We start from the raw sequence: 68,528 nt of genomic DNA, 5'->3' as shown, positions 1-68,528 counted from the left end.
CTGGTGTGGAGGGCCATCTCAACTCCCCTCTGTCTGGAGATCAGGGGGCGGGGCCACCAGCCATGTGACCATTTTCAAGAGGTTCCGGAACTCCGTTCCACCGCGTTCCAGCCGAAAAAAAGCCCTGCTATAGACTCTATAGAGTACCGACACTATGGAATAGCGGCTTTCAGATCTGCTGTCAACAGGGAATAATTTCATCATAGACTTGTTTACCAAGAAATTCTATGCAGGTCTGCCACCGATGAAAATGGAGTTGGTTTTAGGGGAGCTACTGCTCTTGGATGGTTTCTGTCCAATTGAACACACAAAGTTTCCATTGGAAGAACACAGTCAGTGGGGTGGGATTTGTCCTGTGGAGTGCCGCGAGGCTCTGTTCACCCACCTATGCTCTTCAACATTTATATGAGGGTGATGAATTAGATGGTGTGGAGATCTGGAGTTGGGTATCCCCAATATGCAGATGACACTCAACACCATATTTCATTATCCAAGCCTCCAGATGTGCCCTTCTTGGCTCTGAACAAAGACTTTGATGCTGTGATTTGGTGGCTAAAGCAGAACAAACTGGAATCCAGACAAGGCAGAGTAATGCCGATCAGGAAGGCGGATGCTTTAGAGGGGCTGGATCCACTTGTAGTGGATGGAGTGGCATCGGCCTTTGTAGAGCTTGGGGGTGCTCATGGACCCAGATTTGGTTGGTGTCGTGGCCAAGAGTGCCTTCTCAGAGGTGCTTCTGGTTCACCAACTCTCACCCTTATTAGATTCAGTTGATCTGGTCACACTGATCCATGCTTTTATAAACTCATAGAAACATAGAGCTGGAAGGGATCCCAAGGGTCATTTAGTCCAACCCCCTGCACAATGAAGGAAATTCACAGCTACCTTCCCCATTCACCCTCCTCCCCAGTGACCCTTCCTCTATGCCCAGAGGAAGAAGGGAAAATTCTCCAGGATTCCTGGCCAATCTGGCCTGGAGAAAAATCCCTTCCTGACACCACAGTTGGATTGGCATTACCCTGGGCTTATAAGAAAGGGCCATGAGAGCCTCATGTTGTCTCATCCCTTCACGCCCTCCCTCTCCTGAGCTACGTATGTTCATAATAAGTCACATAATAAGTCAGCATTGCTGTCAGGTGGCCACCAGCCTCTTCTTGAATACCTCCAAGGAAGGAGAGCCCACCACCTCCCGAGGAAGCCTGTTCCACTGAGGAACTTCTCTGACTGTCAGGAAGTTCTTCCTAATGTTTAGCCAAAAACTTTTTTGCTTAATTTTAATCCATTGATTCTGGTCTGACTCTCTGGGGCAATGGAAAACAACTCCATCTTCTATGTGACAGCCCTTCAAATACTTAAAGAGGGCAATCATATCATCTCTCAGTCATCTCCTCTCCAGACTGAACGTACCCAGCTCTTTCAACCTTTCCTCATAGGACTTGGACTCCAGACCCCTCTCCATCTTTGTCACCCTCCCTAGGACATGTTCCAACTTGTCAACATACGTACTTCTTAATCTGTGGTGCCCAAAACTGAACACAGTAGATCAAATGAGGTCTAACCAGAGCAAAGTAAAGTGAAACCATCACTTTGTGTGATCTGGATGCTATACTTTTGTTGATCAGCCTATGATCGCTTTTGCCTTTTAAACTACTGCATCATACCATTGACTTCTGTTCAGTGGATGATCTACTAAGACCCCTAGATCCTTTTCAAATGTACTACTGCCAATATCCTATAATTATGCCTTTGATTTTTCCTGCCTAAATGCATAACTTTACAGTTATCTCTGTTGAAATTCATTTTCTTAGTTTTAGTCCAGTTTTCCAGCCTGTCAAGATCACCCTGAATTTTTATTCTGTCTTCTACTGTGTTTGCAATCACTCCCAATTTAGCGTCATCTGCAAATTTAATGATCATCCCCTCTATTCCTTAATCCAAGTCATTTCTAAAGATGTTGAGTAACACAGGGCCCAGGACAGATCCCTGAGGCACTCCACTCGTCACTCTTCTCCAAGAAGATGAGGAACCATTCACAACCACTCTTGGGGTGCGATCTATCAACCAGTCATAAATCCACCTAGCAGCAGTAGGATCTAAACCACATTTTACCAACTTGTCAACAAGAACATCATGACTGGACTACTGCAATGCACTTTATGTTGGGCTACCCTTGAAGACAACCAGGAAATATTTCAGCTAGTTCAAAATATAGCAACCTGATTATTGTCAGAGCTAGCTGCTTAACTTAAAACAGCTACACTTTGTTTCTGAATCCAGTTCAAGATTATGAACTCTGAATCCCTTCATGGCTTAGGATCCATATTTCCATGTACCAATTATGTTCTACTACTATTTTTGCATTCACAGAATCCCAAAGAAGCTTTATAGTGAAATACATAGAGAATTTTTATTTGAATAAAAAATACTGTTCTTTGCTTGCACTATTGGCTTTTGCCTATTTTCATAGAATCATAGGGTTGGAATGGACCTCCAGGGTCATCTAGTCCAACCCTCTACATAATGCAAGAAATTCACAACTACCTCCCCACACCCACCCACGTTTCCAGTGACCCCCTGCTCCATGTCCAGAAGATGACAAAACATTCCATTCTTCTGTGATTGCTGCAGTCCTCCTCTTTTCTTCTCACCAATGGGCAGCTCCACCCTGTGCCCTGAGGCAGCGCCATCGCTCGAGCGTCAGCGTAAACGGGGCACTGCTCCACGGCTCCCTTGTGGACTTTTGCAGGAGAGTCCCACCGGCACCCGAACGCAACAAGGTGAGGTGTGACCGCTGCCAGGAGCGCCCGCCTGCCGTTCCCCTGACAACCCCGCTCACACCAGCCAATGGCCACACCCATCCCCAGACATGCAGGCGAGGAAAAAGCAGCAGCGCAGCCAATGGGGAGCCCGTGATCCCCACTGCCGTCAATAGGCCCCCATCAGAGAGCAGGCATCCCTGCCAGGGAGGGGGGCAGAGATGACAGTGAAGGTCCAGATCGAACACCCACCCTCTCACCCATCCAGCAACCATTTCCGATGAGGGCCAGGCCAGTGGCTGCAGCTTGGCGCGCCTGCAAATCCCCGCTGCCTGCAAATCCCCGCTGCCGCCACCACCACCACAAAAAACAGGTTCTCCCTCCCTGAAAAGTAGGGCCAGATAGTAGGGAACTCATCTCTGTTTAGGGTTGCCAGCCTTCAGGTAGTGGCTGGAGATCCCCCGGAATTACAACTGGTCTCCAGGCCACAGAGATCAGTTCACCTGGAGAAAATGGCTACTTTAGGGGGTGGACTCTATGGAATTATGCCATGCCAAGGTCCTTTCCCAAACCCCTCTTTCTCCAGGTTTCACACCCTAGATCTCCAGGAATTTCCCAAGATGGAGCTGGCAACCCTATCTCTGTTGCCTGGAGATCAGTTGTAATTCCGGGAGATCTCCAGCTACCACCTGGAGACTGGCAACCCTAATTAGTGCCCAAGTTCCGGAGAAGCAGGTGGGGGGAGGTGGGGCCTTCAATAAGTGACAGGAATGCCCACTGGGAACCACGTGGGAGGCCAGGAGTCCGTTTGGAAGCGGGGGGGGGGAATTAAAAGCACGCACAAACTTGAGGCGGTGCCACTCGAACACAACACTGCACCTCTACGATGCAAGAACGTGGGTTGGACCTCAGCAGCCATGCCCCAGTCCTGGGGTGGACTGACAGGCCCTCCCCACGCCGGATTGCCCAAGTCCATCCCTGCTTCTGCAAACACATCCCCCACCCCCCTGGCAGCAACTTCCCACATGCAGCGACCGTCTTCCTGGCTTACCAGATGCCAGCAGCTCAGACTATCAGAGAATGAGAGTCCTCGGTACCCCCCCCCCCGCAGACATTCATGGGCCACAGTTCAATTCCCACCCCACTGCCTGAAGTTACATTGAGCAGAGGAAGGGGGCAGGGAGGCTGGACGGGGCGCCACTTGAAACATCTGCAGGGATGAGTGAGAGGACATTCCGACAGGGAGTTGAGGGGGCGGCTACAGGCAATGTCAGGCAGGCATGCAAACACAGCAGTTTGTTGTTTTTCAACACGTTTGCTTAAACTGGAAAAAGTGCCAATGTCCCTCGGCTGGAAAGGGAGCCAAGGCAGTTTGCGCAGCCCTCGTTCTGCGCTCCCAGGGGTGAGGCTGAGATGCGGACTGCCTTGGGATGTTGCTCCCTGGCCTGGATCTCAATGGCATTCGCAGAGGATTACCGGGGGGGGGGGCTGAAGCAGACATGCTCTGTCGTCTCCCGGACAAGTCACGCGTGCCTGCAAGGGAAAGAGACCTAAGTCATGCCTGCAAGGGAAAGAGACACATGTGCTGCAAGTAACCCTGCTCGGTAGGGGTGTGCAAGCCAAAAATTTTCGGCTATAGCCGAAAGTAGAAAGCCGAAAGAAGATTCTCTATCGTTAAAGCCGAAAGCCGAAACAAGAATCTCTTTCGGCTTTCGGCTTTCGGGATTCTTTCGGCATTATTTCGGCATTCTTTCGGCTTTTTTCTATGAGAAAATGCCTCCGTCTTCCAGGACGCCTGGAGGAGGCATTTTCCCACCGAATAAGCCCAAAATTGGTGGGAACCTTCCTCTAACCCTTCTCTAACAACCACCCAAGTTTCAGACAGATTGAACTTTGGGGGGCCATGTTATGGCCCCCCAAAGCAGGTCCCCCATCCTCCCATAAAAAAGCGAAGGAGCAGCATATTGTTAGCATGCTGCTGCTCATCTTTCTTCATTATTTCCTATGGGGAAAAAATGAAGAGGCAGGCTTCCTTTGCCAGGGGTGGCATTTTGCATGCAAAATGCCCCCTCACCCTCAGGGGCCCTTCTCCCACCCCTCCTCCCACCCCCCACCAAGGCTCAGCCTGCTCCCACTTGGGGGGGCATTTCATGGCCTCCCCAAGTAGGTGCTCTAATCTCTACCACTGACAGCTGGGGGAGGCTTGTGTTGCCAGGGGTGGCATTTTGCATGCAAAATGCCCCCAAGCCCTCAGGGGCCCTTCTCCCACCCTTCCCCCCACCCCCCACCCAGGCTCAGACTGCTCCCACTTGGGGGGGGGCATTTCATGGCCTCCCCAAGTAGGGCCGTTTCCAGACGGCCCCCCGCCTCGCGAAACGTCGCGCGTCGTCGCGCGTCGTTGTGCAGAAAACGCGAAATATCGCGTTTTCTCGCGCGAGTTTTGCGCGACGCCCGCAAAACTCGCGCGAGAAAACGCGATATTTCGCGTTTTCTGCGCAATGACGCGCGACGTTTCGCGAGGTGGGGGGCTGTCTGGAAACGGCCTAGGTGCTCTTTTCTCTACCACTGACAGCTGGGGAAGGCTTGTCTTGCCAGGGGTGGCATTTTGCATGCAAAATGCCCCCCAGCCCTCTGGGGCCCTTCTCCCACCCTTCCTCTCACCCCCCACCAAGGCTCAGCCTGCTCCCACTTGGGGGGGGGCATTTCATGGCCTCCCCAAGTAGGTCCTCTCATCCCCTAAAGTCCACCCCTTACAGCCCCACACAAACCCAATTCCCCCCCAGCTGCCACACACAGACCCAAATCCCCACATTAGCCCCTCACAGACCCAAATCCACCCCCACCTGCCCCACACCCATAACCCCAGGAACAGGCTGGCAAAGGCCAGCCCTCTCCCTTTGTTCCCTATGCTGGGAACTTCTAAACTCTCTTTCCCTGGGCAATTCTGCACAGCCCAGGGGTGCCACAATGGTGGGCACACTTCTGAGTGCCAGCTGGTCCCTGTGAAAGAGCACCTGAACCACAGACACCCTCCCTCAAATTCCCCCACCACCTACAGAGATGGCTGGCCAGCCAGCCCCATTGTTCCCTATGATGGGAACCAACTGCACAACAAAGAATAAAACAAGAACAACACAAAATAAAGTTTTAAAAAAATTATTTTCTCCCTTCCAAAGTACAAGTAGGCAAAGCATTATGACACATTACACCAGCAGTCCCCCACACAGAAAAATTAAAACAAAACTCACTTAACATCAGAGAATCACAAAGCATGATTCCTGTCAAAAACACTTTATTTCTTGAACAGCTTTAGGTTACACAGCAGGGGGGAACACCAAAGGGCATGGCAGCACTATCTTACACAAAAATAACACAACTAACTTAACATCAGAGAATCACAAAAGCACAATTCCTGTCAAAAAGACTTTATTTCTTGAACAGCTTTAGGCTACACAGCAGGGGGGGAACACCAAAGGGCATGGAAGCAGTATCTTACACAAAAATAACACAACTCACTTCACATTAAAGAATCACCCCAAAAAATTGCTGTCAAAAGCACTTTATTTCTGTAACTGCTTTATGTTACACAGTAGGAAGGCACCACAGAGCAGGAAAGCAGTGTACTACACAAAAATAACACAACTCACTTCACATCAGAGAATCACACAAACACAATTGCTGTCAAAAACGGTGAAGTGGGTTATATTATTTTTTGTAGTACATTGCTATCATGCCCTGTTGTGCCCTCCTACTGTGTAACCTAAAGCTGTTCAAGAAATAAAGTGTTTTTGCCAGGAATTGTGTTTTTGTGATTCTCTGATGTTAAGTGAGTTGTGTTATTTTTGTGTAAGATAGTGCTGCCATGCCCTTTGGTGCTCCCCCCTGCTGTGTAACCTAAAGCTGTTCAAGAAATAAAGTGTTTTTGACAGGAATCATGCTTTGTGATTCTCTGATGTTAAGTTAGTTGTGTTATTTTTGTGTAAGATAGTGCTGCCATGCCCTTTGGTGTTCCCCCCTGCTGTGTAACCTAAAGCTGTTCAAGAAATAAAGTGTTTTTGACAGGAATCATGCTTTGTGATTCTCTGATGTTAAGTGAGTTGTGTTATTTTTCTGTGTGGGGGACTGCTGGTGTAATGTGTCATAATGCTTTGCCTACTTGTACTTTGGAAGGGAGAAAATAATTTTTTTAAAACTTTATTTTGTGTTGTTCTTGTTTTATTCTTTGTTGTGCAGTTGGTTCCCATCATAGGGAACAATGGGGCTGGCTGGCCAGCCATCTCTGTAGGTGGTGGGGGAATTTGAGGGAGGGTGTCTGTGGTTCAGGTGCTCTTTCACAGGGACCAGCTGGCACTCAGAAGTGTGCCCACCATTGTGGCACCCCTGGGCTGTGCAGAATTGCCCAGGGAAAGAGAGTTTAGACGTTCCCAGCATAGGGAACAAAGGGAGAGGGCTGGCCTTTGCCAGCCTGTTCCTGGGGTTATGGGTGTGGGGCAGGTGGGGGTGGATTTGGGTCTGTGAGGGGCTAATGTGGGGATTTGGGTCTGTGTGTGGCAGCTGGGGGGGAATTGGGTTTGTGTGGGGCTGTAAGGGGTGGACTTTAGGGGCTGAGTGGACCTACTTGGGGAGGCCATGAAATGCCCCCCCCAAGTGGGAGCAGGCTGAGCCTTGGTGGGGGGTGGGAGGAAGGGTGGGAGAAGGGCCCCAGAGGGCTGGGGGGCATTTTGCATGCAAAATGCCACCCCTGGCAAGACAAGCTTTCCCCAGCTGTCAGTGGTAGAGAAAAGAGCACCTACTTGGGGAGGCCATGAAATGGCCCCCCCAAGTGGGAGCAGTCTGAGCCTGGGTGGGGGGTGGGGGGAAGGGTGGGAGAAGGGCCCCTGAGGGCTTGGGGCATTTTGCATGCAAAATGCCACCCCTGGCAACACAAGCCTCCCCCAGCTGTCAGTGGTAGAGATTAGAGCATCTACTTGGGGAGGCCATGAAATGGCCCCCCCAAGTGGGAGCAGGCTGAGCCTTGGTGGGGGGTGGGAGGAGGGGTGGGAGAAGGGCCCCTGAGGGTGAGGGGGCATTTTGCATGCAAAATGCCACCCCTGGCAAAGGAAGCCTGCCTCTTCATTTTTTCCCCATAGGAAATAATGAAGAAGATGAGTAGCAGCATGCTAACAATATGCTGCTCCTTCGCTTTCTTATGGGAGGATGGGGGGACCTGCTTTGGGGGGCCATAACATGGCCCCCCAAAGTCCAATCTGTCTGAAACTTGGGTGGTTGTTAGAGAAGGGTTAGAGGAAGGTTCCCACCAATTTTGGGCTTATTCGGTGGGAAAATGCCTCCCCCAGACGTCCGGGAAGACGGAGGCATTTTCCCATTGAAAAGCCGAAAGAAAGCCGAAAGAATCCCGAAACGTTTCGGCTTTTTTCTTTCGGCTACCCGAAACGTTTCGGCATTCCCCGAAACGTTTCGGCATTCCCCGAAAGAAGCCGAAACACTTTTGTTTCGGCATTCTTTCGGCATTCTGAATGCCGAAACGCACATCCCTACTGCTCGGTCCATGGCCGAGGCCAAGCCCACACTCCAACATCTGGGAAGATGCACACAGTAGAGAGCAGCAGCGGCAGCCCCACAGGTGCAGCTAGCGACCAGCTGATGCAAGACCCTCTGGCGAGGAAGCGCTCTGCCTTGGGGTGATTTTACCTTTAAGGGAGAAAGTCAACAGGTAGTTACAAACACCCGGTCAAGAGTAGTTTTCTGGGCAACTGCCTCTGGGGCAGGCAGGGGCTGCCGCCACCGTCCCCTCCCCTGCCAGGCCTCACCTGAAGAGGACAGCAGTCAGGCGAGTTCAGGTGATGGGGGCAGCCAGCACAAATCAGCGAGCCAGGTTAGTACTGCCCCATCTCCTTCTTACCTGTAAGTGCTACCTTGCTCCTTACTGAGGTGGAACTTCAGAGTCAGATAACCTGCAAGGAAACTTGAGTGGTTATTTCTAGTTAGCCAGATATTCTGGACTTTGCCCGTCTTCCCTTGTGCGAATGCAAAGTTCTCCCAGTTTTCCTGCTAAGCCCCCCCAGTGCACTCAGGGTCCACCGCCGTGAGTACCCGCTCTCCCGCCTCATGCACAAAGTCTGCACAGCAGACGGCTGACAGGCAGAGCCTTCGGCCGTGTGCTCACCTACCTGAGGTCATGAGCAGCGGCAGCCAGACGTTTTGCAGGGTGCGTGGGCAGGTGATTGGGTGTGGGGAGGGGGGCCCGCCCACCCCAGAAGCGCACGCGGATTGGCTCTCATGGTAGTTCCCATCCCATGCTCCTTCACACCATGGGGGTGGGGCTGGGCACGGGGAGAGGGGGCTGCGTATTCCCCACTCAATGGGCCCCTATGGGCTACGCCGCCTTTTTCTGTGGCGTAGCTCTTTTGTGCTGCTGGGGGCGTCCCCATGCCTGGAAGGGCTTAGGGAGTGAACTAACTCTGCCCCCACCCTCCGCCCCGCCCCCTCCTGTGCCGGTGGGGCCCTGCGCCGCTTCTCCACCTCCACCCGCCCACCAAGCGTTCCCGGCAGCGGCCCAGTAGTGGTAGCACGCTGCCGCTGGGAACAGCAATACACCTTGGGGGGTGGTTGTTAGTCAGACATTCTGAACTTAGCTCTCCTCCCGTATGTGAGTGCAAGATATACCCCAATTTTCGCAAAGTTCCCCCCGTGCACGCTTGTCCCACCACCATGTGCATTCCCTCCCACCTTGCGCTCTTAAGTCCCCACAGCAGACGGCTCTCGGGCAGAGCCTCTGGTCGTGTTTCTACTTACCTGGGTTCATAGGCACCCCTGCTGAAGGTTATGTAGGGTGGGCAGGAAGGGGGTGTGAGTGGATTGGTCATTGCAGTAGTTGGCATCCTATGCACTGCCAGGCTGCCTGCAGGGACCGGGAATGGGGTGGAGGCAACTTTTCCCCTACAATGAGCGCCTGTGGGGTATGCTGTCATTTTTCATGGCGTAACTTTCTGCCACTGCAGGGGACATTCCCATGCCCGGAAAGGCTTCGGAAGCGGACTAACTTTTGCCCCCTCCCCCAGCCCACGGGCACAAGGATTTACACCCCAGTTACACCTGCGGCCAGCAGCAGTGGCTGGGCTCTGATGGGGGAGCCGGGCAGAGCGGTTCAGGCTGCTGCGCCATTGGGGGGGGCGTTATGACGGTGCAAGTATGCCATCGTAACTCCTAGTAGGCTTCCAAGGCACTTTCATGCTCCCCCCCGCCCAAGATTGTGCTGCTGCCCATATACTTGCTTGTATTAGGTTGCATGCACATGTCAGGACTCGCAAGGCCAAACCAGACAAGATGCTTGGAGTTCAGTGATCAGATCTCCAAGCTATTTTTAAAATGCAATTATTAGATGCGCAACACCCCAATTCTGATTGAGAGTCTCTCTCCACAAGACACCTCAGTGTGTGTTCATCAAGTGTAGGGAGACGCAATGTTAACCGAGAAGCGTAGTTTCAAAAGACAGAACCAGGGAGATCGCTCCTCAGAGGGTTTGTTAACAGGCCCTGAAGGCTCTTGTCAATGTCACCCCTCCAGCCTAAAACCATGTGGGATGACAACCAGAGGGCAGTGAGGAACGGAAATGGGCTGGAGCTGCCTTCCAAAGCCAGGCTTGGACCTGGAGAGATTATAATGGGCTGAAGTTTCCCTTCTGGACTTCACAGCCCCTTCACACAGCTCTAGTGTACAGCCAAGCCTTTGCCTTGCTGTTGGCTCTGTCCTTTTAAACTGCCCTTCCCGGCTAACATTGCATCTCCCAACGTGTGTTCTTCACTTGTCAGATGTCTCATGTAGAGAGACTCTCCGTCTAATGGCATCTGTGGTGTGTGTGTTAAGCCTTCTTCCTTGTGCTGTTTTCCCTACATGAAACAGTCCTGGGGAGCGGCTTCGGGTACCTGTAAGTTTGCCCCATAGGGCAAGTAGCAGCTCTTGGGATTGTTTCAGGTGGGGACAATAATGCGAAGGGGAAGGTTTAACCCGCCCACCTCAGTTCTGACCAGAACTGGGACTTTGTGCTCCTTATAATTGCATTTTTTTAAAAGTTGGGAGGACTGATTGTGGCGTTCCTGGTCTCTCATCTTATCTGATCCTTAAAAAAGGCATTCCCTCGGGGAGGAGGAAGGCTTATGGTTCTGCATCTGGGCAGGTGGATCTCAGAACCTAAAAGGTAAGAGTGTACCAGCACTGGTCTGTCTTGTTCTGTTGGCCTTGGCAAGGTGAAGAGAGTAAGACATCACAAGGTGCAAGCAGCCGTAGATGTGGTATTCCATGGGATTTCCTTAGATTGTTTACATTAACCGACTGTGTGGCTTCTTACAAACAGTGATGATTTTCATTGTAGATTGCTTCTGTGAATACAGAGGCATTTGCAGCAGAAACACATGGCAGCTTTTTGTATATGTTCTTTGACTCAGCTCCTCCCCTCCTTTGCCACTGCAGGGCTTCTGGGGAGGGGGGAGGGTCTTTTTAAAGATCAGTAATTACTATATTGCCATTGCAACTTGCTATTTTTTTTAAAGCCTGGAAAAGCTTTAAAAAGTAGGCATAGGGGGTGGCAACTGCAGGAGATGGCAAGGAAAATCTAGCCATTTTTAAAAGGTGCACAACTTCCCATCCACATGGTGTGCAAATGTATTTGGACTGCGACCTTTCCAAAAAGACTGTCTCAAACCAAGTTTGGGAAAGATTGGAGCAAATCAGGGGAAAACCTGGGAAGTGGAGACTTACAGGCTGATGTTGTGTGGATGTTCTCTCTCTCACACAAAGTTCCAGTTTGGATGACAAATTGGAGCAAAACCTCTGTGTGGAAGCACCCCATTCTACACAGAGACTGGGCAGCTATATTAGTGTATGTTTAAACGCAGAGTTAAGTTTCTTGGTTGCTTTTCTACCATAGGCCTTAAAACAGTTTACACATAATACAAAACAATAATTAAAATTACACTCCCAAATTTAAAACTAGACTTGCAACTACAAGTTTCAAGGATTCCAAAACATGAGAGGTCTCAGGGAGAATGGAGTTTTAGCAGTTGACTAAAAGTCCCGACCTCTGCAAATATGATGGGTATGTAAAGAGCCATAATGGTGAAACCGTGGGATCTCGTAGGCCCCTCTGAAATTAACAGGATTCACAAGCAGTTAAGAGATTCCTAAGCTTGTGGCTATTAATTATCTAGAAATTTTGATCAGGAGATCAGTATTTGCAAAATGTTACCCTGGGCCACCCTTGATTTTGACCCTTGGGTTCCTCTGACCTTTTCCCATGTCTTCTCTGTGTAGGCTGGTTTTTAAATGTAGCCATGTTAACTGCATTCAGTCTTATGTCAGTGGGTGACTTCCAAAATGTAACAAATTGCAATGCACTGTTGCTAAAATATACGCACAATATAGCTGTATTTGTTTATGGGATTGATTTGTATTGTAGATAATTCATATATTCAGTAAGTAGTTGATTATAATAACGGAGGGAGAAATTCCCTTTAAGGGACAGATGTCCTCTTCATAGATACAGTCTACCAGGTGCTGCAGCCGATTTGTTTTAACAGCATGTAGGAAGTTACCTCTCACATATAAAAGAACACAGTATGGTATGTTATGGTTAAATATTATTGACCACCTTTTTGGGTAACGATGGTCAATAGTTTTATGGGATTCTCAATTTATCTAAAACATTTGTACTTAGCAATGTTGGCTGAAGTGCCCCCCTCCCCTCCGGAAGTTATTTGTACACCATGACAGATTTAAGGTGATGGGATACACACATGTATAATTGCAGTTAATAATGCGAATACTAAGGTTTTTTTTTTTTAAATTGGCAATCCAGAAATCTGAGAAAGAGCAGTTATAAGGTGGTATTTTTGCATCATGCTAGTAGTATTATGCCATGTGTGCATATATTCCCAGCTTTTGATTGTGAAATGTTTATATGATGTTTTAAAACATTGGTATGGTTGTGTTTTTGGAGGAATTCTGGGTATGAAGAATTCGACTGGAGTATTCCTTAGAAGAGCCATTTAGGCATGTGATGACCGCACCAACATCGAAGGAAATTCTTTGCACCTTCTGGCTGCTCATGGGGATCCTGTGTGTGCCGGCGTGCCATGCCATGCCATGCCGTGTCCTGGCCCCATGCAGCCTGTGTGCCTGTGCGGGGGCCATGTCTGCCACAGAGGCCTATAAAAGGCTGGCTCTCCCAATGTCTATATTGGAGTGCGGGAAAGATTATGGGATGTGCACACTCGGCATCTTCCAAAGGACCCTGGCAAGCTGTGCCAGAGTATTATGGGATATGCCCATTGGCCCTATGCCCCCCAGTGGTTATTATGGTCTGTGTGTGGATGGGAGGGGTAGGACCATCCCAAGCGGTCTGGGTGTTTCTGGGGGGGGGGGCTGCTGGTCCGGAGGGGCCCCTGGGCCTCGGGGACTGTTCCGCCGGGTCCTCTTCCCATGCTGGCTTGGCTGGCCGAGGGAGGAACAGTGTGCCAGGGATTATTATGGGTTGTGTGCCGGGGCAAGGGAGAGAGGCCGGTAGGCAGTGGCTAAAAGAGTTGCTGGCAGTATTATGGGATGTCTGGGGGACTATTATGGGATGCCTGTTTGAGGGGGAGAGGTGGAGGGGTAATATTATGGGATGTCTTGAGTGTGACTATTATGGGATACTGTGTGGGGGGTGTGCGTGTGTGTGGATTTTATGGAATATTTCAGGGAGGTTGGGAAGGGAGGAGTGCTTGTTATGGGATGCCAGACTTGGCAACCGAGAGTCTGTGGTTATTATGGGATGTCTCAATGAGTGATGGGGGGCTGGAAGAGGGGGGGTATGGTAGTGACTATTATGGGATGCTCAGGGCAGTGAGACCGGAGCCTGTGGGAGGAGGGGGGGAGGAAAGAGAATGTGATCATTATGGGATGCCTGCGGTGGGGGGAAGGGTGGCTATTGTGGTATGTGTGAGTAAGGACGGGTTATTATGGGATATTTCCGTGAGGGGGGGGAGAGGGAAGTAAGAGAATGTCTTACTGGACGGTCACTAGTAAGGATTATTATGGGATGTTTGGGAAGATGATTATTATGGGATGCGGGACTCCAGGCTGCCTGCGAGTGCTTCTGTGGCGTGGGGGGGGGGGTTTGAAAGAAGTATTATGGGATGCCTCAGTTGAAGGTGGCGCGGGGGGGTTTGCTGAGGTGACGGGGGTGGGACCCGTCGCCATGGCGCCGGGCGTATTATGGGATGGAGGCGGGAGTGTGTCTGTGGGGGAGGGGCCTGGCCGGGTTTTTTTTCCCCTTTAAGAGGCGGCGCCGGAGCCGGAGCCATTTTCCCTTCAGCGGCGTCCAGAAGACCTGAGAAGCCGGGCGCCGGCGGCGGGTGAGGGCGAGGGACCCCGGGACCCCCACCACCCTCGGCGGGCGCCCCTGGGGGGGAGGTCGGGGGGGCCCCAGCGCGGCCCCTTCGGAGGGTCTCGCCTCGCCCCCTCCCCGCCCCCCGGTGCCCCCCTCGCGGGGCCGGCCTGGCCCGCCGCCTCCCCCGGCGCCTGGGGCGGATCGGCGGCCCCTTCGGGCGGGGGCCCCGCGGAGAGAGCCGGGCCGGGTCCCGGTCCCGGTCCGCCCCCCCGGCCCGGCTTCAGCCCGCGCCCTCCTGTCGCCCCGCAGCCCCTGCTGGCATCGGCCCCCCGGAGGCGCCCGAGGGCGGCGGCGCTTGAGCCCCTGACGGCATCGGCCATGGCTTCGGGCCTCGGCGCCCCTTCGCCCTGCTCGGCCGGCAGCGACGAGGAGGACATGGAGATCCTGCTGAACAGCGGCCTCCGCCCGCCCCCAGGTACGCCCGGCCCGGCCCGGCCCGGCCCGGCCCTTGAGCCGCGCAGCCCCCCGCCCCCCGCCCGCCCCCGCCCGGCCTTTGGGCTGAGCCGAGGGGCCGGGGCGGGGGCGGGAGCGAGACTCGGGGGCGGCTCTGGGCCCCCTGCAGGCCGGCGCCCGGGCCCGGGCCCGTGTTGCTCCCGGCCCCGGCCTGCCCGTTCCCGCACGTGGGGAGGGTTTTCTCCCCCACTGCGCTTCGCTCCCGTCGGACGAGCCCCGGCGCGGAGAGGGGGAGCGCCGTGTTTACGAGGGAGCCACGTGCCCCTCGCCGGAAGCATGGCCCCCGCCGGCCAAAGGCGGAGTTCGTGCTCGCTCGGCCTTTGGGCTGCCGGCGGGAGTGCTGCGGACGCAGAGGAGGGGCGGCGGCGGCCGGGGACCCCCGTTTCAGGCGGCAGAAGGGAGCGCGTGACCCGCAGGGCGGCCGGGCGCGCCTCCTCCCCCCTCGAGAGCTCCGGCATCGCTGCCCCGAATGGTCGGGGCCGCGAGCCGTGTGGCCTGACCCACTTTCTGCTCAGCCACACCCGGCGCTGTTCCTTGTGGGTCTGGCCTTGCTTAGCCCCGTCTTTGCATGAAGCGTGGCCTGCCCAGTGTGTCTTCAGAAGTGTTTGAAACCAGCTCTTGGATGGAGGCGCCTTTCAGTGAATGAGGTTAAGGGCAGTGGAGCCCTGCCTTCGGGAGTGTTTTTTGTGCAGGGGCGCTACAACGATCTTTGAACATTGCTTCCTCTTGGTCCGCGTGTGCCTTCTGAGCGCTTGCTGTTCTTTCCTTTCTCCCAAAGTTTAGGAGCTTGGCTTGTTCAGGGCCAGTTTGTCTTGTCGGGTGAAGAGCGTTCCTCCACCCCGAGGCAAGGCTTTAGTACCACTGCTGGCTGTTAGAAGGCCTAGCAGAAGAGGCACAGAGGGTGCTCAGCTCTGCGCCTGGGAGGGCAGACACCGTGCTGGAGGGAGAAACACACGAGAAATACTTCTGGCTGGCGCGGGATGCATTTGCTGGGTTGGGAATGCAGGGCTCCAGCCGGGCCGTTTCCCCTCTGCTTCAGGCATTTGGGTTGCAGCAACTGCTGTGACCTGTGGCTTCCCCCATCCTGCCCAGCGCCTGCGGTGAGGAGGCCATTTTCCCTTGGAGGGAGCGCTAGTGACTCTGGCTGCTGCGTGTAATGGGCGGGGGTGGCTGGCTGGCTGGCTGGCGGGGGTGGGGGGAGGGGAGAGGAGGGGAGAGGGAGAATGGCTGGTTGCTGTGGATCCTGTCACAAAGGAAGCGGCTGGCTGGCTGGCTGTGCCCCTCTGGGGTGGCGGGGGGGGGGTGGAAGAACAGATGGGAGCGCGCTCTGTGGAGGTGAGGAGTGATGTGTGCTAATTTGGGGGGGGGTGAGAGGCAACTGAGTTTGAAGATTGCATTTGCATAAAGAGGAGGCGATTGCTGCGGCTGGCACCTGAGTAGGCACCTGGTGGCTGGAATGGAGGCTCTGAACAGCGATGGTCTTGAGAGGAGGAGGAGGAGGAGGAGTCTGGGCAGCTGCTTGTTGAGTTTAGAATAAACTGTAAACTTTTTCTCCCAGGGTTGCTGGGGGGAGCAGTTGGACCCCCATCATTGCTTAGCTCTTAGGTCCCAGCCCCCCTTTTCACACTTTTGGTACTGTCAGTGACTTAGTGTTGAATGCCATTTGTGTGGCTGGTACTGTTCCTTTCCTTGCTATGGCGCCTGCATGAAATCCATTTCTAATTTAGTTTTTCCGCTATGAAGTAGGATGAAGTGGGGAGGAGAATAATAAAGCCTTTGAACTGTATGGCAGTTATTCTCCAACAGTGGGTGGGCCCCTCTTGAGGACTCCTCAAGCTACCTAAAGGGGGGGAGAGAGAGAGGATGGAAGGCAGGTGGAGCTTCCTCCTCCTGCCAAGGTCTGGATGGGTTGAGTGCCCCCAGGGGGGAAGGACTCTCCGTGGATTAACCTCGGAGTTCCAGAGACTACACTGTGCCGTACTGTTTCTTCATCCCACCCAATCTGATTTGGGAAGAAGCAAATGCAGAAAGATCCACTGCTTTCTTTTAGTGGAAGCTCCTTAAGTGTGACCTTTTATGACAGAGAGGTCCCTTTCTACTCCTTTACTAGTATTGGACTACTAGCACAATTCACAAAGCCTTGCGTGCAACAGAAGGAATAGGTTATTGGTATTGGTTATGTCCCCTACAGAAGCTAAAAGAAGTGAAGAAAGGTAGAGAGGGGTTCACAGAGTTTGAGAAATACTGCTGTGGGGTGGGATTTGATGGACGGGTGAGGCAGAATCAGAGTGCATGGTCTGGCTCAATGGCAGGGTTGTGGCGTGTGATGAATCACTTGAGATTTGGAAAGCTAGTTGTCACCCCACACATACTAGTTTTACTTATTCCCTCCAGAACCTGAAGAAGAGCCAGAGGAAGAGCTGTTATCTGAAGCAGAGATGCCAAAAATTAAGAAGAAGAAGAAGCCCAAGAAACCGAAGGAACCTAAAATGCCCAAGCTCAGCAAGCGCCAGAAAAAAGAGGTGAGGGAGCAGAGCAGCACTTGGCAGCTGGCTGGGAGCAGAGGGGGAGGAAAGTGTCCCCATGGGGCGGATGTGTCTGAATGCCAAGGCCACGGCGTGGATGTCCTTGGGCCACCAAGGGGTGAGTGCCCGTGCCATGCTCTGACTCCCCCCTGCTCTTGCCCAACTCCCTAGCTTGGCGACAGTTCTGGTGAAGGGAATGAGTTTGTGGAGGAGGAGGAGGAGGTACTTCTGCGCTCGGACAGTGAGGGAAGTGACTACACTCCTGGTAAGAAGAAGAAGAAGAAACTGGGGCCTAAGAAGGAGAAGAAAAACAAAGCTAAGCGCAAGGAGGAGGAGGAGGAAGAGGAGGAGGAAGATGATTCCAAGGTGAGAGAGACAGAGAGGTGTTTTATTTATTTATTCTTTTCCTGAGTGATTCTATATTGACCGTTGATGCTCCCCCCTCCCCTTGCTGACCTACTAGAGATTGGGTGTGGAGGGCTGGGATGTCCAAAATTCAAGGTAGCACTGAAAGTGGGTGATGCTTTCCCTCTTGGCTGCTAGAACAATCCTGGGCCTGTTGAGGATGAGTGTCTTCTGTTCCTCCTCTTTTTGCCCAGAGCTCCTCTGCCATTCCTTGCCAAGCTCTCTGCTCATGCCTGGAAAAGTCTCCTTACGGAGGCTGTGCTCTCTCTCGCTACTCACTCTGCCCCTCTCAACAGGAGCCCAAGTCTTCTGCTCAGCTTCTAGAGGACTGGGGCATGGAGGATATCGATCATGTTTTCACAGAGGAGGATTATCGCACTCTTACCAACTACAAAGCTTTCAGCCAGTTTGTCAGGTGTGTATTCTTCCAGCATTTGGATCTCTAGAGTAAATGATCTGGGAGCTGGCAGAGTATGAAGTTGGAGAGCAGAAGCCAAGACAGAAATCCCCATTCAGTGTTGGGTTCCGTTGGGTGTCTCTGGGCAAGCTCCTGAACCTCAGCTGCGCATCTACAAAATGAGGGAGCGGTAATGGTACTGGCCTACTTTAGAGGATTGTTGTAAGAAGCAGTGGTATAATGTTCAGGAAGTGCTTTCAGCATTTTGGGGAAATGGCTGTGTAAATACAAGGTGTTGTTGTAAAAAGACTCAGTACTTTAAATGTAGCAGATTCCCTAAGATAGTGGTTAGCAGAAGAGGGAAAGACTGAAACAGAGCCAATAAAGCAATGAATGACCGCCAGTCTACCATTTATGGTAAAGCTGAAGCTCAAGAATCTTTAAGAAACTACATTTTAATTTTAATTTACATTCTCATTGCTTACGGTTGTGTTTTCTGCAAAAGAACCATGCTCAAATGCAGTAAACAAACGAGAATACTTTAGTGTTCATAAATCAAAATATGAATCCACATGTAAATTTGCTTACAGTTATGAGAATAAGGTAGTTGGTTTTCTTAATGATTGGGTCTTCACTTCAATAAAGTTTCCTGAGAAATGAGCAGCACCTGTCAATATTCCTTTTCTTCTCTCCCCCACTCACATAGACCTCTTATTGCTGCCAAAAATCCCAAAATTGCTGTCTCAAAAATGATGATGGTGCTGGGGGCCAAGTGGCGCGAGTTCAGCACCAACAACCCCTTCAAAGGCAGCTCTGGTGCTTCGGTGGCCGCGGCGGCTGCAGCTGCCGTGGCTGTGGTGGAGAGCATGGTGACAAACGTGGATGTGGTTCTTCCTCAGCCCCCTGCTGAAGTGCCTCTCCGAAAGGCCAAGACCAAGGAGGGCAAAGGTGAGCGTGGCAGGTTGAGGATCTCTTGCTCTCTGCTCGTGTCTCATTCCAGCAACTTTGATCAGAGGCTTTGACCTTGCTAATCATGTCCTTCGGCAAAAGCCCCGGCATGTTCCGGCTCTAGCTGAGACTTAATTATGGTTGTGGTCTGTCTCTTAGGTCCCAATGCCCGGAAGAAGCCCAAGCCCAGTCCTCGTGTTCCAGACATCAAAAAGCCTAAAACCAAGAAAGTCGCGCCCTTGAAAATCAAGCTGGGAGGATTTGGCTCCAAGCGTAAAAGATCATCTGTGAGTTTTTCTTCTCCTGGTAAGAGGGTGCAGAGGGTGGGAGTTTGCTCCGGCCTGGTGGGCCTCCTGCAGGATGTGGTGTTTGGGAAGAGGTGGTGCCCCGCCAGCATCCTGTGATCTGTTCCTCTCTCTCATCCAGAGCGAGGAGGACGACCTGGATGCTGAGTCAGACTTTGATGATGCCAGTATTAACAGCTACTCTGTCTCTGACGGATCCACCAGCCGCAGTAGCCGCAGTCGCAAGAAAATGAGAGCGGGAAAGAAGAAAAAGAAAGGTACTGCACTTTTCTCTGCCTCCTGTGGCCACCTGGATGGAGTGTGAGCGTATTGGGGGTGGGTTTCGTGGTTGCTTGCGGCACTATGGACAGATGTTTAAAAGCTTGTTGTGAGGAAGCACTCGAATTCTGTAAATTAGAACATTTACAGTGTAGTCTTAAGAAGTTTAAGCCCATAGAAGTCAATGGGCTTAGACTGGAGTGACTTTACTTAAGATTGGACTGTCGGAGGGTCTTTCAAGGTATAAGTCTTGCAGTACGGGACGGATACTGCAGAAAGATCTTAAAGGTCTGCAGAGCCCTTTACCTGTTGTGCATGATGGCTGGTTTACTGCTGCTCTAGCTCTCATTCCGCAATCCAAACGGCCCCCTCCGCAGCTGTGATCTCCTTGTGTGAAGAGCTTGCTGCCCGCGCAGCTGTTTCATGCATTGCCTGCTTATCCCACCCTTCTAGGAGAGGAAGATTCCACTCCAACCGTCGATGGATATGAAACCGACCACCAGGACTACTGTGAGGTGTGCCAACAGGGGGGAGAGATCATCCTGTGTGACACTTGCCCTCGTGCCTATCATATGGTGTGTCTGGATCCAGATATGGAGAAAGCGCCAGAGGGCAAGTGGAGCTGCCCACACTGTGTGAGTTCTGAGTTCTGCGTAGCTGGCAGGCTGACGAGGTAGTGCCGGGCAGACTGCTTGCTTGGTTCCCCGGCACCTTGTTCTGACCATTTTTGCTCTTCTTCAGGAGAAAGAGGGTATCCAGTGGGAAGCAAAGGAAGACAACTCCGAAGGGGAGGAGACCATGGAGGATGTTGTGGGGGACGCGGAGGAGGAGGACGATCATCACATGGAGTTCTGTCGTGTTTGCAAAGATGGAGGGGAGCTGCTCTGCTGCGATGCCTGTCCTTCCTCCTATCACATCCACTGCCTGAATCCCCCTCTGCCAGAGATTCCCAACGGAGAGTGGCTTTGCCCACGCTGCACCGTGAGTCCTTGTGACCTTCTGTAAATGGTAGCTGTTGGGGCCTCAGAGCAGAGGTGTGTTGTAACCCAGGCCTCTTACATCCCAAATCTGTTTTACCAAGTGGGTGGTGACACTTTTGGATCAGACTCTGTGTGTGCAGATTAATTTTTTTTGTACTTGCAACTGATCCCTGGCTGCTGATTTTGTTTGGTGCTATGGCGAGTATTTTTTGCAAATTAATAATTTTAAAAGATCGGGTAGATAAAACTGTTTTCTCCAAGGTGCAAACCACAAGATCACGATGAGCTCTGTTCCAAAGCGCCTTGGACTCTGCTTTGCAAGCGTGAGCAAGATAGGCGCGTTCTTGGGGCGCAAGGTTTCATTGAGCTGAACAACAGTATCGGGGCTGCTCTTATGAGGCACATGAGGCAGCCGCAGCCGCTGTTCATGCTTAACTCTCAGGTCAGGAGACTGGAGAGTGGAGCTTAAAATGAAACCTGCAGGAGGTTTTTTTCCCCCGTTGTATTTGAGGTAGAAATGTAACATGTTTCCTTACACAACTCTAAAGTAAAACACAGTTTACCTGCCAAGTGATCCTGTCAGTAAGTCTTTGCAGCTCTCGGGCTTGCTTCTGTCCATAAGCTCTTGGAAGGGAGTATACATTTGAGATACAAAAATTGGAATACTGGAAGCCCATTTACAAAGCTTGCCAGCTGCGTTACCTGCAACGAAGACACCTGGGATCTCTAGCAAATAGTAAGAGTGAGGGCAAACGGATGAGGGGAGTGTTTCTAACACCTCTGTCTATCTCCAGTGTCCGCCTATGAAGGGCAAGGTACAGAAGATCTTGACTTGGAAGTGGGGGCAGCCCCCTCTACCCACGCCTGTGCCACGGCCAGCCGATGCAGATCCAAACGCACCTTCTCCGAAGCCCCTGGAGGGAAGACCGGAGCGGCAGTTCTTTGTCAAGTGGCAGGCCATGTCTTACTGGCATTGTTCGTGGGTGTCTGAGCTGCAGGTATGCAAAGGGTCCCCCCCTCCCCCCATCAAAGCTAATGTGTTAATGAGTCCCACATTGTTTCTCTATTGCGTAACCATCTCTGTCCTGTGCCTCAGCTGGAGCTGCATTGCCAAGTATTGTTTCGCAATTACCAACGCAAGAACGATATGGATGAGCCCCCTTCAGGCGATTTTGGGGGAGAAGAAGAGAAGAGCCGCAAACGCAAGAACAAAGATCCCACATTTGCAGAGATGGAGGAGCGTTTTTACCGCTATGGGATCAAGCCAGAGTGGATGATGATCCATCGGATTCTCAACCACAGGTGAAGAAGAGATCTAGTTTGCCTTAATCTTTTGAAACATTAATATTTAAAAACACAAGAAGAGCCCTGCTGGATCCGAGCAGTGGGCCATCTGGTCCAGCTTCCTGCCTCACACAGTGGCTGACCCAGTTATTCTGGAGGGCCAGTGAACAGGTCGTAGAGGTCAAGGCCTTTCTCCGATGTTTCCTCCTGGTTAGTTGTATTCCTCGCTTTACTACCGCTTAACGTGGATGGTCCCTTTAGCCTAGTTGTGCTGAGTGACCTATCCTCTGTGAATCTGTCTAGTCCTCTTTTAAAGCCCTCCATGCCTGTGGCCTTCACTACATTCTCTGGGAGCCAATTCCACATTTTAATCAGTCATTCTGTAAAGAAGTGTTTCCTTTTGTCTGTCCTGGATCCACTGTCCATCAGCTTAATCGGATGCCCTGGTCTTTTGGGAGAGGGGTAAAAAGTCTCAGTCCGCTTCCTCTGCCCCGCGCGTAACTTGATAAACCTGTCATGCCACCTGTGCTAAACTGAGAGGTCCCAGGCTCTTTGGCCTTTTCTCATCGGAAAGGCGCTCGAAACACTTAACTGCCTTGGTTGCCCTTTTCTGTCCTTTTTGAGATATAGTGACCAGAACTGCACATAGTATTCCGAACGAGGCCGCATTCTGCCTGTAAAGGGCATTCGAATATTGGCTGTTATATTTTCAGCCCCTTTCCTAATAATCCCCAGCATAGAGCTTGCCTTTTTCACTACAATCCTTGATTATACTTGAAGTGGAAGCACTCCTGGAAAAGGAGAGACCCGGATGCGGCTGGGAAAGCAATCCACTGTCTTTTTAAACCAATGCTTCCTTTCTACATTTCAAGGCAGCTGGTATAAAAATGCACAAGCAATATATAATCAGCAGCACTAATACACCAGAATCAGCAAATGACAAAAATCAAACCCTTTCCCAACATACATACCTGTGGGTGGTGTGGAGGCGCTGAAGGAAGACCAATCTCTGATCTCCTTTGGGGGCACACTTCATAGCCTTGGGTCCGCTATTACGAGGTATCTTGAGAGAATACTTTACAGTAGGAGATGCACAGTTCTTTGTGGCCCATGTCCCCACTTTTCCACCTATGATCGTATTGTTGGGGGAGCACGGTGAAAACTGCATTCCTGTCATAGCACCTTCAACCAGATCTGTGCCTACTGTATTTCCATGGGTTGACTGATCACCTTTTGGGGCGAGTGGGAATAAGAAGGCCAGTCTCATCTCTTGCTCTCTGTTTCGCCTCCAGCGTGGATAAGAAGGGGAACGTTCACTACCTTATTAAATGGAGGGATCTGCCCTATGACCAGGCTTCTTGGGAAAATGAGGAGGCAGAAATTCAGGATTATGACATCTACAAGCAAGCGTATTGGAACCACAGGTAGATGTGGGCTTTGTTGTGGAATGGCAGAGAGAGAGAGTCTCTTTGGCTATGCCTTTGCTAGATGGGGCATGTGAATAGAGCATATTGCTCTCTGAAAATACTGAGGATTTGTTTTCCTGAGCAATAATCTTTTTCTCATCTTCAAGTGTTAGGGTTGATAAATCTCTTTATCCTCTGTGTGGTGCTCTCTCTTTTTTTTTTGCACAGGGAGTTAATGAGGGGTGAAGAAGGAAGACCTGGCAAGAAGATAAAGAAAGTGAAGTTGCGGAAACTGGAGAGGCCTCCAGAAACACCAACAGTGGATGTAAGTGATACTTTCCAAGGTGCGGGAGCTGCAAGAAGGAAGGTGGATGTGTCTTGGCTGTGCGTTTTGTGTCTTTCGGGTGGGTGGATGGGGAACACATGCAGCAGTGAGAACTGCGCACCCTCATGGCAACCCTGCCGATTAATGCATCGTGTGGAAACTTGGCCACTGGCCAGTCTTGGTGCCAGGTTGCAGCAGAGGAGGAGCCTGGCTCAGCCAGAGGAGAGGAAGGTGGTTCAGCTCGGGGGCCTGCTTCTCTTGCCAAGATGGGGGGGGGGGGCTGGGGAGAGAAGTGCCAGTGATGCCTTCCACGGCACGTGTGGGAGTGGGGAAGGGGCACGTGCAGCATCCTGATTGCTGGCCTTGGGTGAAGGGGACTTTGGCCGAAGGTCAGGATAAAAAAAATTAAAAGAAAATAAGCGTTTCTAGGACTCTGGTTCATATTTGTGGCCCAGTCATATCCTTTCCAAAGAGGGCACAAACAGCCATGTTCAGCCGTGAAATTCGACACCCGTTCTATCCTGTTTTTGTTAAACTCTGCCGTCCTCTTCTTGGTATTATGCAGAACCTGGTTTTGGTTCCTGAGCGTGTGGTGCTGCAGTGGGTTAGGGTTCCATGGCTCAAAGTTTCAGAAGACTCTGGGGGGGGGGGGGCTGTTACATGTATGGCAACCAACATCCAGTTAAAATGCGATGCTGAGCACGTAGAACCCTGCATTGCTTCCCCTAGATGTGCCTGGTGTCCTGTTTTTAGGCCAGCGGGCGGACGGTGGTGATCCCCCTCCCCTCTAGCACTTGGATCGAGCGCTGGTCCCCCTTACAGTATAAATGGATGACAGGGCACTGGAGTCGACTGCAGCTGGGCTTCAGGACATGAGCTGTGCACGTCAACAGTGTTTGGGAAGCGAGTTTGTTTTATTGAGTCTCGCCGTTTGGTCATTGCACATTGAGCCAGCTTTGGCTCTAGAGAAGCAGCAGCAAAACGTTCTTTGTTTCCTTCCCACCTTTGCAGCCGACAGTGAAGTATGACCGGCAGCCAGATTACTTGGATGTGACTGGAGGCACCTTGCATCCGTACCAGCTGGAGGGCCTGAACTGGCTGCGGTTCTCCTGGGCTCAGGGCACGGATACTATTCTAGCCGATGAAATGGGCCTGGGGAAGACTGTGCAGACGGCCGTGTTCCTGTATTCTCTGTACAAAGAGGTGAGTGGCTGTTGTGACTTGGCAGGTGCTTGGCCCGCCTCTTGGGTGCCTTCTGTCTGCAGCCTGAACGTTTCTGCCCACAGGGACACTCCAAAGGACCATTCTTAGTAAGCGCCCCATTGTCCACCATCATCAACTGGGAAAGAGAATTTGAAATGTGGGCCCCAGACATGTACGTGGTGACTTACGTTGGGGACAAAGACAGCCGGGCCATCATCCGCGAGAATGAATTTTCCTTTGAAGACAACGCCATACGTGGGGGCAAGAAGGCTTCCCGGATGAAGGTATGTGGCAGACTTGCCGGGGCCGCATCCTTCCTGGTTTGCGTGCGCCTGAGCGGTGAGTGTGTTAGGCCCAAGGAGGCCCAAGTTCAGCTCCCCGTTCTGCCCCGGAAGCTTGCAGGGTGACCTTGGCCCGGGCTGGCCTCCCTCCTAGGGGTGTTGTGAGGATAAAATGGAGGACCGGAGAATGGTGGAAGTTTCTTTAGATTCCCCGTGGGGTGTAAATAGTTACGTGGATCCTAGATGTGCCAGTAACTTAGAAAGATGGATCCTGTTCTAGCCCCCCCTCTGCATCGTCCTTTGATTCTTTTTCTTTGGAAGACTAACGTATAACTTCTGGTCTGTGCAGAAAGAGGCGTCTGTGAAGTTCCACGTGTTGCTCACTTCGTATGAATTGGTCACTATTGATATGGCCATTCTGGGCTCCATTGACTGGGCCTGCCTTATCGTGGATGAAGCTCACAGGCTCAAGAACAACCAGTCCAAGGTAGGGGTGAAGTCCTTCCGCTCTGCAGCTTCTGTGATTCTTTCATCTGATCTCGCAGCGCAGACCAGCGGGACTTGCCCAGATCAGAAGTTTCTGTTCTTCCTGAACTGTTGCCATTGAACCAGCCTACCCTTTGTAAACTCCTTACGCCATCTTTGTGTGTGCATTTCTTTTTTTTTTAAATGAAAGTGTTGTTTTCCCCCCATCTGCCGTGGAAAGTCATACAAACTTTCACTTACTATTGTACATTGTTGAATTTTTGCTGGAGTGTGGAGCAGACGTTTTTACCAGCAAGAGATGGAATACTTTAAATATTGTAATGTTATCTAACTGAAGACTTTTAAAAAGAAAGCAACAAGCCTAGATCTTTCTGTTCTTTTTATGTGTTGTGTTGAGACACTAATGTTGTTCAGGATAGAATCCGTGTGTGCTCCTTAAAATATTAGTGGGTTACGTGTAAGCAGAGAACTTGCTTGAAGAGTGGAGACAAGAAGGACTTGTGCTTTTCCCAGGGACACAGTTCAGCATGTCTGTTGATGTATACCAGTGAACTGGATGGTCCTTGACGCGCCTGCCCTTTCTCCCCCCCCCCCCCCCGTCTCATTGCTTTTCTCAGTTTTTCCGGGTTCTGAATGGCTATTCTCTCCAACACAAGCTGCTGCTCACAGGGACCCCTTTGCAGAACAACCTGGAAGAATTGTTCCACTTGCTTAACTTTTTGACACCGGAAAGATTTCAGTAAGTCCTGCAGTATACCTGGCCCTGGACTGAATGGCCAGGAAGGAGCTTTGTCCCGTTCTCCCCCTCTCTCCATGTATTTAGCATTCGAATGCCTTGTTGCAACTGTGAGTCCCTTTCATGTGTGCAATGTGCATAAAGCAATAAAAGTGCAAGCTAGGATCTGTAAATTTTAATTTATTCATGCTATGTGTAAGCAAATAAAAAATGCTTCCTCTAACCTAAAAATATTTTTTGAGGATGACTAGTAACTAAAATGTGCGGACACTTAAGAAATCCCTGGGTGAATCAGTATTAAATAGGAGACAGCCGTAGAACGTTAATCCTAGCCTGTTTGGGTTTTATGTGTTGAGTTGATAGTATGCCTGCCTCAGGGATACCCATCCGGTTCCTGGTGACGACCTGAGTCGCCAGCCCCTTTGTCCCAGCCCTGGTCCTGCCCTCGCTCTTGGGCAGAGCGCACTGCTTGGCTCGCGGCCCCCACCCCCTGCCCTTCCTAAATGTTTGTGTGAATTCCTCACAGCAACTTGGAGGGCTTCCTGGAGGAGTTTGCAGATATTGCCAAGGAGGACCAGATCAAAAAACTTCACGATATGCTGGGCCCGCACATGCTGAGGCGCCTCAAGGCCGACGTCTTCAAGAACATGCCTTCCAAGACGGAGCTGATCGTCAGGGTGGAATTAAGCCCTATGCAGAAGTGAGTGTGAGAGGACACCCCATTCCTTTCTAGAGTGAGCCTGGCCCCTTTCTTTAAGTATGAAAAAGGTCAAGGCGGTCCCCTGTGCGAGCACCGAGTCATTACGGACCCATGGGGGGACGTCGCCTCACGACGTCTTCTTGGCAGACTTTTTGTTACGGGGTGGTTTGCCGTTGCCTTCCCCAGTCAGCTACACTTCACCCCCAGGACACTGGGTACTCGTTTTACCGACCTCGGAAGGATGGGAGGCAGAGTCAACCTTGAGCCGGCTACCGGAACCCGGCTTCCGCCAGGATCGAACTCAGGTCGTGAGCAGAGCTTGGGCTGCAGGACTGCCGCTGACCCCTCTGCGCCACGGGGCTCCTTCTTTAAATATACTGATGCTAATAAGGCTGGGCCAAGTGTGCTGACTGGAACAATCTTCTGGTGCTCCCATTTTCAGTTGGTTCCCCCCCTTGTCTGGTCTCCTGCTGAACCAAATGCATAAGGTGGATTTGTACTGGTCAGCAGCCGGGGAGGAGGATGAAGGGACAGCTGTGCATGATGGCTAATACTGAGGCCGCGTGTGCTGCCAATGCCTCATTTGTGGAAGAGGGAGTTGGAAAAAGGAACGTCTGTATTTTCACAGGAAGTACTACAAATACATCCTGACCAGGAATTTCGAGGCGCTGAATGCCCGGGGGGGTGGCAACCAAGTGTCTCTTCTCAATGTGGTCATGGACCTGAAGAAATGCTGCAACCACCCCTATCTCTTCCCTGTGGCTGCCATGGTACGTTCCAGCTTTCCCCTGGCTAGCATGCTTCTCTTCCTTGAGCCATACCGGTGCTGCTGCTGTCTGTTAGCGGTCTGTGTATTGGCAGTGAAACTTTGGGTGGGTTTCCCGTCTGGCCTATTTGCAGGTCTCTTTGTTCTGGTCTGTAACCCGATTCGAACGATCATTTTTACAAGCCGCTACTTGCAGCTGTCGCTTCAGAGCTTGGTTGTGTGAGACTTGTGTGAGACTTGGCAGATGTCAGGCTTGAATGCAGTCAGCAGAGGGCAGCCTCTTCAAACTAGCGTGAACTGGCCCGGCATTCAGACTGTCTTGAATAGGCCTCCTGCTTCTCGCTGTACTGCCTCCTTGATGTAGCTATCGGCCTTTTCTGTGGGTGAAAAGAAAGTGATAGTAGCAAAATAGAGGGTAACTCCCAGGCAATCGGAGGTTCACACGAAGCTGAGAATCTGGGTGTCTGACATTTGTGATTAAGGTCGATTTGAGGAATATCTTCCACATACTCTCTTTTTTCTTTTATACCCAGGAAGCACCAAAGATGCCTAATGGGATGTATGATGGAAGTGCGCTAATCCGAGCCTCGGGAAAGCTGCTCCTGCTCCAGAAGATGTTGAAGAACCTCAAAGAGGGAGGCCACCGAGTGCTGATCTTCTCCCAGGTACCCAAGCCCAGCGGCTTCTTTCTGTGGCTGGGTGCTCTTAGAGTGCGTCAGAGGGGCTGCCCAGAAGCTGATGGATCAGATGGTGCATGCGTGTGTGCGCGCGCACACACACCACACGCACACGCACACACTCGCGCACGCGCACGGCTGCATCATAACCCAAATTCATGTCGTTGGCCTCAGATGACCAAGATGCTGGACCTGCTGGAGGATTTCCTGGAGCACGAAGGCTACAAATACGAAAGAATCGATGGCGGGATCACTGGGAATATGCGCCAGGAAGCCATTGACCGTTTCAATGGTACGGAATGGGGGACTTGGTCCTCCCCAGCTCCTCCCCAGCTTCGGAGGGGTTGACTGCCTGCTATAGCAGTCTCGTTCCGTATGTTCTCCAGAGACTGCAGAGAACAGGTGATTTGATTTTTTCCCTTTTTTTGCTTTCTTCCCAGCACCTGGAGCTCCACAGTTCTGTTTTCTGCTTTCCACCAGAGCTGGAGGTCTCGGCATCAACCTTGCCACTGCAGACACTGTGATCATCTATGACTCAGACTGGAACCCACACAATGACATCCAGGTGAGCCTGGATGGGCAGGACTGCCCCTGTGAGGTTCCAAAGCAGGAAGGGTCGCCTGGAGGAAGAAGTGGGTGGGAACACGGGGGCTGCGGGAAGGTGAAGTTGAAGAATCCCAGAAAGGAGAGGGAGATCCGAGGAGTCGCTGCGGGTGATTTCCCCTGCACCCCCCCCCCCCTCAATGGCCTTTTCCTCCCCTCAGGCCTTCAGTCGCGCCCACCGAATTGGGCAGAACAGGAAGGTGATGATCTACCGCTTTGTGACACGAGCATCTGTGGAGGAGCGCATCACGCAAGTGGCCAAGAAGAAAATGATGCTGACTCATCTGGTGGTGAGGCCGGGGCTGGGCTCAAAGACGGGCTCTATGTCCAAACAAGAACTGGACGACATCCTCAAGTTCGGCACTGAAGAGCTCTTCAAAGATGAAGCCACTGAAGGTGGCAAGAATCTGCGTAATGCGGCTCAAAGTGAGTGGCAGAGCTGACCTTCCCCTGGCCCCTGTCACGGTGGCCTTCGCTTCTCCGGTTCAGCAGCTCCGTGCTCCTCTGTGTTCCTCCAGGTGATAACAAGGAAGGCGAGGACAGTAGTGTCATTCATTATGATGATAAGGCTATTGAACGCCTGTTGGATCGGAACCAAGATGAGACGGAGGATGCTGAGCTGCAGGGCATGAATGAGTATCTGAGCTCCTTCAAGGTGGCCCAGTATGTGGTGCGCGAAGAGGAGATGGGTGTAAGTGTGAACTGCCTGACCGGTGTGTCTTGATTCTGCCATTCCCTAGCACCGAACTATCCAGCGCAGAGGGGCACAAGGGTGGAGGTTTAGAGTCTTCCATTTCTTTGGCAGGAGGAAGAGGAGGTTGAACGGGAGATCATCAAACAAGAAGAATCGGTGGATCCAGACTACTGGGAAAAGCTGCTCCGCCACCATTACGAGCAGCAGCAGGAAGACCTAGCCAGGAACCTGGGGAAGGGCAAACGCATCCGCAAACAGGTCAACTACAACGATGGTTCCCAGGAGGACAGAGGTAGGAGTGTGTGCGCGCGCGCGCATGAGAAGACGATGAGGAAGGGGAGTGGTGTGTGTATGGCAATTCAGACGACATACTTGGGCGTTCTTTGTCCCTGCTTATGATTTGGAAGCCTATGAGGATACAGCAAGCTTGCTGAAACTGAGCAGGTTTAGGGAACCCTACGGGCACCGTCTCAAACGCCAGGATAATAAATGCAGTAATCGCCCCTGGTTTCTTTTATTTGTTCCAGACTGGCAGGATGACCAGTCAGATAATCAATCGGATTATTCTGTGGCCTCCGAGGAAGGAGACGAAGACTTTGATGAGAGGTCAGAAGGTAGGTTGCGATGGCTGGCTGGAACTGAAGTGCCTGGCTCTTCTAAACTGGGAACGCAAAACGAGGAGGGGCCAGCAGGGCTACCTGACAGGAGATGGACCTGGGTTATTTTTAAATGCTTTGCCTCCTGTGACTTGGCAGGACTCTGGCTAATGAGTTCTCCCATGTTAATCTCCGCTGCTCTTGCCCATCTTTTTGCCTCGCCAGCTGCTCGCCGGCCCAGCCGCAAAGGCCTCAGGAACGACAAAGACAAGCCACTACCCCCGCTTCTTGCCCGCGTGGGAGGCAACATTGAGGTGGGTGGCATCCTGTGCTTGGGGGATATTTGGGGCGGTGGCTGCATCTGTCTAAGGGCTCTCGCCCCCTTCTCTTCCTCAGGTCCTGGGCTTCAATGCTCGCCAGCGGAAGGCTTTCCTCAATGCCATCATGCGCTACGGGATGCCTCCCCAGGATGCCTTTACCACCCAGTGGCTCGTGCGGGACCTCCGTGGCAAGTCGGAAAAGGAGTTCAAGTGAGTCTTCTGGGCAGGGCTGAGTGGCCGAGGATGGGGGGGGAAGGTGTCCTTGTTAAACACACTGGGCTTCCTCTGAGGGCCCTGGCAGGGTTTTTTTGCAAAGTCTTCCCATATCCTTATGAGGTGGACCTCTGGTCTATGCTGTGCCCCATCTTAACAGTTCTGCCTTGGTTCCATCTTGCCCAAACACTCTTTTAAAAAAACCTTCAGCTCTCTTCTCTGCTCCTTTGCTGAAGACAATGCCAGGGGCAGCCACAAAGAATTTCTCCTGCTCCAACAGGGAGCATTCTCGCGCTCCTTGCAGGGCTTCCCTTGAATTTGGTCCGGCGGTTGCAGCTGATCCAAAGTGCAGCGGCACGTGTCATCACCGGAGTGCCTAGAAGTGCACATGTTATGCCGGCACTGCCAGCTGCCTTGGTTACCAGTAGAGTAACAAATCAAGTTCAAAGTTTTGCTACTAACCTGCAAAGCCCTATGTGGACTGGGACCTGTGCATCTTCGGGACTGCCTCTCCCCATATGTGACCCAGAGGACACGTCGATCTAGTGACAAACAGTTATTAGTGGTCCCTGGCCCCAGGGAGGCCCACCTAGCATCAGCCAGGGCCTTTTCGGTTCTGGCTCCAGCCTGGTGGAACGCTCTGTCTAATGAGACCAGGGCCCGGCAGCATCTGTTGTCTTTTTGCCGGGCCTCTAAGACGGAGCTGTTCCGCCAGGCATATGGCTGAGGCTGAGCGGGGCTTCCGCTGGCCGAATAGGGTACAACGGGGCCCTCCCTGCCGGGACATCCATTTTTAAATGGCAGCTGAAAATGGGGCTAAAGTGAATTATTTGTGCTGCTTTGTATTTGTATTTTAAATATTTATATTGTATGTATTGTGATTTGAAATTGTGAAACGCAAATTTTTAATGGGCATTAATGTAATCCGTCCTGAGCCCGGCAGTGCAGGGAGGGTGGAATAATTTAAAAAAAAAAACAGAGTCTGGCACTGGGGTTGTTCCTATGTTTTATCCCCCTTCCTTTTCTGTAGGGCCTACGTCTCTCTCTTCATGCGTCACTTATGTGAGCCAGGAGCTGATGGTGCGGAAACCTTTGCTGACGGGGTCCCTCGTGAGGGCCTGTCTCGGCAGCACGTCCTCACGCGGATAGGGGTCATGTCTCTCATACGCAAGAAGGTGGGTGAGGAAACTCCCCTCCCCCATCCCCTTGAGACAACGTTCTTTCGAGGCAGATCTTGGCAACTGTCGATGTTTTTGTCCTCCAAGGTCTCCTCTTAATGATCAGCAGCACAACACAGATTAGGTTGGATCCTGCCGATCTGTTTTGCATTAGAAAACGCCTTTGTTAGCAGAACACATTCACAGCATCCAACCCACTGCTGTTTGAGTGGTTCTGATTTTGAAGGGCCAAGTTTCCCTGTGTCTTTCTCGCATCTTAGGTGCAAGAGTTTGAACACGTGAACGGACGCTGGAGTATGCCAGAATTGGCAGAGATAGAAGAGAACAAGAAGCTTTTGCAGCCGAGTTCACCTTCCCCCAAAACCCCGACTCCCTCTACACCGGGAGACACGCAGCCGAATACCCCAGCCCCTGTTCCTCCACTTGGTGAGAGTGTGAAATGTGTGTGTGTTTTGTTGTGTATGTGTTTAAGCAGCCCCGTCCAGCCTTCAGTTGCTGCTTCCCTTGCCAAAGCAGTGGTGGGGAGCGTGGGGCGGACGCAGATAAAATGTTCCTCTTCGTTTAGGAGGGCTCCTGAGGAGTGCTGTGCTGCCTTCAAAGGCACAAGAGGACATCCGTGTTGTGTGCTTGTGTGGGGGAAGGGGCTGCACCAGAGCATTGTCTCTTGAGGGCACAGGGAGGCTATGAGGGAAAATGCAGCCTTAAGGAAGAGTCTCTGCTAAGAACGTCTTTCTCGTGCCTGTTTTGTGGGTGGAGTACAGAAGAGGGAGTGAAAGTGGAAGAGGGAGCCAGTGCCAAGGAGCAAGGGGAGCCTGCGGAGCCCGAGAAGGAGGCCAGTCCTGCTGCTGCTGCTGCTGCTGCTGCTGCAGCTGACAATGAAGCCCCCATGGAGGTGAGCATCTGCCGGGGGCGGGCTGGAGACCACTTGCCGGAGGGCAGCCCGGCTCTTCCCTCCTGGGCTTCCGGGTCTCGCTGCTGGTGCTTGGAGGTTCCTTGGCTCTCAACGGCTGCCGTTCCCTTGCCGTGTTATCTGGTGTCTCTTTGCTGGGAAGGAAATGTGGCTTTTAATAATCCGTTCCTTGTCGGTTTGTGTTGTTAAGTAGGGTAGTGACATATTTGGTCGTAAGACTATGGAGTAAAACTACAGAGCTCCAGAAAGCAGTTAACCCTTCAGGCAGCATTAGTTACATCCAAGAGTTAAAGCAATATTTTTCTTTCATTGCGATCTTGCAGTCAAAATGGCAACTGATCTTCTACCATTTTGTTAATTTTTTAAAAGTGAAATCAGGACGTTGTTCTTGGAAACAGTAAAAAGTTCAGCATGTCCATTTGAGAACGGGAGCATGTAAAGTTTTTTGAAAGGAGGTGGGAAGGGGCAACAGACAGACCTTAGGCCTTTTGAGGAACACTCAGATAATCACCATGGAAAATTATAGACACCACAAATGTAAAATTTCCATGCCTCGAGAGAGGTCCGTTGTGTAGGTTCTAAGTGACTCTGCCGTTCGTAGCGGGCAGTGCCTTCCTCCGTGCTGCAGAGTTTCCAGGCCTGTCTAGTGCAGGCCTTCTCGTTAACAGCAGCCAGCAAGGAAGGGAGGAGTCTGTAACTTTCTTCCAAGTGTTCTTGCACTCGCTGACATTTCTTTTCCTTTACCCTTATCTGCAGCAGGACCCCCCTCCAGCAGAGACCCCCTCACAGGAGGTTAAATCCCCTGTGAATGCCGTGGAAGCAGAAGATAAGAAGCCCGATGAATTGGTGGTGAAGGAGGAGCCAATGGAAGTGGAGAGTAAAGGTAAGATCGCAGGCCATGGGTAAGAGCTGCACCCGGAAGGAGCTTGGAGATTTCCAGCTGCCTTGGTTTCCTGTTTTATAAGGGTCTTTAGAGGAACTTGGCTTGGGCTTGTGACCCGGCTTCTGCCTGCCAGACTGGGACACCCAAGGTTTTTTGAATTGTGTCCTTTGCTACAGCGGATGTAGAGAAGGTGGAAGAGAAGACCCCAGCAGAGCCTCCGAGCGAACCCCCCACCATTAATCTCGACGAGAAAGGTGAGCATGCTTTAGTAGAGCACGGCGAGTGTGCCCAAGACGGCCCCTGCTGAGCGCTTAATGTAGATGGCGCATGTCAGCAGTCCCCACTGAGGTGTTTCCCACTCTGCAGAGGAGAAAAAAGAGGATGAAAAGAAGGACGTGGCGATGCTGCCGAACGGGGAGGCGCTGAGAGACCCGCCCGAGGACCGGCACAAGAGAGCCCTGAAGCAGCGGTTCATGTTCAATATCGCCGACGGAGGCTTCACAGGTAGGTGCCGGCTGCCCAGGAATGTGGCTGTGGCCCCGGGGCCTGCGAGGGCGTTTTCTGATGGGCGCCTCTCCTGCAGAGTTGCACTCCTTGTGGCAAAACGAAGAGCGCGCAGCGACTGTCACCAAGAAGACCTACGAGATCTGGCACCGGCGCCACGACTATTGGCTCCTGGCGGGAATCATCAAGTATCCTTTCCTCAGGATCAGCCGGGAGGGGGGTGGGCCCGCGTTATCTCTGCTTGTCCTCTTTTCTTTTTTTGGTGCTTTACACACTCAATACTAGGGATGTGCGTTTCGGCTTTCTGAATGCCGAAAGAAAGCCGAAACAAAAGTGTTTCGGCTTCTTTCGGGTTAGCCGAAACGTTTAGGAGAAAGCCGAAACGTTTCAGCTAGCCGAAAGAAAAAAAGCCGAAACGTTTCGGCTTCTTTCGGCTTTCTTTCAGCTTTTCAATGGGAAAATGCCTCCGTCTTCCCGGACGTCTGGGGGAGGCATTTTCCCACCGAATCAGCCCAAAATTGGTGGGAACCTTTCTCTAACCCCTCTCTAAAAAACCCCCAAGTTTCAGACATATTGGCCCCCCAAATCAGGTCCCCCTAGCCTCCCATAAGAAAGCGAAGGAGCAGCATATTGTTAGCATGCTGCTGCTCATCTTCTTCATTATTTCCTATGGGGAAAAATGAAGAAGCAGGCTTCCTTTGCCAGGGGTGGCATTTTGCATGCAAAATGCCCCCTTACCCTCAGGGGCCCTTCTCCCACCCTTCCTCCCACCCCCCACCAAGACTCAGCCTGCTCCCACTTGGGGGGGCCATTTCATGGCCTCCCCAAGTAGGTGCTCTCATCTCTACCACTGACAGCTGGGGGAGGCTTGTCTTGCCAGGGGTGGCATTTTGCATGCAAAATGCCCCCCAACCCTCTGGGGCCCTTCTCCCACCCTTCCTCCCACCCCCCACCAAGGCTCAGACTGCTCCCACTTGGGGGGGGGCATTTCATGGCCTCCCCAAGTAGGTGCTCTTTTCTCTACCACTGACAGCTTGGGGAGGATTGTCTTGCCAGGGGTGGCATTTTGCATGCAAAATGCCCCCCAGCCCTCAGGGGCCCTTCTCCCACCCCTCCTCCCACCCCCCACCAAGGCTCAGCCTGCTCCCACTTGGGGGGGGCATTTCATGGCCTCCCCAAGTAGGTCCTCTCAGCCCCTAAAGTCCACCCCTTACAGCCCCACACAAATCCAATTCCCCCCCAGCTGCCACACACAGACCCAAATCCCCACATTAGCCCCTCACAGACCCAAATCCACCCCCACCTGCCCCACACCCATAACCCCAGGAACAGGCTGGCAAAGGCCAGCCCTCTCCCTTTGTTCCCTATGCTGGGAACTTCTAAACTCTCTTTCCCTGGGCAATTCTGCACAGCCCAGGGGTGCCACAATGGTGGGCACACTTCTGAGTGCCAGCTGGTCCCTGTGAAAGAGCACCTGAACCACAGACACCCTCCCTCAAATTCCCCCCCCCTCACCTACAGAGATGGCTGGCCAGCCAGCCCCATTGTTCCCTATGATGGGAACCAACTGCACAACAAAGAATAAAATACGAACAAAACAAAATAAAGTTTTTTAAAAATTATTATCTCCCTTTCAAAGTACAAGTAGGCAAAGCATTATGACACATTACACCAGCAGTCCCCCACACAGAAAAATTAACACAACTCACTTAACATCAGAGAATCACAAAACACGATTCCTGTCAAAAACACTTTATTTCTTGAACAGCTTTAGGTTACACAGCAGGGGGGCACACCAAAGGGCATGGCAGCAGTATCTTACACAAAAATAACACAACTCACTTAACATCAGAGAATCACAAAAGCACAATTCCTGTCAAAAACACTTTATTTCTTGAACAGCTTTAGGATACACAGCAGGGGGGCGCACCAAAGGGCATGATAGAAGTGTACTACACAAAATAATACAACCCACTTCACCGTTTTTGACAGCAGTTGTGTTTGTGTGATTCTCTGATGTTAAGTGAGTTGTGTTATTTTTATGTAGCACACTGCTTTCATGCCCTGTTGTGCCTTCCTACTGTGTAACCTAAAACAGTTAAGGAAATAAAGTGCTTTTGACAGCAATATTTTGGGGTGATTCTCTGATGTTAAGTGAGTTGTGTTATTTTTGTGTAAGTTACTGCTGCCATGCCCTTTGGTGTGCCCCCCTGCTGTGTAACCTAAAGCTGTTCAAGAAATAAAGTGTTTTTGACAGGAATCGTGTTTTGTGATTCTCTGATGTTAAGTGAATTGTGTTAATTTTTCTGTGTGGGGGACTGCTGGTGTAATGTGTCATAATGCTTTGCCTACTTGTACTTTATAAGGGAGAAAATAATTTTTTTAAAACTTTATTTTGTGTTGTTCTTGTTTTATTCTTTGTTGTGCAGTTGGTTCCCATCATAGGGAACAATGGGGCTGGCTGGCCAGCCATCTCTGTAGGTGGTGGGGGAATTTGAGGGAGGGTGTCTGTGGTTCAGGTGCTCTTTCACAGGGACCAGCTGGCACTCAGAAGTGTGCCCACCATTGTGGCGCCCCTGGGCTGTACAGAATTGCCCAGGGAAAGAGAGTTTAGAAGTTCCCAGCATAGGGAACAAAGGGAGAGGGCTGGCCTTTGCCAGCCTGTTCCTGGGGTTATGGGTGTGGGGCAGGTCAGGTGGGGGTGGATTTGGGTCTGTGTGGCAGCTGGGGGGGAATTGGGTTTGTGTGGGGCTGTAAGGGGTGGACTTTAGGGGCTGAGAGGACCTACTTGGGGAGGCCATGAAATGGCCCCCCCAAGTGGGAGCAGTCTGAGCCTTGGTGGGGGGTGGGAGGAAGGGTGGGAGAAGGGCCCCAGAGGGTTGGGGGGCATTTTGCATGCAAAATGCCACCCCTGGCAAGACAAGCCTCCCCCAGCTGTCAGTGGTAGAGATTAGAGCACCTACTTGGGGAGGCCCCCCCAAGTGGGAGCAGTCTGAGCCTTGGTGGGGGGTGGGAGGAAGGGTGGGAGAAGGGCCCCTGAGGGTAAGGGGGCATTTTGCATGCAAAATGCCACCCCTGGCAAAGGAAGCCTGCCTCTTCATTTTTTCCCCATAGGAAATAATGAAGAAGATGAGCAGCAGCATGCTAACAATATGCTGCTCCTTCGCTTTCTTATGGGAGGATAGGGGGACCTGCTTTGGGGGGCCATAACATGGCCCCCCAAAGTCCAATCGGTCTGAAACTTGGGGGTTTTTTAGAGAGGGGTTAGAGGAAGGTCCCCACCAATTTTGGGCTGATTCGGTGGGAAAATGCCTCCCCCAGACGTCCGGGAAGACGGAGGCATTTTCCCATTGAAAAAGCTCAAAGCCGAAACAAAGCCGAAAGCCGAAACGGCTGGCCGTTTCGGCTTTTGGCTTATTCGAAAGAGATTCGGCTTTCGGCTTTAGCCGAAATTTTTTGGCTTGCACACCCCTACTCAATACAGCGCACCCATTGTGTTTGCTTTTTGCTACGACTGTCCCATCCTTTGACCGAGAAGCTTAGAGGGCAGTATGCGAAGCTGCCTCGTGGTGTCCTTGGGAAGATAAACAGGACAGAGAACTGTGTGAGCTGCCTTGGGGGCCTGATGGGGTAGAAACGGAGCGAGTGAAATCCTTGCGACAGTCTCAAGGGCCAAGGCCGACCCTTCCCAAAGTCTTGGGCTGCTTGCGGGCTGGGGTTTGAGCCCACCTCCAAGCTCAGGCATTCTAGAAGGAACACATCCCGTGGTGTGGTATGTTCTGTCGGCGCATACCTGCTGCTTTCTGTGCCACAAGCCACATCCTTGGGCCTTTGCTTGTGAATTTCTGGGCGATTTTTTCCACCTCTCGTCGCTTCCTCTCCCCCAGCCCGCAGTTGCAGCTGGTTCTGTGCTTTTGGTCTCATCGCAGGGAGTGCCACCAGGGTGCTCTTTTCTCCTCAGGAGTTTTGTTCTCTTTCTGGCATCTGCTACTCGCCCGTCGTGAGAGCTCCTTCCAGACAGAGGCACACTCTGCCTGGTGCAGGGAGGCAGGGCTCTCCAGCAAACGGCAGCAGCAGTTTGACATGGAAGGGGTGAGAGAGCCAAGCCAGGGAGGCCAAAGCTGGCCAAAGCTGGCCCCGTGACACTTGGCCTGCTGCTCGTTCTGCGAAGTGCTTCTGGGCAGGCCCCGTGCGTGACTTGCGTGTTGTGGAAGAGAGGCATCAGAGTTGCTAGAGAGGCTAGACTGGCCCGCCCTTCCCCTTCTGTGAGGGTGCCAGTGCCGTGCCTCTTGAGTGAGGTGCGGGTGGTGGTGACCCCCCTGGTTGCTGGACCTGTGGTTTTCACGCATTATTCCTCCTGAGCTCAGCCCACTGCAGCCACGGTTATGCCCGCTGGCAGGACATCCAGAATGACCCTCGCTATGCCATCCTCAACGAGCCTTTCAAGGGCGAGATGAACAGGGGGAACTTCCTGGAGATCAAGAACAAGTTCCTGGCCAGGAGGTTCAAGGTGAGGGGCGCCTCGCTCTCTCGTGGGGCGGCCCCTTCTTCGGGGGGGGGAGTGGGCTGCTGAGGGGCTCGGGAGCGGGGGGCTCTGCGGGGTTGAGTGGCTTGGGGTTCTTCCTATGAATGCACAAAGAAGAAGACCTCATTCGGTACATGCACAGTTGTGGGCCGGAATGGAGACAGAGGCGCACGGCATTTTAAGCAGCCAAAGAACCGAATGGGGGGTTGTTTTCGGCTCTTCTCATGGGAAGCCTCGCTTACGTACTACAGTCGGCACACTTGAGGAGTCACTTGCTCTGTCACTTGCAGGCGGGCTTCATGCCCACCCCCCCCCCCAGCCCCACCCCCAGCATATGAGGTGGTAGCCCTTCCGTCTCCAATTGGTAAGACATGGAGCTGGACCCTGGAACGGATGTCCTAAAGATCCAGGATAATAGAGTGATCGTTTTCAGAAAGCCAGCACCTTCATGAATCCGTGTACTTCCGGGCAGGGTGTTGTGTGTGGTTTTTGAGATGTTCTTGGTCAGGCTGCCTAGGTGACATTGACTCCGTTCTACCTTTTTGATCTCGCCGGCACCCGCCCATTCCTGTCCCGCATGTGGCATTGGCACCGGGGGCTGTGCTGTGCTGGCTGCTGAGCCATGTTCTGTTTCGAGAGCCAGGAATGGGGCTTGAACATGTGGACCGCACCCGGGGCAGGTTGGGACCTGGGGCAGAGTGAGGCAGCGTACTCCATACTGGCTTGCGATACTTTGCGGTGGTCTGTAGCTCTGGAGAGGTGGGGGCGGGGGGGGATTAGATTGGATTCTGCGGATTCATTCTGCTAGCCCTTCCCCCCCGCCGAAGGAGTCTTTGCTTGCTGACTGACACTCGAGAGGGGGAAGGCTCTTCCCGTCATAGGAAAGCACCTCCACTTGTGGGGAATTGGTCTTGGAGGTCCAGCCTGCTGTCTAACACCTACTTGCACACACGGGTTCTCGGCCTGAAGTGAGGCTTTCTGGGGAAAGGGAGAGAGATACATGAAGGCTCTTTTTCACCTTTCTTGGCTACTTCTGTTCTCTTGGGCCAGTGGGAGGGCGCAGCACTCTGTGTTGTACATGCATGTGCACTGTGCATGGGAAAAGACAAGACAGCATTTTGTGGCATTTCGCTAAACAGAGTGCTCAACATGGAAAGCATTTTTAATGGCAGAGGAAGCTGAGTAGCCTCAGTCCGTAACGTCTCTGGAATAACCAGGTTGGAAGACAGCCAAGACCCAGCCTTGATGGGAAGGCGAGAGCTGAGGCTGTGCTGTTTCAACTTTTTCAGCTGCTGGAACAGGCGCTGGTCATTGAAGAGCAGCTCCGGCGAGCTGCCTACCTGAACATGTCTGAAGATCCATCCCATCCCTCCATGGCCCTGAATACGCGCTTTGCCGAGGTCGAGTGCCTGGCTGAGAGCCACCAGCACTTATCCAAGGAATCTATGGCGGGGAACAAGCCAGCCAATGCAGTGCTTCACAAAGGTGAGACCGTGAATGGTCATGCACAGGGGTGGGTGGGCTTGCATGGTGTGCTACTGGCCCCTTCCCCCCTCTTCTGCATGCTGTCCATGTCCCTTGAAATGCACACCCTTTCTCACTTCCTCTCTCTCCCTCTTCAAGGGGAGAAGGCAGCTAGCAGTGGGGAAAAGCCCCTCCTCCGGGGCTGGGGACACAGACTCCAGGCAGGAACCGGAGGAGGGGGGGCTTCTCCCCTCAGCTCCCAGTACTACTTCCTGCAGTCACTGGGGGAGGCAGGCTCCAGTCGGCTGGGCATTTGAGAATTCACTTGGCAACTCCACCCTGTCCCCAAAAACCCCTACGGTAAACCAAGTCAGACAGGGGCTGAGCTCTGTCACAGGCACTCCTTGCTTTCCGTGGACAGCAGAAGGTTTGGGCATCTGCACAGCTTTTGCTGCCTTGGGGCGAACGGAGTCTGGACATCAGCTCTGCCGTGAAAGCCAGGTAACATCCCGAAGGTGTCCGTTGTTTAGAGCCCACCTTGCCCATGAAAGACCTCGGAGACATGAGGTGGCCGCCCATCCTCCTCAGGGGAAGGAGCAAGGGGGCCTGGCGCCCCACCTGGCCACCGCGGGGGGGGGGAATAGCTTTCTGCAAGGGAATCGTGGAGACGTTTTACTTTAGCCTTCCTCCTTATCCTGCCCGTCTAAGGAGTGGTGAGAAGTGTCTCAGAGCAGGAGCTCTTCTTCCTGTGACCGAGGGGGAAGATCCTAACGTTTCTCGCAGTAGTACTGCTTATTGCCACAAGAAGAAGATTCCTTCTGTTCCTTTTTTGGTGCCTCAAAAAGCCCTCCCGGGAATGAAGATCCCTTCTGTGGGCTTCCTCTCCGTAAAGCAGCAGAAAACACAAATAAGACATCTAGGCCTCTCAGCATTCCAGAAAGAAGCCAGGCCACGGGTGCTTCTCCTCGACTGCTGGGAAGAAAACCCCAGTGGATATAGGAATTGGTGCCCAGAAACTGTGCTTCAGAATGCAGGGAAAGAGGGAGGTCGCCCGGCATCCATCGGTTCTCTTGGACTTCACTGCATCTCCAGATTTGACTTCCAGCAGTTACGGTTCACAAGGAGTCTGGTATTTCTTTGCACGCCCGAAGAAAAGTGGGCAGTGTGGGGCACGCTCGATCTGAAGCATGTCATCCAGTTCCTGGTCAAGTACAGGGGGGGGGGGAGACCGGTCCAGTCTCTGACTCCCTAAGATAGAAGGGGCAGTGCTGCTTGTTTGCTCCCTCAAGACTGTCGTGGTAGAGCCGTGCCGGTGGCTGAGCCCAACAAGGGGCGGTGAGGCCTCTGCCAAGAGTGCATGCCCTGCTGTCCCCTTGATGACTTCGCCAGCATCTCCCAGCAGCCGCCGCTGCCACCCCACCCCCCACCCCGGACAGGCATGCGAGTGACAAGCAAAGGCACAGCCAATGCGCAAGCCGTAATTCCTGCTGCCCATCAACACCTGGAGAGAGAGAGAGAGAGAGAGAGAGAGAGTAGGCAGCCGGAGACCACATGCCCCCACGGTCATGGTGCCTGCACTGGCCAGGGGGAAGCCGCCTGGGGGGAGCACCAGTGCTGTGGGTGGAGCCTCCATCACTAATTGGGCTTGCAGCCCCCCCCAACTCTGCCTGCGGGTAGCAGGACCCTTGCAGTGGGGGGGGGCATGCCCCCGCCATGTGACACCTTCCTGTGCTGGCCTGGCGTGGCCCACTGGACGGGGCCGCTTTTCCTCACCTGGCCCACCCACATGTCCATGCCCCGATCCTCCGGCCCCGATCCTCCAGCTGCTGCAAAGGATCTTCAGATACAGATGAGAGGAGTGACCTGTTGATAACCGCTCTCGGTCGGGCCCTGCAGCTGGGGAGGTGCCCCTGGGATCCCACCCCAACCGTTGCTGCAGCTGTCCCTGTGTTCCCCCACAGCCACTGTCCAGCTTCTCCACACCAGGACAAGGCGGCTGCTTGCCACAAGATGAAAGACCCTCCCGAGATGGTGGGCTGGGAGACTGGGAGTGACAGGCTCATCCGGCTCAGGCTCCCTGGGCTGCTGTGACTGGGACTGTTAACCTGTGAGCACCACAAGAGAGCGGGTCTTCCAAGTGGAAGCACTGATCCAGCGGGGACCACAGCTCTCCTGCCACCTTTTCCTTTCCTTTGGTACTCCCTGGCTTAACAGTCCCTATCAGAATGGGAGAAATGATGGGCAGCCACGTGTCCAGACTCCCACAGGCAGGTGTGCATGGTGCGTGGACTGGCCTGCTCCCTGGGCCACCACGGCCATCTGCCTGGTGTCTCAGACCCCAGTGGCACTGGGAGGTTGATGGTCCCCCCCCCCATGCACATGGGAGAGACCCTGCATCTCGCCCTGCTTGCCTTGCTGCCAGGGGAGGGGGAGGGTCTGGTCAGGATGGAGGCAGCGCGCGGCAGCAGCCCCCCCTGGGATCAGTGGGGCCCCTGCCCTGCCACTTCCCTGGCAACCCAGGGCTGGGGAACATCTCCGCAGATGTGCCGTGGGGCAGCCCCAGGAGGGAGTGGTGTGTGTGTGTGTGTGTGTGTGTGTGGGGAGGGGAGCAAAGAGACAAGGAAGGACTAGTTGTTTGACACACTTTATTGAACTGCCAACAGTGAAGTGAATGTCTGGTCACCTCTTGCCAACTTCCCTCAGCCGGGACAGAAGCTGTGCTGCTCTGCACAGGCGTCCAAGCCATGAGAGCCATTTCTCCATGCTGCTGTCTCACGGGAACAGCTCCGCGGGCAGGGCAGGGCAGGGCAGGGCTTGGATGGTAGTCAGAAGGGATCGCTCGGGCTTGGAACAGCCATGCTCCTCAGCCTCCCTGATGGGCCACGGTGTTCCTTGAAGGGAAAAGGAGACATGTCCGGTGGCAGCAAGCCTGGCCTCCAAGCTGCAGCCCGGTGTCCGGAAGGTGTCCATGGCTGGGGGCGGCGGCAGCTCCATGGCCACAGGCAACCAGATGATGGATGCTTCTCCGGCAAGGAAGTGCTCCGTGTCTACAGTTGGCTGTCCCGGTGCGGCATGCCTTCTCGGAGCTCTGATCCTGTGAGGGAGGCAGGCACGGGCTTGCACGGCTGCCATTGCAGGGGAGTTACGAGAGCAAGCACCCAGTCGCCCCAGCCTGCAGCTGTGCTCTCTTCCCTGCCCAGGGAATCTGAATGGCCCCCTGACATGGGCTGCTGGAACCCCCCTCCCGAAACAGCTGTGTTGAGTGTGGCTCCCTGGGTGACTGCCTCTTTGGCAGGCGTGGGCTGCCAACAGGCAGGGGCTGTGCCCTTCCAGCAAGCCTCAACCACAGAGGCCAGCATTGGGGGGGGGGCGGTGTGAACGAGCATGCCGGGACTGGTGCCTCCCCAGCTCCTCCTTACCTGTCGGTGTGCCCTTGCCCCTCCCTGAGATGGGTAACCCACAAGGAACTTGGGTGGTAGCTGTTAGACCGATAATCTGGACGTGGCTCTCCTCCCCCCCCCATACGTGAGTGCTGGGCACACCCTGGATCTTGCAAAGTTCCTACTGCACACTCTTGGCCTGGCATCATGAACACTCTCCCACCTCGTGCTCTAAGTCTCCACGGCGGGGGAGGTGGGGGTCTCAGGCAGAGCCCCTGGCCAACTCCTTACTTACCTGGGGTCATGGGTGCCCTGGCCGGAGGCTGCGCAGGCTGCGCGAGGAACCTATTCAGCGCAGGGAAGTGGGCTCAGCCACGGGGGACTGATCAGGCTGTTCCCCGCAGTAGTCCTATGCTCTACCAGGCCATGTGGGCAGGGCTGGGTAACTTCCTGCCACTGCTGGGACATGCCCAAAATGGCTTAGGGAGCTGACTAACTCGCTCCCCACCCACCCACCCTCGGCTCGATGGAGCTGGGATTTACGTCCTGGTTATACACGCAGGCACTGCTCAGTCACTGGTGGAGGACCCGGGCAGAGGGGCGCCAGGCCACTGCGCTGTTGGGGGGGGGCACTATAAGTCCAGGATATGCCAGTGTAACTCTTAGTTAGTTTGGTGTAGTGGTTAAGAGCGGCAGGACTCTACTCTGCAGAACCGGGTTCAATCCCCCACTCCTCCACTTGAAGCCAGCTGGGTGACCTTGGGTCAGTCAGAGCTCTCTCAGAGCTCTCTCAGCCCCACCCACCTCACAGGGTGCTTTGTTGTGGGGATAATAATAACATACTTCGTAAACCACTCTGAGTGGGCGTTAAGTCATCCTGAAGGGCAGTATATAAATCGAATGATGTTGTTATTTTTATTAGTCAGCTCCCAGGGCGCTTCTCTCCCCCTCCTCAAGATTCGGCTGTTTGACCCTCCTTGGATTCATTTTCACCCAGCCAGTTTCAGCGGAGAGGGTTGAGAATGCTCGTTGCTTGCACTTCCTCGTAGCCTCTGGAGTCTTCCCCGACATCCTCGCCCTGCTGCTGGTGGTGGTGGCAGCAAGGCAGGAAAACCGCCTGTCCCACTTCCATCTTGGGAAGAATGCCAGAGCTGTGTGGCCTCTGTCATCTCTGTAGTGCAGAGACATGGAATTCGAATCAGCGGGGGGAAAGGTTGCTGGATCACTGTGGAGCAAGCCAACAGGTAGTTTTCTAGCTGCCGTTACTCTCCCAGGCCACGTTTGCTGTTCTTGGCCAGAGCTCCTGGGTTTGATGATCTTTATGTTGTTTCTCTCCCCATGGATAAGGTTCAGACTCTGCTTCTGGAACTCTAAATCAGGCTGTTGATCAACTGGCTCCAGGCAAAGACTTCCTGGCCCCTTTAGAAGCGGTGGTTTTGTCCTGTCCTCTGAGCTGGAGACTTCCCCATCGAGGAGGCCTAGCACCAAATGGCCACAACATTTGCTGGCAGCAGCAACTGGGAAGCCCCCTGAGTTGGGCATAACGAGGAAGATCTTCCGGGCATTAAGAGGAATACGACTGGCACTGCTCCACTCAGGCAGCTGATCTAGACTCCGCATGTTGGTCTTAGGGTCCCAGCATCAAAAACGGCTTTTTATCTAAAATCTACCACCACCCCTTCTCATGAGTGGAAGGGCACTTGAGTCTAAGCAGGCAGATACTTGTATTTGGTTAATGGCTTCAAAAGCAGAAGCAATGCAGTTGGATCAGCTCCACCGTGCTCTGTGCATATTCCCTTCACCATCTCTTCTCCCAAAGGCTGCTGAGAACATTCATCAGTAATGCACAGGAATAGTTCTCTGCACCCCGAGGTACCAATGGTACTTTAATCTAGCAGATCTAGTATGCTTTACTAGAAGCTTTGGACATTTTAGTATAAGGTCATATAGTTTATTGGGTGGATTTTAGAACCTAAGCGGGAATCCACGGTTGCTCAAGAATTATCATCTTCTTGGACGATGCTTAACAACTTCACCTAGAAAGCCTTCCTTGCCAGGTGCCTCAAATCAGATAAAAATACATTATTGGCTGGAATTAGTAGTCCTGTGGTTCTCCTCCAGTTGTACCAGCTTTCCTGCTTGGCCCTCTGCTGGTGCATTGAATTCCTCCTGGCCTGCCTTCCACAAGAATTTATCCTCCCTTTCTTTAGTAGTCCATCCTTCCCACGTGGAAAAGAGGGGCATAAGCTCAAAATCTGCAGGTCTGTGGGACCAAGTCTATTGGACAACATGCATCTCTGTTCAAGAAGACTGTGCAGGGCAAGAAGGTCCTTTGTGGCACACTGGCTTCAGCAAAACATGGCCGTTGGCTACTCTTGCAGCGCTTTTCAGGCCCTTGAGGGATCCCGGCACATTCTGTAAGGGCCACCATTTACCTCGATAAGCGCCTTGGGGAGACTCTCCATGAAGAGGATATGCAATGTGACCCCTTGAGTTTGGTTGCAATACTTTCAACAGGCATTTTGCTTTTGCTTTGGCTGACAGGTCTTCAAGATGAGTTTGCAGCCATCTGTGGCGGCCTGGTGGGGGGGAGGGCTTGTTGGCCACAGAGGACCTGCCCCTTGTTAGCATCCCAGTGTTACCTGCCACCCTCCCTTTGAGGAGGGAAGGAAATTCTGAGCTTCCCTGGAAATTTCTGTTCTCAAGGAAAGGAGGGCAGTAAAGTCCACCTCGTGTGGTGCTGCTTCATCTTGCACATTTATTGTGGGGGCTTTGCTGAGGAGATGGTGTGCCTCCATTTCTTTCCCTCTTCCACATCTGCAATTGATCCAGCTGGTTTCAGCAGATGGTTATTTATGGGTAGTTTAGTTTGTTTTAACTTAGGCATGGGCATGTTCTTAGCTTCACTGTGTGGGGAGCCAAGTGGAGAGCCTCCCCCCACCCCGCCCGTACACAGCCCAAAATATGGAGCCTGCCTTCCCAGCCCCCAGATTGGAGGGCCTGTCCCAGTGCTAGCTCTCCCCCCCCCCCCGGGTAGGGAACAGAAATCCACAGGTAAGCCCAGAATTTCCTTTTCTCTTCCAGTGCTGAAGCAGCTGGAAGAGTTGCTGAGCGACATGAAGGCCGATGTGACACGGCTGCCCGCCACGATTGCCCGCATCCCCCCAGTGGCTGTGCGCCTCCAGATGTCAGAGCGCAACATCCTCAGCCGCTTGGCAAACCGTAGCAGTGAACCTCCTCCGCCGCCACCTCCCCAGCAGGTAAGCAGCCCGCTCCGCCTTCTCTCCCTCCCCATCGTTAACCCCACCCATGAACCAGAGGGACGGCCCCCCCCCCGGCAACCGTCTCTGCTTGGGTGGGCACTGCAGGACTGCGCTTTGTGTGTATGTTAACTTCCGTCTCCTCTCTCCCTGTTACCCTTCTCTGTGCCTAGGTGGCTCAGCAGCAATGAGATACGTCCACCACGCTACCAACCCAGTGATTCAGCTCAAGTGACAGACACCACACCCGTGTGTGTTTTGAATTCTGCCCCCCTCCTCCCACTCCTGGCTGGCACTCCTGGCCAGACGATGTCCTCTCTGCATGGGGGCATGGCTGGAGAAAGGAGAGAGTGCGCTTTCCCCACTCCCGCCCTAAGCTCCCAGGTGCACTTGGATTGCATTTGGGCGAGGGGGGACATTGGATAGACTCTGTACATAGTGACTGGAGGCTGCAATGCCATGCAGAGGCCTGGCTGCAACGCTCACCACCTTGGCTTACTCTTCCTAGATTTTAATTTTATTTTGAGTTTGTTTACCGAGATGAGTGCGAGCGGAAGTCAGGACAGACACAGCTACCTCCATCCAGACCCTTTTAATACAAAAGAAACCCCTGACTGGACTTGTCCTCTGAAACAGCTGGAAAAAGACAAAAAAATCTTGATAAAGTTGAAAATAAAGGTTTCCTTGTATTTTATTTGGCTCTGTCAAAGTATTTTGGGCCTAGAAGGGCCCTTTTTAGTCTGTGTACAAAGCAGGCATGTGTGCTTTTATTAATGTTTGAGTAAGGGTAAGTAGATCCCAAACTGATCAAGAAAGGCTTCCAAATAAGAGCTTATCTTGGTATTCTGAACCGTATATTGGTGTGCTGTAAATCCAAGGACAATAAACACACAAGTGGCGAAGGAAAGTGGATTTATTAACCCCCCTGGCAATTTACAGAAAGGAGCAAGTACAGAACAGAATAAGCTTATGCCCCTATACTGACCTTGGGAATGCCGAGGAACGACAGCAGCACACCCCTGGCTGCAGTCAGTTGCGTGGCGCTGCTGCTGCCATTCAACCTGAGCTGAGGCTCTGGCGGAGACTTTCTCTGAGATGTATATAGAAGCTATATGGCTGCTGCACCTGTTTGCTCATGTCCCCCCCCCCCCGGTTGTCCTTGGAGAGGAGTGACATACTCATGGCCAAGTGTCCTAAAAGGTCCCCATGCCGAGTGCGTGGTTTAACTTGCAAACATCCCACTCCCTTATACAATGACAGGACACATTTGACGAGAAAAGCACGTTGCCAAAAACAATGTTCAGGCCTGGCCTGCAAAGCACTGTGGGCACAAAATGGAGGAACTGTGGCTCGAGTTGACAAGTCGTCTGCATGTGCCACAACAACTGGTTTTCTCTATAAAGCTGCTTGGCACATGGCCTGGTTTGGCCTAGCCTGGTCTGTATCTTAAGAGCCCCGTTCACCAGGGACAGCAACATTGGCTGAATCCTATGCAGTGATAAGTTTTGGGCACTCAGATTTTCTCGCTTCATCAGCCACAGTAAGGGGACCTGACCTGCATTCAGAGGTAAAAAACTGGAACTCCCCATGCCGCCTTTCTGAGTTGGATCTCACCGGACTCCCAAACTGGCATAACTGATCTAGAAACCCGCCTACTTTGAGTAGACTGGTGTTTCAAGACTTTTGTCCCTGTGAGATCATGAAGTGTCAAGGAAGGGAAAAGTCGCAGTTGCTTTGACTTGGGCCTTGTATTAGCAGGGCAAGCTTTTACACGGGCTGTTTACTTGTCAGTGTTGAATGCCCGGCTTTGTTTTTATTGCGTCTGTTCTTCCTCATCTAGTCTCTATTACTGTGGCCAAGAAGCAGCAGTTCTGCTGTAGAAATATCATTTTAAAGCTGTGGGTAGGAGTTTGTGCTGGTGGGGTCTAAGCATGTCTTCCATACCAGCTGTTGGCGTGCATTGATGCGTCTTTTGAATAGAGACAGCAAGTAGCACATGTGCACAGAGACTGTCTCTCTTCCTTGCCTGCTTGTCCACATTCCTCAATGTCCTTGACTTAATAGTGACCAGCATAACAGAGTGAGCAGAGCTCCTGTGGTCTACTCTGAAATCAGTGGGCTTAGACTGGAGGAACCGTTTTTACTATAAATTTTAAGTTCTAAAAAAAAAAAACCCAGGCACCAACTTGGCCGGTAAAACTCAGGCGGGTGTAGTGACATAATCTACATGCAGCTTTTTTGTAGAAGCATCCCCATGTGGCAATGAGCAGATGTGATAGTAATTTGTGCGTGTGGTATGTGCTGCTGTAACAAACTTGCATCACACTAGAGTTTACATCTTTGCCCTTTCAACACCTTCACATGCCCTGCATCTGATGAAGAGAGCTGTGGTTCTCAAAAGCTTATGCTACAGTAAAGTTGGTTAGTCTTAAAGGTGCTACTTAACTATTTTGCTACTGCAGGCTAACAGGCTAACTCCTCTGGATCTACTCTGTCCTTCCAGAGCGATTTCCCGGTTCTTTAAACCAAGCGAGCGGGTGCTGGAGAAGGGAGCGCAGCGGTGTCGTTGTTGTTGTTGTGTGTGTCGGTGTCCCATGGCCAGGCGGGGGTTCGAGCCCTAGCCCGGCACCCACCCCTGCCCTGCTTCGCCCCCCGTTGTATGAGGCTGGCTGGCTGGCTGGCTGGCTGCCGCCGGATCCGCTCTGACCTGGATCCTCCTCCCTAGACGCGAAGAGGGCGAAGCGGGGGCTCTCGGGCTCGGGCCGCGTCACGAGGAGATGCTCGGGAAAGCGGGAGGCCCCGAAGGAGCCGCCTGGACTCGGCCAGAGACGCGCCGGCGCGCGGGGCCTGAGCCGGTCTGCGGCTGGCGGGGCGCCTCGGAGGGCTTCCCGGCGGAGGGTCGCCGCGGCTCGGGGGCGGCCGGCGGGTGAACGCCTGCGGGAGCGCGCATCTCCCTGCGCGGGGACGGGCGCCGTTGACGGCGGGGGCACGAGGCGCGCCCCCGCGACTCTCCGGGCCCAAAGCCTCAAAGGGACCCGCCGGCAAAGAGGGGGGGCCCTGCCGCCCCCGCCCGCCGGGGATTGGCTGCGAGGGCCGGAAGAGGTTGAACAGATTGCGGAAGGGCGGGGGCGCCTGCCCATCAGGCCTGCCGGAAGCGGAAGGAGCGCGGCTGCGGGGGGGGGCGCCCACGTGTGAAGAGGAGGGCGAGAGGATGGGGCGCAAGTTGGACCCGGCCGGGAAGGCGAGGCGGGGCCCGGGGCGCAAGGCGCGCAAGCAGCGCGGGGCCGAGCAGGAGCTGCGGCGCTTCCTGCCGCCCGGTGAGTCGCGGAGGGAGGTCGGCGCCGGCCCCGGCCCCGGCCCCGCGGCGGGGCTTCCTCTGCAGCGGGGCCCCTGCGGCCCTCGGAAGGAGCGGGGGGCGCCTTGCGGGGCCGGGTCGGTGGGGGGCGGCCCCCTGGCAGCTGCCTGCTCTGGCGCGCCCTGGTGCGGCGGGCGGCCTGGGGCTTAGCAGAGGGGGCGAGTTCCCCGGGAGGCGCGTGCCCCGTTCTCTCCCCGCTGGGCACCGGAGGCGACTTCTCAGAACCCCGCGTGTAAATTGGCAGACGGTACTGAAGAGTCACAGAAAGAGAATCCGCTGCAACTTCGGGGCTTGTTCAGGCTCCAGCTGGGCCGGCGGGCGTGCTAGAGGCGGGGGCCTTGCGTGAGTGTTAGAATCGCAAGGCTGGAGGGGGCCTCCCTTGGCCCAGCTGGCCCGGGCAGAACCGCTTCCTGGCCCCAAAGTGGCAGCCAGCAATTCTCTGGGCATGTCAGACAGGCCCGGGGAACTAAGCGCCGTTAGGAGGGGAACGTCTAGTGAGAAGCTAATCTCAGCCACCCGCCCTCTAAGAAGCCTTTTTCCAGGCTCTTCCTGTAATAGAGGCCAACGATTCTACTCAAGAGAGTAGTTTTTCACAGTCTTTGCTGTTGTGATGTAGATGGAGAACTTCTAATGCTCAGTGTATGCCGTATTAGTGGTTCTGAAACTTCTTGAAGATAAACGGACTCAAATTTCTCCCTTCCCAATATAAAAGACAGGAGTCTCGCATTATCTGGCAACAAACTTCTTTATATTCTGTTTTTCGTGCATAACAGTAAAGGGACGTTGTTTTACTAAGCAACAGGCCACATCTCATGGCTGTTTGGGAGACTCTGCAGAAGCAAACCCAAATTTGTCATCGAGCTTCCTCTGACCTCCTGACCCACTTTGGGGTTCTGACCCACAGATTAAGATCTGCTGCCTTATGGTGAGATCTGTGCTGAAGATTCTGTTTGTCTCAAAATGGCTTTCCCCAGAACCCCAGTTCCACTGGGGTCCCATATAGAACCTAATATTTCATACATATGTATTGCTTTTTTAAAATTGATTTATAAGCTTGTTGTCTATTCTGGTTGTAGAAGTGAACTTACGAAACCACATTCAGCATTCCCTGTGGGGCTGCACCGTACCCCTCCTGCACCGTACCCCTCCTGCCGTTTTATTTTCCCTTCCTGACAATCCTCACCATGAAGTGCCTTTTTCGCTGCTGCAGCTTTCCGAGTTGATGTTTTCATTCAGCGGTCCCCTGGGACCCCAAGACCGAAGCCCCCCTGCCCCCCCCCCATATTACAGAGCAAAGCCACCCATTAGCCACTGTACATGCCTGTAGGTTCGTAGCACAGTTCCAATGAATGCTCAGCAGGCAGTGCTCAGGCGATGTGGGCGGCTTGCACACAGTTAGTGCAACATGTTCTTAGTGTAGCTTGGTAGGTCAGACTCCCCAAAGGGGCTTGTTCCACTTGAAGTTCTGTTCACTCCTCTCCAGAATGCAGTAGCCAGGACTCCTTAATGTTCACCTGCTAACTTCAGTGTCTGTTGATTTCTTGTGTATGTCTCCCCCCCCCCCCCCCCGGCAGATCCTGAAGACAGCCCAAGAAAGCTTTCCAGCCATGTGCGGCGAAGGTGAGTGTTAACATGGTGGTGGTCCCTGTTTGTTCAAAGCACAAGTGTCCTCTCTCTCCCTCCCTCTCACACATGTGGACTGTTACTGAGACATCTTGCAATGGCTGTATACCTGAAGATGCTAAAAGAAATCAAAATTAGATGCTCAGTTTAGTGCATAAAGCCTCTAAGTTCTCCGTAGGCCCATCTGTATCTGAGGTGGTCTCTCATTGATTCAAGCCTGGTTTGTAGGAATGTAGGTTCAGATCCTGTAGTGTTCCCTGGGTAGCCACGTGAGTCAGTCTGTAGCAGTAAAACGGAGCAAGAGTCCAGTAGCACCTGTAAGACTCACAAAATGTGTGGTGGGGGGTATGAGCTTTTGTGAGCCACAGCTCACTTCTCCAAGTTTGGGAGGGTCTCAAACTGCTGTCAGAGGGAGCTGTGTTAGTTACATGGATCATAATCCTACTTCATAAGAAGCAGATTAATTTTTCTTAAATATTTGTGTTACTCGTGCTTAACAGACCATAAAATTTACCAAATAAAACTTCAAAAAACATTATTAACCGTGTTTCAAAAAATCTTAAGTGCATTTATCGGTATTTCCCCCCAAACTCAAATATTTTCCCTCCTTATTACAATAATATGCCCGAACAGAATTGGCTTTTCTTAAGAAGAAGAGGGGATGTTTTCAAGTCTTGACGTTTTTGAGAAACTAGGCCATAGGTTTAATGGAGTAAAATAAGTTTAAAACATGTGACCCACTTGCTTTGTACCTTTTTTTCTTTTTAAGAGCTGCAAAGCGGCGGATCAAATCTGCCAGACTGCCAGCCGGCAAGACCACCCTTGCACTCCGAGAATCAGCAGGTGAGAAGGTAGCAGACCAGACAAGCATTTGGCCTCATTTCTGTCACCTGCTCCAAAAGGGTAAAGAGTCTGTTGCCCATATTTACTGCGTAACTGCTCCTGGTGCTACAGAATGGTTTCTGGATGATGGCTAAATGTTTCTTTGTCACTTTGAGAGACCAAAAGGGACGTTTCATTGCAGACATTACCAGCTAAGGTATTCATAGAATCATAAGAGTTGGAAGGGGCCATACAGATCATCTAGTCCAACCCCCTGCCCAGTGCAGGATCAGCCTAAAGCACTGAACATGCATTAATGTGTGAGAAGATCCCATCCAACACTAATTCACAGAGAGGAGATTCTCCATTCAAATTCCTACGCTTCCCCTCAGGACATTTTCCTTTCTCTCCCCCCAGTGCAGCAGCCGTGACCCCTCTTGTTCCACTTCATTGTTGTTTCTGGATTGTGGGCTTGATGTGCACTTTTAAGGCAGTAGCTCTGCTCCTTCTGGTTTTGGGGAAGTTTGGTTCTGCAGGCAAAACATAATCCCAAAGAAGAGCGACATTGGTCTGTATTAATAAAAACAATGAAAGAGATGGCTTTAAAGATTAGCGTGTGTCATGATACAAACGTTTATAGGCAAGGATGTCCTACATCGAGTATAGGAAGACTTGTCTTATATGACCAGTCTCCCTCCGGCCTTTAGAACTTCTTTTTCCCTTGCCCCCAGCTCAGCCCCAAGCAGCGCTCTTTCCCTCATTGTGTGAATGTCTGACACTTCCAGGGGAAAAAAGAGGAGAGGCTTTCTTCCCGATTCCATGTGTCTCAACTGAACTGAAGCAAAGTATTGGAAACTGGAAACGTTACCATTTTTTAAAACATATATCCTGCCCTGTTTTACAGTCTTAACTGTCAGTGTTCCAAATGAAAATTTCCCCTCCCCAATTCGCCAACACCACTTTAGCGAATGTACTGATGAGAAGCGGTTGCCCTCAGGAGTCCAGGTCATAGGAGGAAAGTGGAATCGACTGTAAAAGAAACACAATACTGTGGCTAAAACCCCCATCAGTCATGACTTGTGCAGAGCGTGGGTTCAGACGCCATGCTTATCTTCATGGCAGGAGCTTTGCCTTGCTCAGACAGGCGGCAGACCTACCAAAATGTTATACTTGCAACTATAAAACTTTTAACACGGATTAAGATAGATGTTCCAGGTCTCTTTGGTGATTCACAAAAAAAGCCAAAAAGAAAACCTTGCGCTAACTCACTATATCATGGGATCTTTTGAGTTCTCCAGAATTCCTTGTCACACTAAATGTTACCAAAAAAATGGTGGGGGGGGGAGAACATATTTCAGAGTTTGATCTTCGCAAGAGGCATTACAAATTTCATATAAAATAGGAATGTATTTCTATGGAACGTGTGTGTTTGTGTGTGTGTGCGCGCAGTTCCATATGTCTTAATGTCCAGATTGACCAGGCGCCTCCAACACTTTCATTTTCCTTGGACAACTGAAGTCCAAAGTAATCCTCAAGCAGCTCCCGCTCAGTTGCTCCTTTGGCCTGCTTTGCAGCTCCAGGCGAGTCGTTGCCAAAAGGTGCCAAGAAGCAGGCGGCCTTACAAGATGGCCGTCTCGGTGGCTTCAGTGACATCAGTACCTGGCTGACCCCCAGTTCTGCGGAAAAAAGGCCCAGGCCCAAGGAGAGCGAGCAAGACGCGTTCAGTGGCAGTGAGGAGCTCGAAGGGCCCCGTGAGAGTGACGGGGAGGACGGAAGTGATGATGGGATGGTGGACGACTATGGAGCTTTGTCTTCTGGTGATGAGGAGGAGGTAAGAGCCTCTGGCCCTCTCGTTGCAGCTGCTGCTGTTAGGAATAGATGGGGTGGGGGTGGAGCAGCAAAGAGGGTGTTGGTTCACATGGGAAAACGTGCGGCTAAGAGTCCAAGGAAATGTGTGACAGGAAGGAAAAGAGCCTCATGTGCTCTGTTGAGATCCAATTTGTCTGTTAGACCAGCGGCCTTCACCCTTTCCCCTGAGCGCTTGCGGGGGGGGTGTGTGTCATACAGTGGGGAATGGACTGAGGCCCAGAGGAATCTCCATGGGGCCTCTCCCCTGGAGGGGTGGCCCTCTTACTCTCTCTGCATGCGCACTGGCAGCAAGTCCTTCTGAAAAGCAGCAAAACAAGGCAGTTCCTCTTTGGGGAACCAGGAGGCAGGGCACTGCGGCCCAGGGAGTGAAGACCGCTGTGCTAATCCAGCTGTTCTGAGTGAATTGTAGGTGAACAGCGGATCTGAAATAAGGTAACATCAGGCAACGGCTGTGCTTTGCTATGGATAAATTCTGTGAAATGGTGGGAGTGAAAGAAAATTAGAATTGCAGTTGGTGAAATAGGTGTAGATTAAATTCTTGGATTACTTTTTTGATTTTTCAATTTAAATCGGCCAAGAATGAGACTAGCCCCTCTCTTGAATCTAACCAGTTACAAGGAAGCTGCCAGGTGCTGAACTGCACTGAGAGCTCCTGGCCTCAATCAGCAGCTGCAGAGTATGTTGGGGAAGGCAGGCGGCAAGTGGTGGAGTGGCTTAAAGCGGCCTTCTCTGCTGCTCGGCTCCTGGACGCTGCGTCAGGACGGGAAGGGGGAGGGTTAATGGCTCCCTCGATGCCTCTCTGTCATGACCTGGCAAACTGGATTCCTAGAAAACAAAACAGAGGCAGCCTCGTAAACCAGATGGCCACAAACAAAGGGAAAGCCGCCCCAACAGGGCAATAAAGTAAAGAATATTCAAAATAGATTCTCATGAATGGAACAAGTAATTAGTATACAACAATAATAATTACTATAAACAGGGCTTTTTTCTGGGAAAAGAGGTGGTGGAACTCAGTGGGTTGCCCTCAGAGAAAATGGTCACATGGCTGGTGGCCCCGCCCCCTGATCTCCAGACAGAGGGGAGTTGAGATTGCCCTCTGCGCCGCTGAGCACCCCTCTGTCTGGAGATCAGGGGGCGGGGCCACCAGCCATGTGACCATTTTCAAGAGGGTCCAGAACTCCTTTCCCCCTGTTCCCCCTGAAAAAAAGCCCTGACTATAAATATTTGTATAGTTTTCCAGTATAAATATTCAATCCTAAAGTGCAACGTGCTCAAAGTGCTAAAATATATTCCTATGTTCAATAATGTTGTATCATCACAAGCATCACAGAGACAAAATACCAAACCTGATTACCAATGCTGCACTTTAAATGACCACAGTGGCTGGGAAAGGGGGGGAAGTTCCCTTTAAGGTGTTATTTTGATGACTGTAGGGATGTATTTGAGCTCTTTGAGCACGTGGCACTTTAGGATTGAATATTTATAATGGAAAACTATATAAAAATATTTTTAGTAGTTGTATACTGATTACCTGTTCCATTCATGAGAATCTATTTTTAATATTCTTTATTGCCCTGTTGAGGAGCTTTCCCTTTGTTTGTGGTGATCTGGATTCCCAGACTGGGCTGTACCCCAAACGTCTGCTTCGGCTTGTTTCCTGGGAAAGGCGCTGTTGGGGGAACCGTGGAGTTGAAAGTGACTCTCTGAAAGTAGGTAGAGGGACCAGTTCATTGAGTCTCTTGTTCTGAGATTTGGAAAAGGAAAATAGCCGAGATCATGGCTCATGCTATATATTTCTTTTTATATGTATATATATATACGTATATATACATATATATACAGAGAGAGAGAGAGAGAGAGAGAGAGAGAGAGCGCATGCGGAGCCGTGCCCTGGCCGCATCAAGAGGGTGCCTGCACATCTTCTCGTACTGGAAATAAGAGTTTTATTTCCTCTCTTTCAGCTCCTGCCCATTGAACAAGCTGCCCAAAAGCAAAAGGAGTGAGTATTCCCGGAGGGTGCCTGTGGCCAGTCAGGGAACTCGTTGAGTTCGGGGTTTCTCTCCTGTCCCCCCGCCTCCCTTGATACCCTCAGGGACAGGGACTCCTGCTTAAAGGTTTCTCTCCTTTGGACGCAGGCAGGACATGAGCGAGGAGGAGAGCGAGGAGGAGGAGGAGGAGGAGGAACCCCGCAAGCACGATGAGGCTCAGGAAACAGACTTGCAGCTCAATGTGGAGGCAGGGGAGCGCTTTCTGCTGCCCAGTGGGCAGGAGGTAGAGAAAGAAGATATCCTTCCTTTCTGTGGGCGCTCGGTGCCTATTACGATGGGAGCGGAGGGCAAAGGGGGCTATGCTGGGCTCACCCGTTTCCTCGGTGTTCCATTTTTGCCCTCTGGCACCCCCTTGTGGCAAGTCGGAGTGTTGGTGCAACGTGATGCGTCATAGCAAGCGCTCTGGTTCGGGTGTGGCTTCGGCCTCAGACTCAAGAGGCAGATCCTCTCTCTTGCCCAGAAACCTCCCCCCCCCCGCCCCCCAGTAATAGTGGAAGAATTGAGTGGCTTGTCTTACTGGGCGATTTTAAGAATTGCTGATGTTATTCGACACTATGATTATCGGCAGTTTTGCCTGGGGCTGAGCGAGGGTCTTGGGTTGGGTCCAGTCAGCTTTCTTGCTGCTGAAAAAGGGAGAAGGGTGTCCACTGAATGGCTGTGCTGGGGACCGTGAGGCACAGCCACATGGGACTGGGGCTACAGTAAGGGCAATGTTGGAGGGCCCCGTTCATTCGGCAGCGGCTCATGTGCAGGTAGGGGCCTTTCCCAGCCCGGAGGGGCTGCTGGCCAGAAGATGCCGTCCTCGTTGGTCTGATGTGGAACTGGACAGTGGTCTTCAGCCGTTCCAGAACTGGGAGCCACTGAGCTGCCAAGGGGTGCAGGCAGGAAGTCATGTGCCAGGAAGTGGGGGAAGCCAGAGTTAGGACTTGGCCAGTCTTGAGGCTAGGGCTGTGGGCAGCACACCAAGAGGAGGAGGGACTGGAAGCAGGCTGAGCCCCATGCTGGGGGAGTACCGTAGAGAAGAACAAGCCGTGAGCGAGTGGCTGGGGTGGGCTGGCCATTAAGGCTGCTGGGGAAAGTCCCAGTGGGCTGGTGGCCTGGGGAGTCCCCCTGACTTCAGGGCAGCGCTGCTCGAGGTTGGAGGGAGCCCCTGCCACTGTGAGTTGGGAACCCCCACAAGAAGAGGGGTGGGAGCTGCTACTGCTGCGAGCTGGCAGGAACGGCCACAGCCATAAGCGCACAGCTCCTGCGCTGCACAGTGTGGGCAGACATGAGCCGGGTAGAAACCACCGCAAGCCTGCTCTTTCCTTCTCCCCTTCATGGGGGAGGGGGGGCTTCCCCCATCCAGAAGGGAAAGCTGAGCCTTTTCTGGGGCTGTTGGGCCTTCCAATCTGTCCTGGGTGAGAGCCACAGCGGAGCCCTCTCCCTCACAGAACAGCTTCATCACTCTGACTGACAGCTGCTCTCAGTGGGCCTGCCGAGAGAGGCAAGAGGCAGGGACACCTTTGTTCTCAGCTCGTACACAGTAGCAGCAGGACCATTGCAAAGAACTGCAGCCCAGAAGGGGAGGGCGCTGTCCCCCACTGGAAGGCCCCCACCAGCGGGCCGGGGTGATGCGGCTCCTTGTATGTGGTGGGAGTCCTTAACTGCTCCCTCACCCGCCGAGCCCCCCGATCTTCAGCTCATCCATCAGCGTATCAAGGACAACATTGAAGTGCTTCAGGATTTCGGCACAAAGCGGGAGGAAGGCCGCTCCCGGCAAGAGTACCTCACCCTCCTGCGCCAGGACCTGGCCGCTTACTACTCCTACAGTGACTTTCTGATCGGGAAGGTGATGGAGCTCTTCTCCCTCTCGGAGGTAGGCTTTGCGGGGAGCTGAATTGGCTCCGCCTACGGTTGTCTGCTTTTCCTTTGGTGTCTGTTGCCTGGGCAAATTTAAGCAAGTGGACTGAAGGGAACCGAATCCAAGACTGGGTGCACTGGCTGTTTGTTGTGGCGAGTGGTCGTGTTTGGTTTTGAACGCGCTGCCAGGGCCAAGCCGTCCTGCCCACATTCCCTCACTCCCTTGGCCTGGCAGCCTAAGGCTCTTGGTGCCTCCTTTGGGACTGGAGGAAAGGTCAGAGGCAAGATGGAACCACAATAACAGTTTGGCAGGTCAGTAACAGTTGTCTGGAACCAGGACCTCCCCAAATATAATGGGGAAGCTCTGACTTACACCAGTGTTTGTTTTCCATCTTCTCTGCTTCGTAAGTTTGCTGCCATCTCTGTGGTTACAAATTCCAGAGGGGGGAAACCAGCCATGTTAGTCTGTTGCAGTGAACACAGCAGTGGAATAAAGGCTCACTCATTTGTTTAAGCTTTCATGGGCTGGGACCCACTTCATCAGATGCACGAAGTGAATCAGCAAATAAGAGACAGATATATGCCTATGTAGGCGTATGTATATGAAAGCCAAGCACAGTGGCTATGGTGCTTAGTTTATAGGCTGGATTGATAGATGGGTGGCCCAGAGGGGGGTGGCAGATTGCAGTAGGTGTGCCCCAGCACCTCTGACACCCACCCCAGCCTTATGGAGCAGAGGAGGGGCTCGTGCAGAGGAAGGCGTGGCTCAGGAGGAAGCACACTCGAGGCCCCTGGTTCAGCCCCCACAGAGGGAGAGCCCTGAACTAGCATGGACGGAGTCTCAAACCCAGCTGAGATCTTGCCCCATCAAACTGAATGATGTGGGAAGGGCTGTTTGTGCTGATTGGCTGCCGCAAAGGGCCATCGTCTTGGCCAGGGAGCTCCACACACCATCTCCCTTCCGGACTCGGGGGGTCATGACTACTGCCTCCCCATTTCCCCCAGCAACTTTCACCCTCTTTCCATCTCTGCCTGCCCTTTTTATGCAAACTGCACGGTTAAGCAGATGCCAGCAGAAATGGGGTGTGTGTGCGTGTGTGTGTGTGTGCACAAGATGGAAAGCCGTCCCCTTCCCCTTGCAAGAGCAGGCCTGTCCCCCCCGACACGTCCCCTCAGCCCGTGCTAGTAATAGCTGGGGTAAGGTCTGCGCAGGAAGCAGGGACTGAGCCTGCTCAGTAGAGCCCTGATCAGATGGAGTCGGGATTCATTTGTTCCACCTGTATCTTGTTCGGCTTTCTTAAACGACATTTGTGTTCATGTGTACATCTTGAGCAGTCTTGAACTCGTAATCAGCTAAAAAAAAAATTGATGATTTGAATACGGACTCCTGGAGGTGCCTCACGCTGAGCCAGGCTGTTGGGGATTCCAGGCCAGCCCTTCCTGCTCTCACTGGCAGTGGCTGTCCCGGGCCTCGCGTCGAGGCCTTTTATATCTCCTGCTCCCTCAGTCCTTTTCAGTGGCCATCCAGGGATTAAACCTTGTGCGTGTAAAGCTGCCACCCGACCCTCTGATCCAGAGCCCGCCCCCCTGCTGGCCTCTCGCTCCCCCCTCCAGTTATGCCACTCTGTCCAGTCCTTCCATCTTCCCTTCCAGCTGGTTGATTTCTTGGAGTCCAATGAGGTTTCCCGGCCGGTGACTCTCCGCACCAACACTCTCAAAACGCGGCGGCGTGACCTCGCCCAGGTGAGCACCCCTGCTCTGTGCCTTCTCTTCTCCACTCCCTGCCCAAAGGTCTCACTCTTCCTCCTTGATCCTGCAGGCGCTCATTAATCGTGGGGTGAATCTTGACCCGTTGGGGAAGTGGTCGAAAACTGGACTTGTGGTCTATGATTCCTCCGTGCCCATAGGTGAGTGAGAGGCAGGCTGGCTGGCTGGCTGGCTGCCACCACCCTTCCTGGCTCTTTTGGCTCTTTTGGCTGCTGGTTTCACACTGTTTTGTTTGTGTTTTTGCTACCAGGTGCCACCCCAGAATACTTAGCTGGGCAATATATGCTGCAAGGAGCTTCTAGCCTTCTGCCAGTCATGGCTCTTGCCCCTCAGGAGAATGAGCGCATTCTGGACATGTGCTGTGCCCCAGGAGGCAAGACCAGTTACATAGGTACCGGAGGAGGCAAGGCGGGGCAGGGAGAGGGGGTCTCTGGTTTGTACGGGGAGTGGCTGTGCTGGAGGGGCAGGTTTAAGGCTGGCAGTCACTGCGTCCGGGGGTGGGGCGGGGCAGTGAGCCACCTGGCGGCGTCTTGATCTTCCCAACCTGCTTCTTTGGCAGCCCAGCTGATGAAGAACACGGGCCTCATCCTGGCCAATGACAGCAATGAGGAGAGATTGCGCAGCGTGGTGGGGAACCTGCACCGGCTCGGAGTCACCAACACGGTGGTGAGCCACTGCGACGGGCGCCAGTTCCCCAAGGTCTGTTGGAGGGAGTGGAACAGTGGGTGCTTGGGTGGGGAAGGGGACTAGGGCAGCCGTCTTGCAACTGGCAGTTTTGTGCACGCCTTTTAAAAAGATTTTGCTGTTGGATGAGAAGATTTTAATAATTTATGCCCAGCTTTTTCCCTAGTGGGGACTCAAAGTGGTTCACACCAGCATTTTCCTCTCCTCCATTTTAATCTTGCAACAGCCCTGTGGGGTAGGTTAGGCTACGTGTGTGTGACTGGCCCAAAGCTTCCTTGGCAGCGCAGGGATCTGAACCTGGCTCTCCCCAGATCCTGGCATGACACACTACCGCGGTTCTTTGTTGCAGGGACCTCCTGACTGGTCTGGTTGTCTTTTTCCTCACCTGTGGTGGGCAGGGAAGGGGGCACACACGAGAGAGACGCGCAGGGCCCAGTGGCATGCCTCCTTCCTGCTTCGCAGCCGTTTAAGGGGTGCATCTGGTCCTCTGGGGGTGGAGGGGGAGAGGCAGGCAGCCCTGAAGAGGGGGGTGTCAAGCGCAGGGCTCTTGCCTCGCCCAGTGCGTGATTCTTTTGAACTGGCGATGCTGGGGTTGAACCGGGGACCCCCTGTGCACAAAGCAGAGGCTCTGCTGCTGAGCCACAGCCTCACTCCCGCCTTGGGGTGTTTCCCTTCCGTCCCCAGGTGCTGGGTGGCTTTGACAGAGTCTTGCTCGATGCTCCGTGCAGCGGCACAGGCGTGATCTCCAAGGACCCCACAATTAAGGCCAACAAGGTGAGCCGCGTCACAGCTGCGGTCTGGGAGCGCCTGGCTTGGCCCGTGGGAGGCGGGAGGGAGCGGAACTCCGGGCTTCCCACCTGCGACCTGGTTCTGCTTTGCCAAGGCTGTTGATAGAGTTGGTGGCCTGCTTTTTAATTACTTAAATAACGAAACGTGGGTATTTTCAAAACTGTCATACAGGTGCCCTTTTGGGGAGCATTGAAGGAAGTACGGAAAGTGTTACCAATTATTGTCAAGGCTGTTTTTGATATTTTCTCTTATAGAACCAAAAAAGCTCCTCACAGCCAAAGGGAACCTTCATTTGGCAGTCTTTAGAGCTCAAACTGGCCTCCACCTTTTAGTCACTGAAAGCTTTTGGTTGCTTTTTAGTCACTGAGCGTATTGCGCCTGTGTGGTGTGTACCCAGCAGGAGTCCTGTGGGCCTTTCTGGGCACACCGATCTGCCTCATGTGGAGTCAGGCCTTTGGTCTCCGCTTCCTAGTTAGCGTCTCTGGGGTGCCTGAGGCTCTCCAAGGCTGGGAGCGGAACGGGCCTTTCTCAGCTCTCCTTACCAAAGCCCCTTCACTTGAAGGTGCTGTGGACTCAAGATGGGAGGTCCGTCTTGCCCAGCCTGTTTCATGCAGCAGCCAAGCAGTTGCCCTCGAGGGCCAGCAACAGGGCCTTGAGGCCACGCCCTGAGGTTGCCTCCTGGCACTGCTGTTCAGAGGTTCACTGCCTCTGTACCTGGAGCTTCTCTTTAGTTACCAGGGCTAGTAGCGGTCGATGGACTTCTCCTCAACAAATCTGTTTTAACCCCCTTTGAAAAGCATCAGTGTTTGTGGCTGTCGCTTTCTCCACTGGCTGCGAGTTTTACAGTTTAATTATGTGTGGAATTAGGAGCGTTTCCTGATCTCTCTCCGGTGGCAATCGCTGTGTGTGTGTGGAGTGGAAGTCATATGAGCATTTCTGGACCCCAAGAATCCACCTGCTACGTCCTCAAGCACACGGCCTCAGCCTTTGCTCTGTGGTGTGGGAGTAGCAGAACTCGGCCCACAGGCACGAGACAAAGGATGCTCTGACCTGAGATCCAGGGGCACAAACTCCTTTCCACCCCGCTCTTCCTTCAAGGAGCTCAGGGGAGCATGACTTGTTTTCCCTTATCCCACTTCATTCTCATTGGCAGCCCCTGCGAGGTGGGCTAGGCTGAAAGTGACTGGTCCTTGGTCACACTCCACACTTGCATGGCAGAGTAGGTGTTTCGAGCCCGAGTCTCCCAGTTTCTGGTTTGATGCTCTAACCACTCTGCTACACAGGGCTGCTTAGAGTAGGCTGTGAGATTCTGTACTGAATCTGTTTGCAAGCTGCCTTGAGGATCCTTTAATAGTTTTTTAAATCATAGAATCATAGGGTTGGAAGGGACCTCTAGGGTCATCTAGTCCAACCCCCTGCATGATGCAGGAAATTCACAACTACCTCCCCCCCCCCTTGCTGTTTTTCCCATGGTTCTTGGACAGAGCGTGTATGAACTACTAAAGAAGCCTTGAATAAATGCTAAGAAATGAACAGACATTTTATGCCGCTTAAAAGATAGACAAAAATGTTATTACAGCAGTAGCACTTTCGGGACTGAAGCTGCCCCCCCCCTCTCTTCCAGGACGAGAAGGATATTTTGCGTTGTGCCCACCTGCAGAAGGAGCTGATACTCAGCGCCATTGACTCGGTCAACGCTGCCTCAGAGACGGGGGGCTACATTGTTTACTGCACCTGCTCAGTCATGGTAAGGCTGTCCCGCGGCCCCCCTTTCAGCAGCCCACCCCCCAACCCAGTCAAGGGGCGTCCGGCCACCTACCAGACTTGAAACAATCTTGACCTGTTTTTCCCTCTGTTGGCAGGTGGAGGAGAATGAATGGGTGGTGGATTATGCCCTGAAGAAGCGCAACGTCCGCCTAGTGCCTACTGGACTGGACTTTGGCAAAGAAGGATTTGCCAGGTAGATGTCCAGAATGTTAACAGTGCAATCCTCTGCAGAGTTACTCCTGTCAAAGCTCATTAATTTTGCACGGGCTTCGGCTGGAGTGATTCTGCAGAGGGACAGCACTGTACGAAACCACAGTGGAAGGACAGACGGGTTCCGACGGCACGTTTGCCCGGGGCAGCTCGTAACCCTTTCCTTCTGTTCATTGTGACTCCTAGGTTTAGGGAGCGGCGTTTTCACCCCTCTTTGAAGTCCACGCGGCGCTTCTACCCTCACACGCATAATATGGATGGCTTTTTTGTCGCTAAGCTCAAGAAATTCTCCAATGCGATTCCCAAAGTTCCCCAAGGTAATGGAGGAGGACTCGACTCGCCAGGGGCTGTGATTTTCTGTTGCCTCCTCCTCCCCACCCCAGCTTTTCAGTTCTTGAGTCAGGAAGTTGATTTCCCATGCAGAATATATTCTAGAGCTACAAACCACACAAGGTTTTCAGGTCTGTTTTAACTTCTTAAGCACCCGTTGGGTTAGCATAAGTTCAGTAGGAACGCCTCCTTCTTGCCTTAAGTGAACCACCCTGTTGATTGGCATATCTGCCCTACGTGAAGCCATGCCCTCCTTTTTAGAAGGTGCCCCCGCCCTTTTTGTGAATAATCTATGGTTTGTAAGCGAAATACCCTGTAGGGCTGCATGCTCTTTGGCCCGTGCAGCTGTAAATTGAGTATTTCTTTTTGAGGCTGATTTGGTTCTGTTTGGTGCTATAATTGGGAAGAAAGGAAAGAAAATACTACATACGTTGCCACTTTCCGTTTATATTTAAAGGGCCTGCATTCCAACTAGATATTGTGCAAATGTGTTTAAATAGCAGATTAATGAACTGGAAATTCTTGTATTGGTCAACAGCCCAGGGCCATGTAGCTTTTAGTAGGAATGGGCCAGAATCTTCATATTTAACCAGAGTGAATAAATACTTGGAGTTGTTGGGAATCTGGTGGATGTGCTTTGGAATACCGTATTGAAAAGCCGGAGCCTGGGGGCAGTAAGCGAAAGCCCCTCTGCAGCCGAGGAGAGCTTCCTGCTTGGGCCCTGTCTAGCATCTCTCCTGGTCTCACCCCTGTTCGTTCTACTTCCAGATGAGGAACCCACGGAGGAGCCCGGCGTGCCGTCTGCAAGGGAGGAGTCTGCTCCAGTCGCGGCTGCTGTGCCTCTGTCAACGGGGGGAAAGCAGGAGGAGAGGTTGCAAGGGGTTAAGAAGCAGGCTGCAAAACGGGGATTTTCTGCATTGACGGCCGCCAAGACGGAGCTGCGAGGAGAGTCGAAAGTTAAGAAGCAGAAGAAGCGAGTGCTGGTCGTGCAGCGAGGCTCCTTCCAAGCGCAGTCCAGGCTCGCAAAGGCTTCCTGGAGCTCTCCTGGAGGCCGGAGGACTCAGGCCGTCTCCAGCAGGCAGCGCAGAGCGCCCCAGAGCTGCCCGTAGGGGGCTTGCGTTGCTGAGCACTTGCCCGGAGGCTCCCAGCTGGTGCAGATAATGCTGGTGGGGCCTGGTACAGCTTTGCGCTGGATTGGACTTCGGGCACTCCCGTGTGTGCGCGCGTGCGTGCGTGCGCAGGCCCCCGTTTCTCATGTTTAGCTCTTCATCATGCTTCAGAGCACAGACTGTCTTAAGACTCATTGGTCATTAAAGGTTTTCTACTTGGTTGCAACATGTGTTTATGCACATCAGGTGCAGGGCTTTATTCTATTTGTTTACTCCTCCTATTAAGTGCCAGTGTCTTTGATGGCAGCTACTCCCAGGCTTGGAGGGGTCCTCCCAGATGTCACCTGCTTCTTGTGGGAAGCCCCTGTCTTTCCACTTTGACTCTTGTGAACCTGCCTGGGGATGATCTGAACGGCACGGTCCCTGCAGTGTGTCCCTGGCAGTCCCCTGGGCAGGAACGTTAATGTTTGTGCCTCTAGCCTCGGCAGTTCTGTTTCAGGCTTTAGGAGTCCCTTGCAGATTTGGGGGTGGGGGTGGGGGGAGGACAAATGGATTAAAATCAGGCTGGCTTGCACTGGGAATAAGCCGGCCTTCAGGCAAACCCCAAGCAGAATCACCATAAAGAAAAGTTTCTGATTCTTGTCTCCCAGCCACTGTTCTGGTTTGACTGTCTCCTCCCAATTTGGGAGACGTCTCCTCCAGTTGCCCCACAGCCTTAAGATCTCTGTGTGTCTTATTCTGCCATCTAACAAAAATACCCATCATGGTAGTGTGAATATTCAAACAAAAAGGAACCTTGGTGTACTTTAAAAACTAATTGATTTATTGAAACAATCTTTGGTTTGGTTAGTTTTCTTTTGCAGATTCATCTATTACCCATGGAATTTGTGCGTGTGTGTGATACACATATGGAAGAGTTGTATATTGTGAAGGCATTTTATGGTCACAATGCAACCCTGTTGTAGAGAAAAAGAGACATTGATTCATCCTGCAGGGTCGCCCCTAACAAACGGGGCGGGGGGGGGCTTGCAGTTGGCATGTACGTGATTCTGTGGCCTGCATGGATGAAGGAGGAACACGGAGCGAGCAGAAGGACTTTAGGCAGTGACCAGGAGAAGAACTGTTATGTCCTTAACACTTGGGGAGGAAATTTGAAAATGTAAAGTGTATTTATAAAACTGTGAACCTTAAGCAGGGATAGTAGGTTGGGAGTGCTGCAGTTTAAAAAGAAACCCAGAAAAGACACCATGCAGTCTGACCCACAGAATTCAGGTTGCTGAACAGCATGATCGGATGGACCTGTTGAAGCGTTACTGTTACTAACTTCATTGACGCATCTCGCATTAACACAGCTCAGAGTGGACAACAAAATAAGAGAAGCAATCGAATCGGACATCGGGGGCCTCCAGTAAACGAAGGAGCAGGACGAGGTTCACAGAGCTGGCACAACAATGCACACAAAAACCAGCCTGTGGCATAACACGCCATAACAACAAAAGGGGGTCGCAAAGGCAGGTGACCTTGCAAGGAAAGGGGCGAGGAGGGGCGCATACACTGAACGTTGCAGTAGACTACCGTACTGTCCCTTATAGAAGCGACCTCATGAGCTGTTCCGTTCTACCACCATTCTAATTCCTTTCTAAAAATGTCCTGCTGAACATTCCAGCCATTTCCTCCAGCCTCCTCCTGCCTGCGTTCCTCAGCTTGAATGAGGTCAGCTGCCTTGAGGTGTTTCAAGCTACCTTGTAATTAAATGAAATGGCTTCCTTGACATCATCACACCATCCAGTTTTTAGGCAGGGTGGAACATTTCCCACTGCCCCTTCAGGCTTGGGTGACTGGTAGCACTTTTGCCCCTGCGAGGGTCTACTCCTGCAGCAGCAGTGATGGATTTCCCATCCTGGCTCGCACTTTCAAACCTCCAGGCGCCCCTGCTCCCAGACTCCCCCAACCTGGTTTGTAGCCTTCCCCTCAGTCGAGTTGCAGGCGCCTACTTGGATGTACTTTCACTCACACACAGTTGCATTTGCTCATTATACATTCAAAATGGACGTTCCTGGGGAACGTGGCTTCAGCCTCTGGCTGGCTCCTTCCTGGGCTTCAGCTTCCCACCCACCTACCCCCCCCCATGGAGGAATGAGGCAGGAGGGGAGGGAGCGGCCAGTCCATGCAGGAATGGTCTTTGCCTGGCTGCTGAGGGAGCGGGCTAAGTCGCAACCGTGTCCCTTGCTTTAGCTTGGCTTGGGTGAAATTCTCTGTTTTGATATGATTCTCTATTTGATGTTGGTCCCCTTGCTGCAATTTGGTTCTGTTGGGCTTCCTCCTGCATTTGGGAATGTGCCTTTGGCCACTGGCAGTCTTGCTTCTGTGTATTTTTCAGGTGGGGGGCTCCTTCAGGGGCCCATAGAATTTGATCCCAAGGTCCAATCTTCCTGAAACTTGGGTGATCTTTAGAAGGCAGTCAGAAGTAGGTTTCCTGCAAATTAGGTGGAGTTTTCTTGAAAAATGTCATCCCCAGCCCCCTGGATAGCCCCAGACAGTCTTCCCCGTAGGGAATAATGGCTGAATAAATCCAGGATTCAGGGATCTCCCCCCCCCCAAAAAAATCCAGGATTCCTGGTGTGTAAGGGAAGCACACTTTTTCCTGGGAATTTTGGCTCCTGCAGTATGCAAATACTTAAAAATGACGTCATGCCATTGCCAGGCACAATCTGGGGAGTCAGAAGATTTGTTGAATCAGTTTTCTTGGGGTCAGAGAGTGCGGCTTCAGTGCCTTGCTTGCTATTCCTGCTGCTTGATGGAAGCAGAATAACATGATGTGATTTCATGCCCCGATTCCTCCCTTAAATCACAGCCGTAACTACATCATTCTAATGTACTATCTGGCCCTGTCTGGGTGTCAGAATTGGCATAAGCCAGTTTGGTGTAGTGGTTAAGAGCAGTGGGACTCTAATCTGGAGAGCTGGGTTTGATTCCCCACTCCTCCGCTTGAAGCCAGCTGGGTGACCTTGGGGCAGTCACAGCTCTTCCAGAGCTCTCTCAGCCCCACTCACCTCACAGGGTGATTGTTGTTGGGAGGATAATAATAACATACTTTGTAAACCGCTCTGAATCGGTGTTAAGTCATCCTGAAGGGTGGTATATAAAACCAAATATTACTCGAATTATCTGAAACACAACAATCAGCAGAGGTCACGTTATCGATTGGCCTTGCTAAGCTGATACAGGTTTCTGCTGGAGACCCAAGTACCAGCCAGGTATCCCTGCAATCTGTATGCTGTTCCAAGTAGTGCCGTCTTTTGCAGTTCTGTAGGTGTTATGTCAGAAAGCATTATTATTATTATTATTATTATTATTATTACAACAACAGGGCCAACCACAGACAAGGCCTAGTTCTGCTACATCTTCAGAGGATGCTGTGTGTGTGCAGAAAATTTGGTCCAAAAGCTGGGGGCATCCCTGTCCTG

General features: G+C 52.6%; 2 protein-coding genes and 1 non-coding gene across 5 annotated transcripts; all 3 read left to right on the top strand.

Annotated features, from left to right (window-relative positions):
- The first annotated feature begins 14,088 nt into the window (after positions 1 to 14,088).
- CHD4 (chromodomain helicase DNA binding protein 4) lies at positions 14,089 to 47,540 on the top strand. Of its 2 annotated transcripts, none has more exons than XM_055002185.1 (40): positions 14,089 to 14,146; positions 14,431 to 14,596; positions 17,029 to 17,156; positions 17,331 to 17,525; positions 17,861 to 17,979; positions 18,668 to 18,909; positions 19,069 to 19,196; positions 19,336 to 19,471; positions 19,926 to 19,987; positions 20,214 to 20,453; positions 21,247 to 21,450; positions 21,549 to 21,754; positions 23,029 to 23,160; positions 23,371 to 23,467; positions 24,479 to 24,670; positions 24,754 to 24,954; positions 25,301 to 25,438; positions 26,055 to 26,176; positions 26,700 to 26,873; positions 27,502 to 27,643; positions 28,173 to 28,304; positions 28,491 to 28,608; positions 28,757 to 28,881; positions 29,081 to 29,345; positions 29,438 to 29,610; positions 29,725 to 29,905; positions 30,141 to 30,227; positions 30,435 to 30,523; positions 30,606 to 30,739; positions 31,773 to 31,917; positions 32,181 to 32,346; positions 32,682 to 32,812; positions 33,587 to 33,713; positions 33,890 to 33,967; positions 34,080 to 34,217; positions 34,297 to 34,405; positions 38,595 to 38,727; positions 40,032 to 40,227; positions 46,671 to 46,846; positions 47,020 to 47,540. In XM_055002185.1, the coding sequence occupies exons 2-40, from the start codon at positions 14,500 to 14,502 to the stop codon at positions 47,035 to 47,037; spliced, it is 5,676 nt and encodes a 1,891-aa protein (XP_054858160.1). In that variant the 5' UTR covers positions 14,089 to 14,146; positions 14,431 to 14,499; the 3' UTR covers positions 47,038 to 47,540. The 2 variants fall into 2 exon arrangements, with proteins under 2 accessions (XP_054858160.1, XP_054858159.1); XM_055002184.1 differs by having other exon boundaries at positions 19,926 to 20,107.
- LOC129345876 (small Cajal body-specific RNA 11) lies at positions 32,398 to 32,535 on the top strand. The gene has a single exon (XR_008598637.1). It is a non-coding gene; the product is annotated as a small Cajal body-specific RNA 11 (non-coding RNA).
- A 2,477-nt stretch (positions 47,541 to 50,017) lies between the features above and the next one.
- NOP2 (NOP2 nucleolar protein) lies at positions 50,018 to 65,895 on the top strand. Of its 2 annotated transcripts, XM_055002863.1 has the most exons (16): positions 50,018 to 50,163; positions 51,776 to 51,821; positions 52,594 to 52,667; positions 54,221 to 54,477; positions 56,477 to 56,514; positions 56,651 to 56,799; positions 58,222 to 58,421; positions 60,059 to 60,148; positions 60,225 to 60,312; positions 60,423 to 60,563; positions 60,732 to 60,871; positions 61,541 to 61,630; positions 63,270 to 63,392; positions 63,508 to 63,605; positions 63,809 to 63,939; positions 64,721 to 65,895. In XM_055002863.1, the coding sequence occupies exons 1-16, from the start codon at positions 50,058 to 50,060 to the stop codon at positions 65,059 to 65,061; spliced, it is 2,112 nt and encodes a 703-aa protein (XP_054858838.1). In that variant the 5' UTR covers positions 50,018 to 50,057; the 3' UTR covers positions 65,062 to 65,895. The 2 variants fall into 2 exon arrangements, with proteins under 2 accessions (XP_054858838.1, XP_054858839.1); XM_055002864.1 differs by lacking the exon at positions 60,059 to 60,148.
- The last annotated feature ends 2,633 nt before the right edge of the window (positions 65,896 to 68,528 follow it).

This window comes from Eublepharis macularius, chromosome 18, assembly GCF_028583425.1.
Source record: "Eublepharis macularius isolate TG4126 chromosome 18, MPM_Emac_v1.0, whole genome shotgun sequence".
Classification (NCBI taxonomy): Eukaryota; Metazoa; Chordata; class Lepidosauria; order Squamata; family Eublepharidae; genus Eublepharis; species Eublepharis macularius.
Note: the sequence above shows the minus strand (reverse complement) of the source record. Positions and strands in the feature narration are given on the sequence as shown.

Bases quoted from the DNA above. Each gene is read 5' to 3' on its own strand.
- CHD4 (XM_055002184.1), top strand. From the start codon at position 14,500: ATGGCTTCGGGCCTCGGCGCCCCTTCGCCCTGCTCGGCCGGCAGCGAC. The intron at 17,157-17,330 runs GTGAGGGAGCAG...CCAACTCCCTAG, and splicing joins GCAAGCGCCAGAAAAAAGAG to CTTGGCGACAGTTCTGGTGA. The intron at 21,755-23,028 runs GTGAAGAAGAGA...TTTCGCCTCCAG, and splicing joins CATCGGATTCTCAACCACAG to CGTGGATAAGAAGGGGAACG.
- NOP2 (XM_055002863.1), top strand. From the start codon at position 50,058: ATGGGGCGCAAGTTGGACCCGGCCGGGAAGGCGAGGCGGGGCCCGGGG. The intron at 54,478-56,476 runs GTAAGAGCCTCT...CCTCTCTTTCAG, and splicing joins CTTCTGGTGATGAGGAGGAG to CTCCTGCCCATTGAACAAGC. The intron at 63,393-63,507 runs GTAAGGCTGTCC...CTCTGTTGGCAG, and splicing joins ACTGCACCTGCTCAGTCATG to GTGGAGGAGAATGAATGGGT.